The sequence below is a fragment of the Bidens hawaiensis genome, unplaced genomic scaffold, assembly GCF_021521415.1.
Source record: "Bidens hawaiensis isolate Kalapana, Puna unplaced genomic scaffold, B.hawaiensis_p1.1 tig00033838_1, whole genome shotgun sequence".
NCBI classification, from domain to species: domain Eukaryota; kingdom Viridiplantae; phylum Streptophyta; class Magnoliopsida; order Asterales; family Asteraceae; genus Bidens; species Bidens hawaiensis.
In genome coordinates this window covers 115,602-187,690 of record NW_027495817.1, presented here as the reverse complement: position 1 = coordinate 187,690, position 72,089 = coordinate 115,602, and the positions used below count along the sequence as shown (strand labels likewise).

Sequence of the window (72,089 nt, the reverse complement as noted above, 5' to 3'; positions counted from 1 at the left end):
GGCAAGATAGGAATTTAACAATATGAAGTTGGATGAAATAAATAGCAAAACAAAAATGGTTGGTGGGAGAGAGGCCCCCAAAACAAATGCTAACCCTTTGATGGTTGAAAATTATTTGTGATTTTTCAAGAAATGGACACTATTGATCTTAGAAACAGGAGGTCAAATAAGTTTAGACACACACTTGGGCTCAAGGTTACAAAAGGATATCTTAATTAGGCTGGCTTCATACTACATGCTTTAGAGCATTCTTAATATAATCTTTATCTCCATATATAAATTACATTTTTAAAATTTTTGTTTAACCTAGTAGTAGAGATGGGTATTTGGATTGAGAAGAAAAATAATAAGATTATAAGGTATAAGTGATGTTATTGCGTAAGGTATAAGTATGATGCCAACCCCCCCCCCCCCCCCCCCAAAAAAAAAATTATCTTGACTGTTTGGCTGGTCAGATTTCTAATTAATAGGATTATTTTAATGCTTAGTTTTTTATTATGTTACTCTAAAAAGTATTGTCGATAGAGCAATTGAAACGAATGTAAAAGGGTTATACTATAGCTCGGTTGAAAGGTTCTGACTTCTGAGTTCGTCATATATCCACTAGTGTTGTTATTAATGTCAACCATGTATGGTAAACATTTATTGTGCAACTTTTAAGCAACAAACATCTATGGAAGTATGAACTACTAGTGTCTCAACTACTTAAAAAGAGTGCACATTAAGTAACCGTACATGAAGTGATACAAATCTCTCTTTTTCCCCTTTTTTAGAGGTCAAATTTCATGCAGTCAAAAATGACATCAAATGACATAATGTTACTTTAATATAACATACAATAACACATATGTTTATGTAAATTGTAATCACAACGTGGTTAGCGTAATAAAATAAACTATTCAGACATGGACATAAATCTTCGCTATGTAAAGGACATGCATCTACACCATGTAAATTCGTTGACACAATAAATCTTCACCGCATAAAATGGGACGCATGCATTGTTTAAATAGGAAAATTGCAGCGTATATCGTACCATGAATTACACCTTTTATAATAACGTCGTATTTGAAATAAGTATTCCAGTTCTATGGTATATATTTTTTTAATAAAATTAAGTATATAACAGTTAATAGAGATTAAAAGTACTAACCTAAGTATATTAATGAAAAAAGTAAAATAATGACAAATTCCCCCTTTACCCTTCCAATCGTTAGTAACTTCTACTTAGTTTTAAAACAACCAATGCGCTAATATTGACCATTGAATTGGTTTAATCAATATTCTGAATAGATTTTTACACGTATCCATCCAGTGGCTTTGCAATTTTCTCAATTTATTATCGCTATATACTTACATGAGACGATCGGAATTTTCACACTATAACAATATTAAAACTCTTTTTTTCTTATAGACCGATCTCATACCACAAAGAGGTATGTTTGCACCTATCTGGAAAAGCTAGATACGTTGTGTATATATATATATTATATTATTTCGTGAAGTCATACGCGTTGAACTTTTTTTATTTTATAATATCTAAACTTACGATGGTGAAATATTGGTGAGGTTAGGGTTGATTTTTTATTTTTCCATGAAGAAAACTAATTAAAAATCAACTATGAATGTAAACACGACTAACAAAAACCAAGTCAATAAATATTTGAGAATATAAAAACAAAATATATTTTACGGTGCATGTAACAGTAATTATTTTGAGAAAAGGGCTATATTAATATTGTAGATGTAGATTATTCTTTATAAATGGAATGTCACAAAGACGTCATCAGTTGCAAATGCAGTTAGAAATTCAGCCATAATCAATTTTTAAACATTATAGGAAGATTTATAGACCTTTGTAAATTGTAATCACACGTCCATCTAGAAACATTATGAGTCAACTATTATGCTTCATCAACAGCAAGTACCAACTTTCACGCATGGTACGAAAAATCTCTCGTGTGTAACCAAAAAATAAAACAATTATTACAATGTTGTTTGGTCGATATCTATATGGTACTGTCATTCGGTAAAAAATGATAATATCTAGTTTAAGATATCAAAAAAAATTATTTTATTATGAAAAAAAATCTGTTTTCAGTAAAATTTACATTTGGATGTTGGAAAAAAAATATATAAAAATTGCTGTGTATTTAAAAGTTAAAAAAAATTAAAGAGAAAAATGTTAGAAAAACAAAATTAAATGTTAAATAAATGGATTAAGTTTTATATTAACTATTATATAAATTAAAATTAAAAAAAAAATAGATTTAACTTTACACATGTTAAATTTTGATTTATATGTTACTGTTCATCAAAAATTTTTGTAATATACATATGTAGTAAGATAGAAGTCACACCTTGTTGCATGCGTAAAATTTTTCGGTTTTGATGTAAATATGATAGTAAAACAAAGAGATTATCAGATTATCTAAAAACATAATGGTAATATAATTAAAAGGCTATCCAAACATACGTTTTTCTTTCTCTTTTAGAATGCAGCTTCAAAAGCCGCACTACGAAACTCATGCGCTGTGATAGTATACCAAACAAAAGACACAATATGAAAAATATAGCATGTTTGTTAATTGGTTAGATTAATATATGAGTTAACTAGCTTTTGAACCCATGTATTACACGGGTTTTGTCAAATGATAGAGATAAATAAGGTCTGTTATTTCAGTTGTGATTCACAAAATACTTGTGAATTAATTTAATGTAGACTTAATGTAAAAAACAAACAGGGTTAACGAAAAGTACTAAAATAGCATGATTTTAGAAACACCATGTGTTGATTTGCAAGAAATTTCAAAAAAAGTACTAAAGTTGTGTAGTTGGTCAAACCTTAGGTATGAAAATGACACTTGATTCAATAATGAATATAATCCACACTATGTTATAACCCATTTGACAAAATGGCTTTGACCCATGAATAGCTAGAATGAATGAGATGAGAGATTAGAAATTAGGTGAAATGTGGGTGATGTGTGTCTAATAACCCTATAATAATGACCCTCACAACTAAGCTTTAATATTAAAACGAAAATCCTAAAACCACACACAACCGGCAAGTGTACCGATCGTAAGTAGTATAGACATAGGAAGTCCGAGTATCGAACACGTGGACACATAAGACGCTAACGATTACTAACCCTAGACAAGACTTGCCTTAGAATAATATTATATTGATTTTTGATTTCTTTTAACTTAACTGAACTAACTAGACTAACTAACAAAACTTACCAAAAATAGAAAACTTAACGACAAACTAACTGTGTTAACTTAGGATGGAGAAAAACGTCTACCTAGGTCTGAATCAAATTGTAGGCCTAACAAGCTAATGGATTGAATGACTTCAAGACACCGGTCCCTAAAGATGACACGACTAAGGATCGCTCGGGCTCACTGGATCACCTCTCGGTCTCACTCAACAAGCCTAAACTACTCAAAATCGTCTAAAACGACCAAACCGGGAAACAATTGCTAACGTGTTCTAATGAAGAATCACCTCTCGGTCTCACCAACACTCGACCATAATGGAAATGAATACTACACAACCAAGGATAGAGGAACAATTCAACTTAAACTAAAATAGATCAACTAGTCGCTCAAAACACCAAAACCTGACAAGAAACGAACTCGCTCTCGCGCAATCCTTATTCTAGCATGCAAAGGCAATGAGACAACCCTAACTTCTTATCACCTATCGGTCTCAAAGAAGGTGCCTAACCGCTGTACTTTAACCAAATAATCATGCAACAAAACCCTACGGTTGTTCCTACCGCAAACAAACTCTAAACACCAAGTCTAGAATCAAACAATGCACCGATCAATCAATACAAAACTAATCAACTGACACACGGGGTTTATGCAATGAATCACCAAAATTTCCAGCCCTTAAACACAACCTATTTCATGTCTAAATTAAACTTTACAATAACAATTCAAGTCTATCAATCAAACAATCCATAAAACCTATCAAACACTAACAATAATCATCATCCCTAGGTAGAACTAACAAGATTAGCCGATCATATTATTTGGACAGCCATGAACATTTAATAAACACATCATTAAACTCATACCAATCATCTCAAAATTCATTAAACGATCAATAACAATCATAAACATTTCAATCTCTAACACAATTGCAAAACAAATTAACAATTGATCAAGAAAATAAAGTTTGATGAACAAAGTAAAAGATGGAAGGATATTGAATGATTCTGGGCTGCTCCTTGGCTGTAAAATTGATGGTGAATGATCCCGAGACTTGTCCTTGCCTTCTTCTTCCTTCCCTAGCCGCCACAACTTCCAAACCCTAGCCGAAAAAAGATTTTCCTTTGCTTCCTTCCCTGCTGTGATTTCCGATCGGCCTCCTGCCAGCTTAGGGTTTTGTTAATTTTTTTTATGTTATAATATAATATGGTCTTGGGCCTCCATGATGCATACGGGTCGGGCCTTGAGCTTTGTCTTGAACTTGTATGCGTAAAAGGCTCGTAGAATGCTCGAAAAGTCCTGGTTTTCTTCTTTCTTTCACCTAAAACCTACAAGGTTATTAAACTTACGTAAAACCTATCTAAAATGAGTTAAAACATATAAAATATAATGTAAAACGTAGATAAAACGTGCGGAAAATATGTGTGTTTTATAACACATCAAATATCCCCACACTTAAAACCTTTTCGTCCCTGAAAAAGAATACTACACAAGATCATATCCGAGTTTTAACCGACAACTCTTGGTTTTATTTATTTATTATTATTATTAATATATTTTTTTTTCTTCTTTTTAAAGTATTAGAACAAGTGACCCGTTACCCCTTCCAACTTTCACCTAATAAGCTAGATCAGGTCGATTGCCGGTATTGTTGTCCACTTTAAACCCATGCCCCCAATACTTACCGAGGCAAATAAGGCGTGACAATTCTATTAATTTGTATGACTAAGTGGAACTCACACCTAAAAGCCCTGCTGCCACTTCACCAATTCCATTATGGTTTTACCGGGCCAAGCCACCCCAACTTGACTTAAACCTTTTGCCACATGATTAAACATTTCGACTCATATACAAACTATAAACTCTAGCTCTCTTTCAAGTGCACACAATTACAAATGCATTCTTTCTTTTATTTCTTTTTCTGCCTTTTGGCTTTTTGCAATTTTTTTTACTCATATTACATGGCTTTTGCATAAACAGAAACAAATACAAAAGATAAAACAACTAATATATTCAGACGATCATGTGACTCGAGGCTTGAGTATGACCCGGCTTTTCATTCCAGTCCTGTCACGAGCTTAGTTAAACAAACAAAACCCCTAAGATGTTTCCCACTATAGTCAGGCCATTTAAGAGGTTCAATTAGGTCAACAACCAAACCGCCCTTTCATTCTCAAAGGCTAAGCTTATCGACACCCGATTACTAAGTCTAAACCGTTCGGTTACCATACATTACGTGCGGGTCTAATGGGCACTGTTCTTATTTATTATATATATATTTTTGAACCCACCAAGAATTTATAAAATAACTACTACTCGGTAATAATATCATCTCTTGTTTAACGTAGAGAAAACAAATTTCAAGGGACTATTTTTTTAAAAAATTATTTATTTATTTATTTATTTTTTATTTATTTTTTTTTCAAAAATTTTTCTACAACTAAGTAAAATAAACCCCATCCCCACACTTAGAACGAAATCGTCCTCGATGAGTATAAGGAAAAGAAATAAAATAACATAAAACAGAAAATGAAAATAAAGTATACAAGAGTAAAAACAAAGAACGGGTTACTCCCCTGGTTTGTGTGCAGAATCTTCAACAGCTGAGTAGTATCCAAACGACCGTATAGCATTTCATTCGCGGCCGCAACCTCGGGAGAACCTGTTCCAAAACGCCACCATAGCTACTATGCGCATAATATAACCTGCAAAACTCAAAATCGCTCGCATGTAGCGGCGTACAACACAGAAAACAAAAACATAAACAAATAAACATATTTTTGTGTTTTTGGTTTTTATAATTTTTTTTATATATAGGATACTCCTTAAAACAAAGAAAACAGATAGCATCACACAAATATATAAATACAAACTCTACAACTCGGGCAGTCTCCCGAGTGTGCATCCATCGCGTCTAAGTCTCGGAGAGCGCGTCAAGGTAGAATGCCTCGACCGTCTGATCAGTCACCGGCTCTCCTATATAGTGCTTCAGTCTGTGACCATTCACCTTAAACTTCCCGCCTTTATCCTCTATCTCAACGGTGCCGTACGGGAAGACCTCAGTGACCGTGAACGGTCCCGACCATCGGGATCTCAACTTTCCCGGGAATAACCTCAACCGGGAGTTATACAATAAAACCAAATCCCCACACTTGAACTGCTTGTTACCCTTTAACTTCTTATCGTGCAGTTCCTTCGTCCGCTCCTTAAACCTAAATGACTGCGCGTAAGCGTGATCTCTCAGCTCCTTTAACTCGTGCAACTGGTGGAAACGAGTGCTCTCTGCGGCAGACATATCGAAGTTAACCCTCTGTAGGGCCCAAGAAGCACGGTGCTCTAACTCAACAGGCAGGTGGCAGGCCTTCCCATAAATCATCCGAAACGGTGTGGAACCGGTCGGAGTCTTGTAGGCTGTACGGAAGGCCCACAACGCGTCATCCAGCTTGTCGGATCAATCCCGACGATTCGAACCAACCGTTTTCTCAAGAATACGTTTGATCCCCGGTTACTCACTTCTACCTGCCCACTAGTCTGTGGGTGGTAGGCGGTCACAAGCCGATGGGTGACCCCATAGCGTCGCAACGCCTTCTCCATCTGCACATTGCAGAAGTGAGTTCCTCTATCACTGATCAACGCCTTCGGGACACAAAAACGAGCAAAAAGGCTCTTGAGAAAACGGAGTACAACTCGGGCATCATTCGTGGGTAAGGCCTTGGCCTCAACCCACTTCGAAACGTAGTCGACAGCCACGAGTATGTACTTGTTTCCACGCGAAGATGGAAACGGTCCCATGAAATCAATGCCCCAAACATCAAAAACCTCACAAGCCTGAATAGCATTCTGTTGCATTTCATTTCGCGAAGAAATGTTGCCGACCCGCTGGCAACGATCACAACTCCTCACAAACGCGTGCTCATCTTTAAAAATCGAAGGCCAATAGAATCCACAATCAAACACCTTCTTTGCCGTCAAACTCGCACCGTGGTGACCTCCTGTCGGTCCAACATGGCAATGGCTTAGAATCTTCCATCCCTCCTTATCGTCAACACACCTCCTGATCAACTGGTCAGCACCTATACGAAAAAGATACGGGTCGTCCCACAGGTAAAACTTAACATCAGCAAAGAATTTCTTCTTTTGCTGGTAAGACATCTTCGGGTAGTACCCGTCAGCAAGATAGTTCGCAAAGTCGGCGAACCATGGGAAACCCTCATCCTGAGCCGAAACAAACATAAGAATCTCTGTCGGAAAGTGGTCATTAATCATGACCCCCGGCTCTCCTAACTCAGCTACCTCAAGACGCGAAAGATGATCGGCCGCCACATTTTCGGCCCCCTTTTTATCACGGATTTCAATATCAAACTCTTGAAGCAAAAGGATCCAACGGATAAGACGTGGCTTAGCATCCTGTTTGCTAAAGAAATAACGAATGGCAGAATGATCCGTGTACACAATCGTCTTGGACAGAACATGATAGGACCTGAATTTATCGAATGCAAACACCACAGCTAAAAGCTCTTTCTCGGTGGTGGTGTAACTCTCCTGTGCACCATTCAGGGTCCGGCTCCCATAGTAAATCGGATGGAAGTGTTTATCCTTCCGCTGTCCAAGAACCGCTCCGACTGCGAAGTCGCTCGTATCACACATCAACTCAAAAGGAAGCGACCAGTCGGGAGCAATCATGATCGGGGCGTTAACGAGTTTGTCTTTTAAAAGATCAAACGCCTCGACACACTGCTCAGAAAACACAAATGGGGCATCCTTCTCCAAGAGTTTGGTCATAGGTCTCGCAATCTTAGAAAAATCTTTAATGAACCGGCGATAGAACCCAGCATGACCCAGAAAACTCCGGATGGATCTCACAGAAGTGGGCGGGGGAAGATTAGAGATGGTATCGACCTTCGCTCGGTCGACCTCTATCCCCGCACTCGAAATACGATGCCCCAAAATGATGCCCTCACATACCATGAAGTGACACTTCTCCCAGTTAAGAACTAGGTTGGTGTCAACGCATCGGGCCAACATCCTCTCAAGGTTGGAGTGACACCCAATCGAAAGAGCTCCCAAATACAGAAAAATCGTCCATGAACACCTCCATGGAGTCCTCGATCATGTCATGAAATATAGCCACCATGCACCTCTGAAATGTGGCTGGAGCGTTACACAGTCCGAACGGCATACGTCGATAGGCAAACGTACCGTATGGGCAGGTAAACGTGGTTTTCTCCTGGTCATCGGGAGCAACAGGAATCTGAAAGTACCCGGAGAAACCATCTAAGAAGCAGTAGTACTGCTGACCTGCCAAACGCTCCAACATCTGATCAATGAAAGGTAGAGGGAAGTGGTCTTTCCTCGTGGCATCATTCAGTCTGCGGTAGTCGATGCAGACTCTCCAACCGGTCACAGTCCTAGTAGGAATGAGCTCGTTCTTCTCATTGGTGACGACAGTCATGCCACCCTTTTTGGGAACCACTTGGACTGGACTAACCCACGAACTATCAGAAAATGGGGAAAATGATCCCCGCATCAAGGAGTTTGATGATCTCCTTCTTCACGACCTCCTGCATCTTCGGATTAAGCCGCCGCTGCGGCGGTGGTGTCGACGGAGTTGGTGGTGGTGCCGATGGTAGTGGTGGTGGTGGTTGTTAGGTGGGAGTGTTGTTGAGAAAGTAGGGTGAAGGGGGAATGAAATGAAAAAAAAGAAGGGGGGTGGGAAGGAATGGTTTTGATGGAATGGGATTCCATGTGTAATGGATGATTCCATTCCATTGAGCAACCAAACACCACTTTTTTCAGTCCCACGTAATGAATAATTCCATTCCTACTGTCATTCCTGTATACCAAACTCTACCTTAATATCACCATCTACCTATTTGAACTCACTACCTTGCTTTTTTTAAAATGTTTATGGCTTACCAAGCCAACTATGATGAATTGATGTTAGTCTTCTTTTTTCTTAATTGGTATAGATTCACAATCTTTCATTTTATTACTTTTAAAATACAAATACAAATTATTCTTACTAATCTATGTATTTTAGGTGATTATTTATATTTTATGAATTCATAAGATATGTTAATATGTATATTATTAAATTTAACTTTTTTATTTTACTTTTTAACCACCCGTGTATAACACGGGCTCTATCCTAGTTTTACAATAAATTAACTTAGTCAACCTTAAATCGGGTGTTAAAAAACTAACTCTTAATCTCATGAGTAAAAACACCACAACATACACAACTTGGTATCAGTAAACCAGAAGAAAACCAAACAAAATTAAATATTGAAAGTTTTTAGTTTGTTTAACTACATGTAAGGATGTTTTTCGGGTTTTTTAGATTGGGTTCTTTGAGTTTCAAAGTTTTTAATCTAGAATTTAGGCCCTAAACTCAACTCAAATCTCTCATGGTTATTTCGAGTAAGGTTAATCGGGTTTCGAGTATCTAAAAATATATTTAAAAAAAGAGCTACCAAAAAATAAAAAAAAAGCTACACATTTTTTTTCACTCGAAATCATAAAAAGTCATTATACCACGCTCGAACTTAACTGAACGTGTGAACCTATTAACAGATCAAATAAAGTTACCAATACCATAATCAAATTTGTTATTGAATCATATTCGATTAAACAAAATATACCATAATCGAGCTTGATAGTGAATCATAATCAAACCATAATTGACCCTACCAATCAAAAATCATAATCACACATCATTTAAACCATAATAAGAAAAACACTTATATCATAACTCGAATGAACCACTAGGTCGTTACCATGATTAGGGCTGTTCGATAAGGGACGTGATTAGTCATAACTTGAAAACACAAATATACAATAAACAGCTGATCCATAATAGGTAGAACGAGAATAGTAGACCTGAGTCAAATTCTGATAACCTTAGTGGCCAAGGTTAGCTTGTTATACCTAAAAATATATTCTGTTTTAAAACTAAAAGTTTATTTGGGTTTTTTGGGTATACCTGAAACCCAGATATCATACCCAAATAGATCCGCAGATGTGTACAAAAAACATGAACTAGGAGCCAGACCCGAAAAAAAACCCGTAACCGGTTTTTTTATACCCGGATTTTTACTACACGAACTCGTACCAGACCCTACCCGTAGGGTAAGGATAGAGTATGTATTTCAGCACCAAAACTCATACCCGGAACCGGACTTGATTTGTACCCGATAATACTCGAAAACTAGTACCGGTTCCATACCAGGAACTTGTTTTTTCCAAATAACCGAGACTGGGTATTTCAAATACCTGATCTATAATCGAAATTACCTGATAAATAAATGAAAAATACCACAAAAATACCAAAAAAAAAGTGTAGCCCCTTTAAAAAAACCCAATATATACCCAAAATGTACTTGGAAAAAACCCGAACATATGGTTTTTTCAATACCCGAAAATAGGATATTCAAATACCCGATTTTAGAATACATAGTTCTATACCCGACCCGAACCTGATGCATAGGGCATGGTTTTTAAAAACCTAGACTCGAACCCAACCCGAGTATTAAGGAGGTGTTTGGCCTAACTCTTATTTTTTTGGCTTATGCTTATATTTTTAAAGTAGCTTATAGCTTATTTTATATTATTTGATAAGCTTTTTTTAAGTGTTTGGATTAGCTTATATCCTACAAGTTGATAATAAGTAATTAAATCCACAATTCTTTAATTTGTTATACTAATAAGTTGCTTCAATAATTATTAATCCACCATCATTTGAGGACAAATCAAATAAGCTAAACAACCATCTTCAAATAAGCTTCTTCAAATTAGCTTATATAAGCTTATAAGCATAGCTTAAAAAGCTAAAACAAACTTGTAAAAAAAAGCTAGGTCAAACACCCCCTATGAACCAATTTGAGTTACTTCGGTCTGGTCAGATGGGTCGGGTTTGAGGTTTTGTTCATTCCACATGGGTAGTATTGACATGAACAACGACCCGTTCTGTTCGCTGCTTATTGCTGGCACTCTTAACTGATCGGAACATTCAGGTAACGTATATCTTCTAAGCTGGGAAATTTGTAATCTTGTTTCTGTGTGTTATTGTTGTGGTGATTATTGAAACCCTAACTGACCAATTGTAGGTCCCTATTCGGGTGGATCTAACAACGTCTTTGGATCAACCTAACTTAGTGCTAGCGGAAATCACACTAAGCAACCAAGAGGTCTCGGATCTTGAGTTTATTTTCGGTTAGGGAGAGGTGAGAGAGAGAGAAAGCCGAGAGAGATAAGAAGAGAAAGAATTTTCTATTGTATTTCACAACCCCTTACTTCTCATGGCATGCTTCCTATTTATAGGGAAGCATGTATAAGAAGTAAAACAAATTTAATGCCCAATGGGCTTCTTTACAATGGACCGTGGCCCAAAAACGTACAAAATGACCAATCGGCCCAAAAACATAACTGAATCAATACAAAAGACTAAATATACAAAACGGGGCCTAACAATCTCCCTCTAGTCTTTAGTATTGAAACCCTTCGGTGTCGTATACCAAGCATTCGTCCTCGGTTAGTGGAAGTTCAACAAGTCTACGCACGAACTTGTTGAACGCTTCCACTATCCGGTCGGTATTCTGACGTCCCAAATCCTCGACGGTTCCCGGCGGCTTGTTGTAGAGCTTCTTCACATCTTCAATGTGTAGTCCCATAAGCTCATGCTTGTCAAACACTCTGATCTCGTGCATATCACGGCAGTGAATGACGGCCTCGCCGGTTGTGTTATCTAACTCCCAATCTATGAAGTCTCGGAGAGTGTTGGGAAGATAAGGCTCGCCATGATAAATCTCGTGACATTCTTTTGGCGTCTTGTATCTCCACATCATGCGAGGCTCTCCGGTAGCCAGGTTTATCTCTCTTGGGTTCTTGTACCTGCGACCCTTATTCGGCTCGAAGTCCTTGTAGTTGACTCTCGATTGACGCTGTAGATAAGTCGGTACCCAACTTTCCAGCGTACTTCCAGTAGCACCATGACCCAGAGCTTTCTGAAGATAGTTCAGATCAAGCTCAGGTAGAGTCTTCAGCTCGTGATGACTGAGATAGATGAGGTCCCCGCTGTATTGTCTGATGGCCCAAACTTTATTCCGCTGATCATACCTTGCATATACAATCAGCGAGTCATCGTGATATGGATAGTTGAGCACGCGGGCAGATGCACAGCTTGAGACAATGTGCGTCTTTCGCTTTTTCTTTGGCGGTAGGTCAATGACAGGATCTGTTGCAGGAGTCTCTGAAGCTTGAGCGGGAGGAGTATCCGGATTTGGCGAGTAGTTAATGTCATCGTCTTGTTCATTTGTTGCCTTCTCCGTTCCCGTTCCTTCGATGAACTCCTCAAAGCTCATACCTGCATTAATAAAATCAACGATCACACCTGTATTGTCAGTCGGAGAGATGATATCTTTATACAAGCTATCGAGTAGTGAGTCATCCTCTCTGACTTTGCTGGCTGAACCGGGGTTAGCAGGGTCTTGAGTATCATGTTGAGAGTGTGGAGGTGATTGAGTGTTATCTCCACCTCCACCTCCTACCGCCCCGGCCCCTCCATCTCCACCACCACCGTTGCCACCACCACCATCATCATCATCAAAGCTGTCATGAACTTCAACGTCGTTGTCATCTTCATCATCATCATCATCATCAACATCATAGCCACCACCAACATCGCTAGATTGGCCTCCCTGTTGTACTAACCGACCAACAGTCGCCTCTCCTTCAGACACCGCAACCTGTATGCCTCGCATGTTCACAGAAGGACCTGCGGCAGGTTGTGAACCACCAACTTGAGAAGTCTCACCAGACCTTCTCCAAGTTCTAAACACAGCGTCAAGCCTATCCTCCAGACCGTGAAATTCGTCTTCTTGAATGCCCATGAGGTCTGAGGCCGCCTGGTACTTGCTCACCATCTCTTCATTAGTCTTGAGCTGTAGCTCATTCAGACGGACTTGTTCCTTGATTCTTTCTTTAATGGCCTCCATGTCTGCTCTGAGTGTATCGAGAGAGGTGGAGGAAGCAAGTTGATTTTCCAAATCAGCAACTCTTGAGTTTGTAGCTTCCTTTTCAACATCCCACCTTCTCGTAGCATCTTCAATCTTCTTGTTTACGCTTGATCTGAGATTACTAGCACTTGGTAAATCTCTTTCAAGTGTAGTCAGTCTATCTCCAAGTCTAGTGTGATCGGCTCTCAGATTAGCGTTTTCAGAGGCCTCATGATTCATCAACGTTTGTAGATTCTGGATTCGGATGTGGAAGGTGTTGGTCAATAACCGTTGATTTTCAGCAATTTCATCGCTTGTTGCCTTCTGTTCTTCCAACACCCCGATCCTTTCCCTCAGATCAGCCTTTTCCTTTTCATCCTCAAGAGCCTTTTGCTTCATATCTTTGATGAGCTTGAGGAGCGCAATCTCTCGTTCCGCCCGTTTGGCGTTTGATTCCTCCAGTGCGACGATCCTATCGAGGATAGGATCAACGTACACTGAGGTGTCGAAGACATCCCTCGGGAGATGGGTTTGGGTGAGATAATGGTGGATGGTGGGGTGGTGGTTGTTAGGGGTGGTGAGGTTGTTGGCAATGGTAAGGTGATGGCTTGAGTAAGGATTGGTGGAGTTATAGTGGTGGGTGGTGTTGGTCTTATTGCAGATGGTGTGACGGATTGGGTTGGGGAAGTAAGGATGGTTTTGTTCCATATGCTTGTTGTTTGTATTGGGGAGCTAAAGACTGATGAAGTAAATATGGATGAGGTTGGTTGTGTAGGTGGTGTTGAAGCTTGAGTTGGTTCGGGTTGGGTTTGTTGTTGTGGTGGTGAGTGTGGTAAGGAAGGTATTTGGGGTAGGAATGTTGAAATTGGTTGGTCTATGGGTGAGGGTTTAGGTGAGGATTCAGGTGAGTCATGAAGTAGGGTCTTGGTTTTCTTGGCTTTGGTTTTCTTTTTGGTTTTTGGTGGTTTGTGGGCAGGGATTTGTATTTTAGTCACATCTAGGGTTTTGAGGGCTTGGGCCAAGGCTTCTTTGGTTATTTTTGGTTGGTCTGAGGGCTTGTCTTGTGAGGGAGACTTGACATGAGACTTGGTTGACTTCTGGGAGTCTCCAAGTCTCCTCAAACGCTTCAGAGGCGGCTGGTCTTCTTCCTCCTCCTCCTCAAGTTCTATCAATTTTCCTTTTTCAGCCGCCTTTCTCTTCAAATCATGCTTGGCCTTTGTTCGATCTTCGGCCGGCTCATCAGATGAATCTTGACCACCTTCAGCTACGGGTTCTTCATCACCTTCACCTTCACCAGACGCCTCATCCCCAGCAAGCTCTGTCTCTTCAAACAAACCAAACTTGGGCCCAGGTCGTGGTCCCGTATACTGATGACCTCTGCCCTTGGTGCTCAACAACACACCAAAAACTGATACCTTGATCTCGTGTACATGAAATGGCTCAGGGTGTGACTTCTTATCCTTTGCCTTCTTGAATCCCGGCCTTTGAACATCTGGAATCATATCATCTATCAACATCTGCACGAATCTCGGGTACATCAACCATGTAGCCCCGCTCTTGATGTTCGCGAGCATGCATAAAAATATCCGTCTTGAGTAATTGAACTTCTCCTTGTTGGTCAATGCGGACATAACACGAACCCAGTCCGTACTCATGCTGTCAAAACCACCTCGAATGTCTGTGAAACAATGAGTGATGATGTGGAAGAGAACTCTCCAGTATGGCGACAGATGACCCTTCTCTAAGCTCTTCCATTCCGTGTTGTACCCAATCTGAGCAACGAAACCTTCCAGCTTCTTTTTGTTTCCTCTCTCATACTTGTAATCGGGCTGGTCGTCAATCTTTAACACCCTTCTAATGTCATCATCGGTGATAGTTAATTCCTGTCTGGCAATGGTTGTTGTAAATGATAGAGAATCATCTGCAACCCTAGCGAATGCCCAGAAATCTAAGACCCACTTGTAGTAAATGGCAGGATCTGCAGTGATAGCATAGGCAAGGGGTGATTGCCTGAGCCCCTTGACCATAGGAGTGAACACCTTATCAGCCTTTGCCTTAGGCAACTCGAGAACACAGAAGTTGTTATGACCCTTAAATTGAAAATCAAAAGATCTTGAGAATCATCATTAAGACAAAACAAAACAAACAAGATATGTACATAGACATTAAGTATTTACATATTAGATAGATTAGATTTTATATTGTACAATTTAGAATAAATGAGTTAAAAAGTTAATCTATAAGTTAATTAGATCATACTGTACAAAGATCAAGTTCAAAACAGTCCACTGGACCAAACAGTTTATTTGAGTAAAAACAGATCAGTGGCTCTATGTTTGAAACTGATGTGTTGTAAAACACACGTATTTTCCGCACGTTTTATCTACATATTATATTATATTTTATATGTTTTTACGTGTTTTAGATAGGTTTTACATACATTTATTAATCTTGTAGGTTTTGGGTAAAAGAAAGGAAGAAACCGGGACTTTTCGAGCATTTTACGAGCCTTTTACGTATACAAGTTCAAGACAAAGCTCAAGGCCCGGCCTGTATGCACCATGGAGGCCCAAACCTTATATCATATTATAATATAAAAAAATTTAAAAAAACCTAGCAGCAGGAGGAAGCTGCGATCGCAGACCAGGCAGCAAGGAGGCAAGGAAAAAAAGTTTTTTCGGCTTAGGGTTTGAAGGTTTAGTCGGCTAGGGAAGGAAGAAGACACAAGAACCAAGCCTCGGGATCATTCACCACTGTTTTTTACAGCCGAGAGCAGCCCCGGAACATCTAATATCCTTACATCTTTTCTATTGTTCATACACTTTTAGTTTCTTGCTTAATTGTTGAATTGTTTTGCAATTACTTGAGAGATTGAATTGTTTATGATTAGAATTGATTGTTGGACGATTGTTAAGATGATTGGTATGAGTTTTATGGAGTTTTTATTGAGTATATGCTGCTGTCCAAATAATATGATCGGCTAAACTTGTTAGTTCTACCTAGGGATGATGTTAATTGTTAGTGTTTGACGAGTTTTATGGATTGTTTGATTGATGGACTTGAATTGCTATGTAAAGTTTGATTTAGACATGAAATAGGTTGTGTTTAGTGGCTGGAAATTATATCAATTTATTGCATAAACCCCGTGTGTTGATTGATTAGTTTTGTATTGATTGATTGGTGCATTGTTTAATTCTAGACTTGGTGTTTAGGGTTTGTTTGCGGTAGGAACAACCGTAGGGTTTTGTTGCATGATTATTTGGTTAAAGTACAGCGGTTAGGCACCTTCTTTGAGACCGTGAGGTGATAAGAAGTTAGGGTTGTCTCATTGCCTTTGCATGCTAGAATAAGGATTGCGCGAGAGCGAGTTCGTTTCTTGTCAGGTTTAGGTGTTTTGAGCGATTAGTTGATCTATTTTGGTTTAAGTTGAATTGTTCCTCTATCCTTGGTTGTGTAGTATTCATTGCCATTAGGGTCGAGTTTTGGTGAGACCGAGAGGTGATCCTTCATTAGAACACGTTAGCAATTGTTTCCCGGTTTGGTCGTTTTAAGCGATTTTGAGTAGTTTAGGCTTGTTGAGTGAGACCGAGAGGTCATCCAGTGAGCCCGAGCGACCCTTAGTCGTGTCATCTTTAGGGACCGGTGTCTTGAAGTCATCCAATCCATTAGCTTGTTAGGCCTACAATTTGATTCAGACCTAGGTAGACGTTTTTCTCCATCCTAAGTTAACACAGTTAGTTTTCCGTTAAGTTTTCTATTTTTGATAAATTTTGTCAGTCAGTTAGGTTAGTTCAATTAAGTTAAAAGAAATCAAAAATCAATTAAATATTATTCTAAGGCAGGTCTTGTCTAGGGTAAGTAATCGTTAGCGTCTTACGTGTCCACGTGTTCGATACTCGGACTTCCTAGGTCTATACTACTTGCGATCGGTACACTTGCCGGTTGTGTGTGGTTTCAGGATTTTCGTTTTAGTATTAAAGCTTAGTTGTGAGGGTCATTTTTATAGGGTTATTAGACACACATCAAGTTTTTGGTGCCGTTGCCGGGGACACGGTTTTAGGCGTTTTGAGAGCAACCCGAGTTAGGACTTACCTTTTGTGCTACTTGTAATTATTTTTGTTTTATTTTACTTATTTGTTAGAATAGTTTAGATAATCTTATTTCTAATTACAGTTTTTATGCGACAGACTCGATCTCGTGGACCACCCGACACTGAAGCATTTCCCGAGCCAGAGAGAGAGTTTCGTGAGAGTCATCGTCCTATTTCACCCTCGTCCACTTCTTCATCCGTTGACCCCGACGACAGGGATAGGATCATGGGCGACATTCCACCGAGGAGGACAGTTGCGGACCGGGCCCGACCGGCCAATGCTGGCGCAAGATCCAGCATCGTACCACCCGCCATTGTAGTTGCTACGAACTGGCAGATCCCGTCGAACATTCTAAATACCATTGCTCATTCTGCTCAGTTTCACGGGTTGCTTCATGAGAACCCGCACTCTCATCTCACCCGCATCGTGCGTATCTGCGACACTTTCCATCTTACGGGCGTTTCCGAAGACGTCGTTAAGCTCCGCGTCTTTCCGTTTTCACTCGCTGATCAAGCGAGTCTGTGGCTCGAGTCCCTTCCACAGGGATCTATAGCTACTTGGGCTGCCATGCAGACCCAATTTCTTGAAAAATACGATCCTCCGGCTAAGGCCGCTCGTTTGCGTAACCAGATACATTCTTTTCAGATGGAGGACACCGAGAGTTTTTACTAGACCTGGGAGCGATTCAAGAATCTATTAGCGTTGTGCCCGAACCACGGCTTGCAAGATTGGGCGGTCGTCGAGAAATTTTATAATGGAGTGACGTACGTGACGCAGAGTATGCTCGACACGGCGGCGGGAGGAAATCTGTTGACGACTAAGGACCCTGATGAGTGTATCGCTTTATTCAATGGACTAGCTATGAGTGGATACCAGAGACCACCCGCCAGAGGAGGTAAGACCGTCGATTCCATCTCACGAGGCATGCATTCGATGGACACGACCACCGCACTGACGGCACAGGTCGAGGCGTTGGCGAAGATGGTGAAGGATATGCAGACGAAGAGCAAGTTGTGTGAGATCTGCAAAGGGGGGCATGATACCGTTCAGTGCCCAGTCAGTTCGCAGGAGGAGGCCATAGACTTCATAGGAAATCCAAACCGAAATCCAAATTCTTCCAATTCTTATAATTCGGGATGGAGAGGCAATCAGAACTCCAACTGGAGGAGCGGCAACGAGCCCGGGTTTCAGCAACGCCAGAGTTTATTTCAGGATGCCGGTGAGGGAGCGAGCAGTGGGGAGAAGAAGCCCACTTTGGAGGAGATGATGGCGCAGCAAACACAGATGTTGTCGCAGCTTATGACGCGTGAGGATTCCCGACACAAGGAGACGCAGGAGAAGCTTCGAGAGCACGAGTAGTTCATAAGGAATCAGACAGCGTCAATTCAGAATCTCGAGCGGTAGATGGGGGAGATAGCCAGTCGATTAAATGAGAGGCCGCAGGGTACGCTGCCGAGTAATACCGAGCAGAACCCGAGAGGATTCGTGAAGGCTGTGACGACGAGGAGCGGTGCAGGGGCACGAGATGAGCCGGTGATCCAGCAGAGATCTAGAAGAGGAGTTGTCGAGGAGCCTGCAGTCGATGGAGAGGAGCAGGTGGATGAGGAGATTCAGATGGAGTCTCCGCCGGCCCAGGTGCATCAGTGGAGCAGCCCAGGGAGTTCAGCACTGGCCGAGAAATAGCAGTCACCGAGCGAGCCACCGAGAGTTTACAAACCCCGATTGCCATACCCCGGGAGAGTCCGTAGAGATAGAGATGAGGAGCAGAACTCCAAATTCCTTGATCTTTTGAAGCAGCTTTACCTCAATATCCCATTCCTTGAGGCACTCACTCAGATGCCTAAACACGCGAAGTTCCTTAAGGATATTCTCTCGAACAATGAGAAGTTAGCTGAGGCCGCTTCCACCTCTTTGAGTGCTAATTGTTTTGCTATCTTATAGAGGAAGTTACCAGAGAAGAGGGCCGATCCAGGGAGTTTCACAATTCCCTGCACCTTGAGTGATGATACGTTGGTTCATGCGCTGGCTGATCTTGGTGCCAGTATTCATCTCATGCCGTATAACCCCATGCGAAGGTCTTCGCATGAAAGGGTCTTTCGCTTCGCTTGAACCCTTGCGAAGCGAAACACTTTTCTGTTTCACGTCGCTTGACCCCATGCGAAGTGAAACACCTTTCTGTTTCGCTTCGCATGGGGTCAAGCGAAGCGAAACAGAAAGGTGTTTCGCTTCGCAAGGGTTCAAGCAAAGCGAAAGACCCTTTCATGCAAAGACCTGTACTTAGCCCCTTTTGATCCTTGCCTTTCTTTACTCAAGATCGCCTATATGTGAATTAGGTTTCTGAAACGTTTGAACTTAAAACTCCTTTGTTTACTAGGTCAATTTGTCCTTAGAACATATGAACTAAAACTGAGATCTACAAACTTTATACAAACAACCCTAATTCTAATAATTAATGATGATACTCAAGATCAATAAGTCCAAAGACAGATTATTCATAACATATCAATCAATTTCATATGAAGATCAGTCATAAAACTAGCCGACGGTTCATCTGAACCGTCGTCTCGATCCACGAGAACCCAGAAACATGAAGATGAAATGATTTATGGTGTTTTGATGTTATACCGAAGGTGGATATTCTGGATTCAACGACATGATTATGATTATGAGGGCCGGATCTTTTGAAAAATGGAAGAAGATCTGGGTTGAGAGTTTGAAGATGTGAGAGAGAAGAGTGTAAAAACTCAAAAGTGTTTGGTGAATAGTGAAGGATATTTTAGGTTTCCCTTATATATAGGGTCAGCCTATCTCGCGATAAGGTCAAAACATCGTGAGTGACTCTCAGTCCTCGGTCTTTAAAAATGTTTGCATTTTCAAACCCGAAAAACATTTACCCACCGAATCCAAGCACATGATTATTTATAAGGTTTTTCTTTTGTCGGTCCTTAACTGTTAACATTTGCACGTTCGATCTCTTTTGTTAAAACAAAATATAATAAAAGAAGATACTAAAATAAAATTAAAGATAAGATAAGATAAAATAAAATAAATAAAAATTAAAAAAATAAAAATTAAACTATGCAGATACTTAAAAAGTTAAAGCATTTTAAAGTTAAAATTAATAAAAGTAAATTAATTTATATATAATTTTCTTTGGTTAATTTTCAAAGAATGATCACGATATGGAATCATATTGATTTGCAAAGCCCTAGATCGCGTTACCATTTTGAAATTATTGTGACACAAGTTCATCATTGACTATAGATATTGACCTTCTTTTTAACTTGACAAGTGTTTTGATGCCAGAAGTGATACATTTAAAGTACAATTAGGCACGGTGCTTATGTGGTCCCCACTTAATCGGACATGTTACTGATTCCATCATATCTCAGGCCTACTTTGTGTTAACATATCACCTCAACTTGACTTAGACCTTTCTTAGTTGATCACAGTAATCTTTATTAACAAACTTGACTTATTGTGCAGTGTACATATGACACTTTGTGCTTTGCACACTTGACTCGATCTAGAAAGATTAAAATAAGGTAGAAGTTCAGGCCATAACAATCAGGTCGGATAATACCATATTATCGCGCAGAGAAAGTCCAAGGCTTGAACAAAAGAAAGAAAATAGAACAAAACAGAAGACTCAGGGCCTTAACAATCAGATCTTGTATGACAACAAACGTAGAAAGTCCAAGGCTTGAGTCGAAAATAAGTGAAGAAATAAAGCAGAAGTTAAAATTCCTAGGACTGACTCTTTTTCTTACTTCTTTTCTTCTGTGTTTCTGACTCTTTTGTTTTCTTTTTCTTGCTTTTCTTGACTTTTTACTTGACTCAATGAAAACTAAAATTGACACTGACTTTCATAAGACGACTGTGATAAGGTAAAGAGAGGCTTGGGTATGACATGTATAGTTACATTTTTGCCTTCATGAATATGACTTTACGGAATCAAGAAACTGCTTCATAATTGTATATCCACTAGTACCGGCATTAGTTTAAGTTTATATCACCCGACACTTACTTGTTTGTCAAGCCTACCTACACATCAATGACTGACCTTGTAGCCTTTTGTTCTATTCTTTTAACGCGCTAGAGTCATTACAAACCAATGTACTATCACTTTCCATAAAGTCGGATCAAATTCTTGATTGAAAAACTTTAATTATCCGACTCCCTCTAAACAGAAGCTCCCTCTAAACGGGATAATTTGTTTTGAATTTTCTTGAAATATAAAATTAAAATCTTTTTGTTAAGTCAAATAACTTGTTTCTGTTTTACTGAAAGTAAATTTAAAATCTTTTTGATGAGTTAAAGTTAACTCATTTTCTCCCTCTAAAAGTGTGACATATTTGAAAAATATTTACAGTTTTAAATTAAAAGATAGACGATAAAATTTACTGAAAGGAAATCATGCCCAATGACTCAACGAGAAACAAAAATCGGGCACGACTGAAAGCTTTTGTAAAGAGATCTGCAAAGTTAAAATCAGTATGGACCCATTTTATGTCGACAGGCTTGCGATTATAACAATCACGAATAAAATGTATCCGGATGTCAATGTGCTTAGTCTTTGATTGCTGGACCGGGTTTTTGACAATAGCAACAGCCGCCTCATTATCACATTTGATCGTTGATCCATAGAAATTCAAACCATAATCCAGCAGCTGATGCTGGATCCATATCACTTGAGAGCAGCAGCTGGATGCGGCGATGTACTCGGCTTCGGCTGTGGATGTAGACACAATAACTTGTTTCTTGCACTGCCATGAGATCAACCGATCTCCCAGGAATTGACACCCACCAGATGTGGATTTTCTGTCCAAGTTGCAACCCCCATAATCACTGTCGGTGTACGCATGAAGTTCGAAGGGAGAATCTTTTGGATACCAAAGAACCAAACGTGGTCTCCCTTTCAAGTATCTGAAGATACGCTTGACAGCAGTCATGTGGGATTCTCTTGGGTCAGACTGATATCTGGCACACTGACAAACAGGGAACATGATGTCCGGTCTGCTTGCAGTGAGATACATCAAGGAACCAATCATTGACCTATAAAGGTGTTGATCGACTGGTTTTCCTGATGGATCAGGAGCGAGAACAGGACGCGTAGCGATTGGTGTCATGAAAGCTGTTGAGTCCTTGAATCCAAATTTCTGAACAATGTCATGAACGTACTTTTCTTGATGAATTAAAGTCTCGTCCTTCTTTTGCTCAACTTGTAAGCCCAGGAAGAAAGTCATCTCCCCTAAGGAACTCATTTCAAATAGCTTCTGCATGATCTCAGAAAACTCCTTGCATAGAGTCTCATTCGTGGACCCGAAGATAATGTTGTCAACATATATTTGAACGATAATCAAATCATCCTTCACTTTCTTGACAAAAAGAGTTTGATCAATAATGCCTCTCTTGTATCCATTCTTTACTAAATGATCAGCCAGTGTGGCTTACCAAGCACGAGGAGCTTGGTGAAGACCATAAAGTGCTTTGTCAAGACGGTAAACGTGGTTAGGATAATTTGGGTCTTCAAAACCTGGTGGTTGGCTCACATAAATTTCTTCTTTTACTTTCCCGTACAAGAAAGCAGTCTTCACATCCATCTGATATACTTTGAAATTCATGTACGAGGCATAAGCCAAAAAGATACGAATTGCTTCCAATCTGGCCACCAGTGCATAAAGTTCATCGTAATCAAGTCCTTTTCGTTGCCAAAAACCTTGCACAACTAACCGGGCTTTATTTCTAATAATCACTCCCTTGTCGTCTTTCTTATTACGGAACACCCATTTTGTTCTGATCGGCTTCTTGTGATCTGGTTTCTTCACTAGCCTCCAAACGTTCAACTTCTTGAACTGCATCATCTCTTCTTGCATTGCTTCAACCCAAGAATTCTCCTTCAACGCAACTTTGTAGTCCTTGGGCTCTACCTGTGAAATAAAACAAGCAAAAAGACATCTGTTAACGTTATCAGAGGTGCTGCGTGTTTGGATGCCAGCGATCGGATCTCCAATGATGTTCTCAGTCGGATGTCCGCGATGGATTGGTAACTGTGGAATTTGTTCGACACTCTCGACTGGTGTTGCCTCAAGCTTAATGGTCAAGCTCTCTATGGGATGAAAGACTGCGGTCACATCGACAGCAGTATTTGGTTGGGGATCGCTTGCATCTTTTTCTTGATCAACCAAATGTTCCTGAGCGATGGCGCCTTCCCATAGGTTGTCGTAGAAAGGTACGACGATTGCAAGAACCGACGATGAGTCAGTGCTGCGAGAAGTTCCAATAGGAACGGTGTCATTCTGCACATTCTCTTGAATAGCTTCTTCAGCAGATCCATGAATGTCTTCCTCAGAAGAAGGTGTAGGAACTGATTCAACTATACTCGGATTATCAGCTTGGGAAGTTTCCATTTGGTGGGTTTGTTGATCCACCGCTTGATTGGTCTGGTTATTTTCCACATTGTCAGCTGACATAAATGAGTCGGTGTCTGAATAATCTGTGTCTTCGACAGCGGGTATTTCAGTAGAGTCTGCAGATGTTTGCACATTGACTGCTGGAACTGGTTGATTTGCCACGTGTAGAACATTAAGTGCGGGTGCAGGTGCAGTAATCTGAATATCTGTCAGACCTTTCATAACGGCGTGCATCAAGATTTATTGATCAACATTTGTCGGAGTTAGTGCAGAAACAACAGGAGACATCACTAGTGCAGAAGGTGGTACATACATTCCTTGAAACTGCCTGAACAAGCCTTCATAATCAAACATCCAATCAGGATCATTGTGTGCATCGGTAGGGTTCAGTTCTTGCCAATCAATGTTGAAGGATTCCAAAATCACTCAGGATTTCTTGTTGAAGACACGATAAGCACTTTTGTCAGCGAAATAACCAACAAAGTAGCACTCATCTGCCTTTTCAGCAAACTTTGAAATTGTAGCAACATTTGACTGAAGCACTGTGCAAGGACATCCGAATGTCTTGAAGAAATTTACCCTTGGCTTGTTCCCATAAAAGACTTCATAAGGTGTCTTATTCAGTCTTTTGTTCAGCAACACACGATTCTGAGTGTAACAAGCAGTGTTAATGGCTTCCCCCCAGAAGAATAAAGGGAGTTTGGAGTATGACAGCATGGTTCGTGCGGCTTCAACCAGTGTACGATTTCGTTGTTCAGCCACCCCATTTTATTCAGGAGTGTAGGGTGCACTGAATTGACGAAGAATCCCCTTGTTGTAACAGACTTCGTTGATAACTTTGTTGCAGATTTCTGTTCCATTGTCACTTCTAATGCACTTGACGCTTTTGTCCGTCTGATTCTCAACTAACACGATAAATCTGATAAGAAACTGAGATGTCTCATCCTTGTGTCCTAGCAGAAAAGTCCAACTGAAACGCGAGTAATCATCAGTAATAACCAGACAATAGGCTTTTCAAGCTATTGCCATTGGTTGAACGGGACCAAAAAGGTCCATATGTAACAGTTGAAGAGTGGAGTTTATGGAATTGACAGTCTTGGGGCGGTGAGGGAGTTTGTGCTGTTTGCATTTAGAGTAAGATAAACATCTTTCAGCACAATGAAAAGATTTTACAGGCAAGCCCCTCACATGGTCACCTTTAACCAACTTATTTAAGTTCTTAAAGTTGACATGCCCTAGACGACGATGCCATAAGGATGAGTCGTTCTCCGAGGCATTGGACATCAAACAAGAAGCAGTCCGCATGGAATAATTGCTTCTCATGTCCAGAATATAAGCGTCATTGTGCCTTAGAGTACGCAACATAATCCACTCTTCAGGGACTTTAAAGCCTGGTTTAAGAATAAGACATTCATTTTCAGTGAAAAGAGTTGAAAATTTCTTATCGCATATTTGAGAGACACTGAGTAAGTTGTGGTTGAGTTGTTCCACAAGATTGACTTCGTCGAAGGTCAATGTGCCATTTGAGACCTTGCCTTGTTTCGTGATTTCTCCTCCTACGTCACCAGCAAAGGAAACATGTCCGCCATCGAATGGTTTAATGTCAAACAACAGGGACTCATCTCCTGTCATATGTCGGGTACAGCCACTGTCCAAGTACCAAATACTGTTGACAGGTCTTCCAGGCTGACCCTACATACATGAGCAGCTAGTTAGTAGAAGGGTCCCGAGACGAACTTGTCTCGGGAAAAGCAAACAGAAAATCACCCAACTTTATTTTATGATTCTTAAAAATGTAATCTTTTGGAGAATCTGAATCTGAAGTGCAATCACTCGAGGAACTTGTGTTAAGATTTCCTCGGCTCTGAAAAGATTTTCTTGATTGCCTTCGTTTTGGTTTGAATTTAACCATCAAATCTTCTGTGTTTGCTTTGGAAAACGGTTTAGAGGAGTTTTAGGGTTTTCAGCTTCTGACCCTTTGGCTAACCGCTTCCTTTCTCTTTGTGTTAGCCAAAAGGGTTTCTTGGGTTTGTCGGTTCTTTTAATTCTTGAATCCATCTTACTGGCTGAGGTACAAGTTTGATAAGTCAATTTCTTAGGTTGAACATTTAACTTAGTAAATGTCTTACCAAACTTAATTTTTGCGTCTCTTTGTTGCTTATGCTAGTTCTTGCAGTGTCTCGCAAGATGAGACGGATTTCCACACACAAAACAACATTTTCTTTTGTTACAGTCATAGACATGTTGATCATTGAAATATGTGGGGTGATGTGATGTGGTAGGGTTAACATTTTGATAACCTTTATCTGAGAACACATTTGAATGATTATATGCAAAGTAACTTGATTGCCTTGGTTTCTGACCAGAGTACTAGTAGGTACTATCAAATTGATCATAAAAATTGTGAACTTTTACTATAATTAGTATTTTGTGAAAATGAAGTTTTCTTTGAAGGCACATATTTACACGACGTGCTTGGTTTTTCATTTTCAAAGACAGTTTCTTGTTTTCTTAAGTTCTCAATATCATGATCAGTTGACGAGCAACTAGAACTTGTCTGTACATCAACTTTTGCCTCTTTTGTTTCATCAAAAACTGTTTCATACTCAGAATCAGACGAAGAACATTCACTTTCATTACATACATCATTACAACTGTCTTCACTAGTGGTTTCACAAAATACAGTTTTTGATCCCGACATCAAACATCCTAACATGGATTCACAAACTTTATTACAGACAGGGTTGTTAATAGTTTTTGTTAGACCCACACAAGACTCAAAGCGTGGTTCTAATCCTCCATTTTGCTTAAAACCCTGATTAACCTTCCCACAATCACCATTGTTTACATCACCTGCTCCATAAGACACATTGACGTTAGATTTATCAAAAGATTGGATTGGAGCAACAGTTTAAGATGCCGCGGCAACAAATGTCATAGGTTTTGGTATCTTACCAACCCCGTATGCCATTTCTTCATCAGGAGAAGTATTATAGCTAAAGTGGGGCAAACTGGTGTAGTTATCATTGAATGGTGGTGGTACAGCAGTGTAATCGTACCCCAACCCCGCTTTAACTTTAGTACTTCTCTGGGCTCCAATAAGATCATCTAATTTCTCAGATGATGCCTCAAATCTTTCGACTTGTTTTTCCTTTTCTTTCTTATCAGAAACTTCGAGTTTTAATTTTGTAATTTCTTCTTTTAAATCATTAATTATGTCTTTATAATAAATGACATTATGTTTTTCTCGAAAAATTTCAAGTCTAAGATTAGCTACATCATCGTGATGAGTTTTGATCTTTTCAATGTAGATCTTATCAGCTTTTACATATTCAGTGTTCAACTGACGAAATCTTGCATTTTCTTTCAAAACTTCGTCTTGTAAGTATCTATAGTATGTAACCTTGTTAAGACAAGCTTCCATGCAAAGATTTCTTTTTACCTCATCAAGGTGTGATGTACTTGAACCAGCGGTAGATGAAGAGGCTTCATTGTTTGAAGTGAAAACCATGCTAGCCATATTCAGTAGATTCTGCAGCTCTTGAAACTGTTCGTCCCAATCCATACCAGTGTGGACCTTTGTTTGAGAGACAAGGGCTCTTGAGTTTGAACTTGAGCTGCCCTTGTGTGGACGATTCCCGATTCTTGGAGCTGAGTTGTTTGGTTTTTGTTCCTCAAGCCTCTTTCCAGCAGCTTTCTCATTATCTTCATCAGTTACTTCTGTCACATGAATATCGTTTGCTGGTTTGGGAGGATTTGTGCACTCCCTGGCAAAGTGACCCATTTCTGCACAATTGTAGCATCGAAGCTTGCTCTTGTCGAAACCAATTCGCTTTCGATCAGAATCATTAAAGCTGTCCTTCCCATAGGTTTTGATGAAGTTGGTGGCCCTTTGCACAGCCATGGCCATCTGGTACTTGATGTCCATTTTCTCAAGATCCTTTTGATTGATGTCTTTCAAATCACCTATCTCAAACTGAGCCGGTAACAGATTCCCTTGTAATAGCTCTTCATGACAAGACAGAAAAGCTTTAACAAGTGTTACATTTGAATCATTTAGCATGGGAATGGTTTCACAATAGCTGGAGGGCTTGTTTGCTTGAGGTTTTGTTGCAAAAATTCCATGTGCCTTCAGAGCTTGAGCAACTGCACTGTCAACTGCCTTTTGAAACGAACTTGCACTGAATGGAGTTGATGGGTTGCTGGTGGAGATGAATGTTGTTGATTGTGAAGGAACACCTGGTGAGTACTTTGGATTGGTTACAGGATACATATTCGGTTGGGTTTTGCTGACAAAAGCAGTTGGCACACTTGAAGATGTAGTACTCACTCTGGCTTGATTCAGAGAATTCATGTGATTGTTCATTCTCATCTGTTCATCCATTTCAAATGATTTGATAGTGGATATCAATTCACTGTTTGTCATCCCATTCAGATTGGTGGTTCTCTTGATCGTTATTGTGTTTACACTCCAACTATAAGGCAAAGAGTTTATCAACTTGTGATTGACCTTAGTGTTGGGAATGTTAACACCTGCAGCTCTTACTTTGACCATGAGCTTCTCAAACCTCTTCACTAAGTCTAGCACAACTTCACCTTGACGATGGTTGAACATGTTGAATTCTTCCTTCAATAGTGCTTTCTTGTTTTCTCTAATTTCAGCATTTCCTTCAACCATCTCAACAAGAGCTTCCCATAATCCCTTGGCACTTATGTGTTCACGTAGAGTCTCAGTGATCTCATTTGAAAGACAAACTGTCAACAGCAGAAACGCTTTCTTGTCTTGTGCTAACTTATCCATATCATCTTGATCATAATTTTCAGGTGCCTTAGGTTGTTCCCCAGCATCAGTGCGAGTTACTGGAATATGAGGACCCACTTCAAAACATCTCATCAAATCAGTTTCAGTTAATGAGATAAAGTTCATGAACCTCCATTTAAAATCAATGAAGTTATCATCTAAGGTCATAAACTTAGGAGGTTTTTGAGGTGTTCCCACTTGATTTTCCAACAGCAAATAACCCTTCAATAGTTCTGAATCAGTGCTAGCCATGGTCTAAGTAGTTATAAGCCTTCAACAAAGCTTAATCTTCAAAACAGTCAACTTTTTCGCACAAACAACTTCAAGTGAAGCGAAACAGCTTCAAGCGAAGCGAAAGAATTCAAGCGAAGCGAAAGGATTCTAAGGCGAAGCGAAAGAATCTAAGTGAAGTGAAAGGATTCTAAGCAAAGCGAAAGAATCCAAGCGAAGCGAAAGAATTTTATCTTTCTGAAAGCAAATCTTCCTTGGGATCTGCTCCACCCACTTTTGTCAGTGCAAGTACAAGGTTTGGTACAATGCTTGAGCGAAGCGAAATTTTAACTTATCAATCCAACAAACTTGGAACCCGTAAACACCACCTTTAACACTTAAGACTTCCACCAAGAACACTTTCTAAGACATTTTATGAAGTTTTTGCCAATTCTTTTTGTATTTTTGATATTTTCTTATCAAGAACACTTGAACACTTATTTTCTTCTTCTCAAGATTAAAACCCAAGGTTGTGATCCAAAAACCCTCAACTAGTGAGCCGAAGCTCTGATACCAATTGTAGGTCCCTATTCGGGTGGATCTAACAACTTCTTTGGATCAACCTAACTTAGTGCTAGCGGAAATCACACTAAGCAACCAAGAGGTCTCGGATCTTGAGTTTATTTTCGGTTAGGGAGAGGTGAGAGAGAGAGAAAGCCGAGAGAGAGAAGAAGAGAAAGAATTTTCTATTGTATTTCACAACCCCTTACTTCTCATGGCATGCTTCCTATTTATAGGGAAGCATGTATGAGAAGTAAAACAAATTTAATGCCCAATGGGCTTCTTTACAATGGACCGTGGCCCAACAACGTACAAAATGACCAATCGGCCCAAAAACATAACTGAATTAATACAAAAGACGAAATATACAAAACGGGGACTAACACCAATATTTGGGGTAATTTCAATCTTTTGCCTTTTCTTTTAAAAAATTAAGTGAGGCAAATGAAACATGCATGAATCTTGATTAATGATTACTATTTAATTATTCTTTTCCAATTTGATTCAAATTCAACATTTTTTAGTGATTTTTTTTCTTCACTATTAACTTCTACTTCATGTTAATTTTATTTATAAAAGAATTTCAACAAATTGGACACCTAATGAAGTCGAGTGACTTTAGAACATACACGATTCTTTTGATAGAAGAAGTATATTAATGTTTTTTTCTTATCTTTACGCTGGGTTCTCTAGTCCTTTTTAAAGGAACCGGAAAGATTTGCGTTTTGAGTTTTTTAATGGAAGGAAGTGGAAAGAAGAGAAAGGAATGTTTCTAATAATCTTCCCTTTTAACTTTCCTTCCAAGATGAACGGATTTGGAGAAAAAGTAATCAAATACAATATAATAATATAATATTTTACCATTTACTAATTTTATCCTTCCACTTGGTCTTGGTATAAAAATTTGGACGAAGGGTTATAGTTGTAAATTTGTAACTTTTGGTTATCTTCCTTTCAACTTGGGATCACATTTGTTTCTTTTCTTTCCCTCGAACTCTGGAACAAGAAATTACATTATATTTTTCCTTTCCCCTCTCTTTCTTTTCTTTTCTTTTCTTTTCTCTCCTTTAATCCCGTTTCCCTTCTTTTTCTTTTATTTGTTAAACTCGGAACACAACGCAAATGCACGCTATCCTTATTTGTTATAATGCTTCTCTTTTTAGATCTTTTAGAGTTTTAGTTTACAAGTACACTTTATTACTTTTAACATGAATGTTAAATACCGTGTCACTGTGATATACTAATAACTTTATTTTAGTGGTAAACGAATGACTAGCTAGTAGCACGTGAACCCAGTTATATGACATGGTAGATGATGGCTTCATTATTATTCTACCTTTAAAAATATATGTTTCCATAATTCTGTTTTTGGTCCATGACCTGATCAGCTGATAAGTAACAGTTGCAGGATACTATTATGCCATTTTGAAATAAAAGTGTGATTTGTTTTAATGACTTTATTTGGTCAATGAAAATCATGTGCGTTGCATTACGTACACATTTGATTGACGCCATGTTTGTGCCGCTTTTTTGAACTTCCATGGCTCCATGCTAACTACTACATTTAAGTCTCAATAAATAGTCCCGGTTAAATTGTAGTTAAAGGGCATACATAATATAGATATTTGTAACAATGTGCTTATCTAACAGTTTAACACCATATTGAGATTCTTTGAATCCATCTTAACAAACTATTTGCTTATCTAACAGTTTAACACCATATTGAGATTCTTGGTAATCCATCTTGTTTAACACCATATTGAGATTCTTTGTAATCCATCTTAACACGTGCACTTATAACATGAGTATAAAGTAATATATCAACACATATATCATGTCACATTGTAAACTAGTGTCTGATAATAGATTGTCATTTCAGTTGCATAAATAAGTTACTAACTGCGCTTAACGGCATTCTATTTATACACACGCATATTTATAAGTGTATATATATTTGTGATACTGTTCCGTACATTGCGTCAGTAACTGACAAATGCGCAATTCTATTTTGCCGTATAAAAATGAATGCGTATCAATTTTATATTATATGCTCTTATTGTAAATGCTTGCGTCGCTTGTGGTGACGACTACCATGCTAACTACTTTATGTAAGTCTTCATAAAATTGTTTCTTGCACTCTCGATAAAATCATGGTTGACAATTCTAACAAACTCAACTCATTTTCCCTCACGTCACTTTTAGTTTTAAATCGAAAAGCCCATTTTTGTTATCCCTTTAGGTTAGAGTTAATTACATAAATGGTCTGCAGCAGTTTTTGTTGCTTGATAATTTTTGCATATTTTAAAATAGAAATTCTATTAGAAGTTTGGTATCTCTGTCTTTAGTCTGTTTCTTTTCAAAAAGAATAATTTAGTTAACTTTGACAATGCCTGGTAAACAAGGATCTAGCTCTTGACTTCCACTAATTTTGCTCTTGACTTTGATTCCCTAAATTTAGCCCTTGATGTCAGTCCCTATCCTTTAGCGCGAGCTGACCCTATCTGTTGGATACTTATCATAAAAAACGGTATCCGACAGTTTTTGGTTTTTTTCCTAATAAAAATCCTATTAGCAATTTGTTCTCTTTGTCTTTAGTCTATTTTCTTTCAAAAAATGCTAAATGTGTCAGTCTTTATTGGTTAGAGCTGACAGGACAAAATGAATCTTCTATTAATCAAACAATAGATTAAGCGGATTTTACGGAAAACTTGTAGGTTTGCGGAGAAAGTGACTGGGGTATTCGTAGTTAATGAAGCTATGCTGAGCACTTATGTTAGTTGGGAATTTCCTTCTGTTGTTCAGATCAACTGTAAAAGAGAGCATTCTGCAAGTCTGCAACTTAAATTGTCACACATCACACACGACTATCAAACTATTATAAATTCAGAGGAAGATAAGAAAATATATCTTTATGATATAACTACATAAGTTGGGTTTTATGATTGTTTTTGGCTCTAAGCGAATGCCTTTTTTTGTTAAGCAAGACTTTCCTAACTGAGTTAGTACTCTACTCAAAGTGGTAGAACTGAAGGGGCAAAATTTGTTAGCCTATTAGTTTTTAGTTTAATTAAAGTCATTCTTCTACGTTGGTGTTTTTTGATTCCAACTTACTGTTCTGAGTCATGTAAACCGAGCAAAAACTAGGTAATGTAAATTTATCTTTTTACAGTTGTTAAATATGTTGATGCTTTGTTTACATTTTTTTTTTGCAGAACTTTCATCTTCTTTTCACTTAATAAGCAAACCATGGAAGCATGTTAGTGGCGTATTGGCGTTGGAGTGTTGGACACTAACACGAAAAAGATTGAACACTATCTGTCCTCAATGGAAGCCGAGTTAGGGTTAGACCCGCAGCCAAGGTGATTTTACAGTTTCGTTTGACTATAAAGAGTGTTTGAAAGGTTATGGTATGTTTATAACTCTTGAGTTAATCTTATTACTCAACTGAACAGTTAGTTAGTTAGTTGTTATTACAATAGTTTCATAACTAGTCCCTCAACTTCTAAACTTTACAAATTGAGCTAAACAAACTAGTTATTACATTTGGGTTCTAACATTTTCTTAATTTTAGTTGTTCTTTATTTTTAACTTTGTAACTTGAAATTTGATTTTTTATGTGATTGTAGACTTGATTTTAGTTGAAATTAGATGTGTATATATGATTATATACTTAATTATGATTGAATTTAAATGTGTTTATAAGATAGGTAGTTAGACGTAACGGCTTATCAGAGCCAAAGGCTATGAGATATGCCGGGGCGCTAGGCATATATGCTACTAGGTTTTGTTGGTTTCTTTATTATTTCAAATGACTTTGTATTTTTATTGTTCTTTTCAATAACAATGCACTTTTATTACTTTATTGTTTTTTATTATATAACCCGACTCGATTTTGGTGCCGGTTTTTCAATAAATCCAAACACCGAAATAAACTACGCTATAAGAAGAATTTCCTAACCCATGAGGAAAACCAAAGCATATACTTGAGATAGTAGTGATCTCTTGTTGTGTAGTGGTGAAAGTTAAATTATTAAATCAATGGAGTAATTTTAACTAATCCCCACAATATTGACATAACATAGAAGAAATTAATACACATTATTGCAGTTTCAGTTCAATGCATGAAAAGAGATCTTCAAATAAAACATTACATTCGCAACTAGCTATACCCAAGAACACCGTTTAGAATGTTGGGTTTTGATTATAAAGCATACGTTTCTTCGGCTTAAAGATATACCTGGAACCATATATTGAGTGATACACATCCACCAGAAGAGCATACTGCAATTTAGCATACAAAATGACAGGTACAGAAGCCAGTAGACCAATAACAACCGGTACCCAGATCAACTTGTTATGATAAAGCACAAAGAAGCTGAAGCTAAAAGCGATCATCATGGTCATTATAGAGAGGAAAAGTGTTGCTAAACCTATCATAAGTTTTTGTGGTAACGGTTCAAAGAAATCTTGTTCGTCATAACGAGAAGTTACGATAGATAAGAACATGAGAATTGAAGCGGAAGAAAAGATCAAAGAGATAGCATCTGCTATGACAAATGCAATGTAGATTTCTTTGCGCTTAAACATAGGAAAACCACTCTTTTGATCATACCCACCCGGAATTGAAAAGGCTACTCCAAATACTATGGTGGCTATGAGAGCAGCAACCACCATGCATTGATTAGCAGTTCCTCTCATCCACTGTTCACCTCTGGATACTAGCTCTTTATGATTCTCGGTGAATAACTCGCGTGGTGTTTTTCCAGCTGCATTCTTCCTTTCTCTATACGAAGGAGGGATCATAGCCTCTACTTCCTACATTAGAATACCAACAAATATTTAAAAATACGTATGTAGCCCTCGTGATGTTTGTCGTCGTATTTAATAAACAACAATTTATCGGAAGCTAGAAGTGAGATTTACCTTGAACCATAGCAGTTCCCAATGCATTTGAAAAGCGACTCCTGATACATCATAAAGTCGATTTTTCTCTGCATTCTTCCCAACTAAGTGCAACATGTTATTTCCTTCTAGGTCGCTTAGAGGAGTTATCATGTCCTTCATAGACCCTATCTCATGTAACAGATTGTAGATACTCTCATGACGATGAGAGACGGCAATGTGAAATATGCTTTGGTTAATATCATTTACCTTCCATATGAGATCAGGATGGTGACGAATGAGCTCCACCACAAATTTGGTGTTGCCCATTTCTGCAGCAACAAATAGCACTCGGGAAGAGTATGTTCGCTTCCCGCCCTTCATAATCACTTTTCCGTTTGCATCTCTCATTATTGGGTCAATGGGGCCTCTGAGTAATGAATTTATGTCATCCTTAGGCTTTTCCATTACTTTTTTCCAAATTCTTTTAAGTATCTGCATGGCTTCAGTTTCCTTTTCTTTCACATGTACTCCGAAGCCTATAAACATTAGATAAGAGAAAACAAAGTAGATTACGAGCTAAAGCCTGCATAATTACTTGATGTTGAAGTATATTTGTGAAAAAAAAATAATGTAAGAAATTTATACATACGAATTTGGCCATAAATTTAGAACAAAGGAAGCATAAGGAGCGGATATACATATACTTACATGACTTTATGGCTCTCCAGGAAAAATGTGGATCTTTATCATTAAATGCATAGGGCTTTCGGGCTAAAACTACAAGTACTTTGTCAGTTTGTGCAAGTTCTGGGCAATCTTCCAATATTTTTAGTGCGATATCTACAAAGAATATGATTATCACTCCTAATTAAACAATATCATAACTATTTTCAAACCACTGAAACTGAACATAAACATTTACACGGAAGTCATTGCATAATAATGTGTGGATGTCAACCAGTAAATGGTTTAAAATCTTAATACGACGATTATAGCGCGCTGTAGATGCAAATGTTCAATTCTTCATGAATGACAGTTTTAGTGGGAGGCCAAGGAGTGATCATGCAAGTTGTGCACGTTAATTAACACCCACCGAAACCTCTATAAAAGTCACGGTTTATAAAAGATGCAAATATTTTATTAGAAGCATCGTTTAACAAACACATTTTTTGTAATGCTTTTTGAACACAACTTTTATACATAGTCAAACTTTTATATAAAAGTCAAGGTTTATAAAAGATGCAAATAATAAAAATTGCTTTTACTATTAAATAAACTAGTTTTAGAGCCCGTGTGTATACGGAATAATTCAAATTATAAAATTATAAGTAAAACAAATAATTACATAGTGTATATAAAAAAAAATGTATTACATCTATGCTTGTATCTATACAATGTGTGTATAAATTAATTTTATTTATATCACAAGATAATTTTTTTAAATGAACTTAATAAAAAAATGTCCGTACAAAATCGTACCCGAGAATGCTCCTTTCTATTGAAAAATTCTTTCTCGGTGTCATATTTGTATAATTGAAAGAATTTTGGTTATGAACTAATTTCGAAAATAAAACTTCTCATACGATAATAGTTCTAACCACTCATCCAATACAAAAGAGGTGTTACCTTTGTTAATATATTTATTAATTTACTACCCATCAAAGGAAAGTAGGATATTAAATTGTAACAATGGATGTTCTTCAAGAACTATGTTTTTCTGAGCTACACCATATAGAAGATTTTGATAAGTTTCAGAGGGTTTCTCGACTTTGTCATAATGACAACATAAAAAATAACATATTAACCCATTCAATTTTGTGAATATTTTGTTTCATTTGAGCATAGTTTTGCATGACATGCTTCCCATACAACGTTCTAATCACCATTGAAGGAAAAATTAATGTTGATATAAACATTTGAAATTTGATAAAAGTTAGAAGCATTGATAGGCATGGGGTGGCATGTCGAAAGTGTTCGCAATCTTTTCTTAAGTTTTAATAGTTGAGAAAAAAATAGTCAATTTTTGTCAAATCCCGAACCTTTTGATTATTTTAAAAATGACCTTAAAAATAAACTTGAAACCCGAATCATGTTTGAAATTATAACTTTCATACTTTTGACATTTTAAAGTCAACACTTTGAACCCATAACAAATTTGACGATAAATTTATTTTGCATTCTCAAACTTTTAAAAATACTCAAAATTTTCGTTTTTGACCCGTAACAAATTTTGACCTAAATGTAGTTAACTTGTATCAACCAATCTATTTACCAACTTTTGACCCATAAAATCAAATTTAACTTCCACAAAAAATCCGAAATAATTTTCATTTGAGAAACATGATTTGTTGTTGATTTTTGGAATTCACCAAGTATTTTTAAATATATAGTAAAATAATATGTTAATATTTATATTTATAAAAATATATAGATATTATATAAATATAGTGTGAAAGGAAAGTGAATAATTATTGATTTATTACATATATTAGGGTATATTAGTTTTGGAGAGAAAAAATTATGAGAATTAACCAAAACATGACAAGTGTCCTCATTTATTTTACTTTATTAGAATAGGTAGATAATAAATGTGAAGCTAGATATGAACACTAAAACAAGTTATGAAAATAGAACTTTTATAAAACAAGTGATACAATTAGATCTTTTATAAAACTTACTAGAGCTTAAAAATTAACTTTAATAGAAGTAGACTAGCGGGAGATAACACAGATCGAAATGAGAAAAAATGTTTGATAAGTCCTCTTGTAACATTCATATTATAATACCTATGTTTTATTTATGAGTGGTACGGTTATCTCTACCATGTTTAAAGAGAAATTGTGTACGTACATAATGTCAACCTTACTTAATTAGTGAGAAAAGTGATGATAGTAGTGATTAGTATCAAAATTAGGGATATTAAAAGAAGTAACATAGTTAATGAGAAGTTGTAAAAGTGATTTCCACAATTAATAATTCCGATCTAGTAAAAATAAATGATTAACAAAAGAACACTAGCTAGTTGTTGCTTATTATCTTGCGCACAACAAGATCCCAACAAATAATACTTGTCTACCTATAAATAAAATGTTTGTGTTAACAATTAGAGAGGGTTAAATATGTTATTTTAGTTTTATAATATATAGTTTTTGGATATTTTTATTTATGCAGACAATATTACTTGTTGGGATCTTATTGTGTGCATAGGGATGGTAATGTAACCCGAATCTGATGGAAAAATTTAAAACATGACATAAATGGGACGGGTAATACCTGACTCATTAGAGTTTGGGACGAGTTAAATATTAGTTTTCAATTTTTTCATGGGTTTGAGACTTGTAATATACCCGATTACCCGACAGCATTGATCAAATTACCTAATTATATACCCAATGTCGACCTAACTTATATATATATATATATATATATATATATATATATATATATATACTAGAAGCGTGCCCGCGCGATGCAGCGGGAAACACGAACTTTGGTAATCATGTAACAAATTTATGAGTGTTCATTATTACGTTTGAAACTGTGAGACCGTTAATTAGTTAGTTTCATGGTTGAAACCGGAGCTGACCGTACATATAGAAATGTTAATTATTTACTTATTTAGTATTATATATGTTTTATAATATATATTAGATATAGTTAAAATATAGTTAAACAAAGTTTTATTTAATATGAGTCAAGTCGTCTATTACAACTTTAATTTAATCCAATGTTCAGTATGATTTTTTTGTAATATTTGTTTTTGTTATGATTTTTCACCTTCTATTTATTCTAATAAGGTTTATCATTTATGTGACCAAAGCTATCTTTGTTCATATTATGCTTAGTTTGAAGTAAAGGTATAGAAAGATTAATAATTCTTGTTTTAAACTTAATTGATTATCGAAGTACAAACTATATCGAAACCTAATCATTGGTAGTGGTTCAACTTAGTTGGGTTTTAATTTTAAACAGTTCAGTTTTGATTTTCGGCGACAAAAAAATGCATAAAGTTGGCACATGGTTTAATTTAAAACCATCAAAATCGAACCACAAACAGCTCTGCATAAAATGTTTTTTTTACTTCGTAAACTATAGCAATATCATACTCAAATTAAAGATAATGAAATGCTCCTTTTATGATGCCATTTATTTTAAAAAATATTAACGTATGAAAAAGTTATGAGTGTTTAAAAATCATAGGGGCAGTTGGGTTAAAAGTGAAAATTAAAGAATATATAAGTAAAATATCAAGAACCAATTTTAGAACCTTAAGAGAAGAAAATTGTAATTATTTTGAAGAAATTTAAAATGTACGTGAGTTTTAATGTTACAATTACATTGTTGCCCCTGGTGAATGTGTGCCTCAAGCATTGAAGGTTGTAAATTACTTAAAACAAACGTCTTAATTTGCCCATTACTGGTATATTATATATACTATAGATATGTAAGGGAGAGATATTTTGAGAACCTTGTTGAGTTTTAAGAACTTAAGAATTCATTTCTTGGCCACATATTTAATTAAATGGATTGGAATATATGGTTAAAATTAAATCTGACTAAAAAGTCAAAGTAGGAGAGAGAATAAAGATGTAAATGATTACACTAACTTTTACGTCCATTACACATGTGTAAAAAATCGACTCGGTGCGTAAAAAATTCTGTAATTTTTTTTACGTATATGTAACCTACATATATTACGCATGTGTAAAAAAAAATCGAAAAAAAATCGTTACGTTAAGTTCTTTCGAGTTCTTAAAACTCAAAGGGGTTCTCATTTAAAATCTCCCATATATATATATATATAAGGTTAAAATGAAAACCCATTTGAGTTGCGAAAACCCGCGAAAATCCTATGTAACATCGTTTTTTTTTTGTTACATGTAATATAAGTTGTAACATTTAATACAAAACATCAAAACATAAAAAAAATGTTTTGTTATTTTTTAACATTTTTTTACTAATTTTTATATATGTTTTCAGGAGAGAGAAAAGGTTATATTTATATTTACATTTTTTATTCACTTTAATTGTGGACCACAAGATTTAAACATTAATTAAAAACATTAATTATATATATATATATAGAATCAGGATCATGTGACAACTTTTTGAGAATTGAGAGAACCATTTTGGACCACAAAAAACCCAAAAATAAAAAAAATGATGAAAAAGTAAAAACACCAAAAATCTTATTTATCATTTCGGTTTCTAAAAATAACAAAAAAAAATCTCGGTTTTGCTAAATTATACACATATGTATAATTTAAGATAAATGATAATATACATATGTGTATATTACATAAACTAGAGATTAAATGAAAGTATACATATGTGTGTTGGTATGATACAAATTATTTTTTTTGGGGTTTTTTTAATCAAACCGGAATAAAATATAAGAATTTTGGTTTTTTTTACTTTTTTTAAAATTTTCGCTTTTTTTGTTTTATAAATTTTTAAATAATTTTTAGAGGTTTTTTTTAGTGGTCCAAAATGTTTATCAAAGTTCTCAATTTGCAAAGGGTTCTCTTAAGATCCTTACCTTATATATATATATAATCAGGATTATGTGAGAACTTTTTAGGAATTTAGAACCATGAGAACCATTTTGGATCACAAAAAACCCAAAAATAAAAAAAAATCAATAAAAAAACACTAAAATAAAAAATGTAAAAATACCAAAATTCTTATTTATCATCTTGGTTTCATAAAAAAATAAAATAAAAAAATCTCAGTTTAGTTAAATTATACATATATGTATAATATGTACATATATGTACACACATGTTTTTTATACATATATGTATAATTTAAGGTAAATGATAATGTACATACGTATACATTACGTAACTAGAGATTATATGATATTATACACATGTGTATAGGTATAACACGATTTTTTTTCTTTTTTAATAAAACCGGAATGAAATATAAGAATTTTGGTTTCTTTATATTTTTTAAATTTTCGTTTTTTTATTTTATAATTTTTTAAATAGTTTTAGAGGTTTTTTTAGTGCTTCAGAATGGTTTTCAAAGTTCTGAATTTGCAAAAGGTTTTCTTAGGATCTTTATATATATATATATATATAGGATCAAGATAATGTGAGAACTTTTTGAGAATTGAGAACTTTGAGAATCATTTTGGACCATAAAAAACCCAAAAATAAAAAAAATCATAAAAAAAATACAAAAATAAATAAAATTAAAAAAACCAAAGTTCTTATTTATCATCCCGGTTTCTAAAAAAACGAAAAAAAAATTTCTCGGTTTAGCTAAATTATACATATATGTACACATGTTTTTTTATACACATATGTATAATTTAAGGTAATGATAATGCACATATGTGCACATTACATAAACTAGAGATTAAATGAAAGTATACATATGTATATAGGTATAGTATGAATTAAAAAAACGAAAAAAAAAAATTCTCGGTTTAGCTAAAATATACATATATGTATAATATGTACATATATGTACACATATGTTTTTTATACACATATGTAAAAGTTAAGGTAAATGATAATATGCATATATGTACATTACGTAAACTAGAGATTAAATGAAAATATACATATATGTATAGGTATAATATGAATAAAAAAATCATTTTTTTAATGAAACCGGAATGAAATATAAGAATTTTTGTTTTTTACTTTTTTAAAATTTTCATTTTTTTTGTTTTATAATTTTTTAAATATTTTTTTAGAGTTTTTTTAGTGGTTTAAAATGGTTGTCAAAGTTCTCAATTTGCAAATGGTTCTTTTAGGATTCTTACCCTATATATAGGGATGAGCTCGGTCGTACCGGTACCGGTACCGAAAATCGCAAATTTTTGGTACCGGTACCGAAATGTTCGGTTCGGTACCGGTACGGTACTGGTATTTAAGGTAAAATTCGGGAAATACCGGTACCGTACCATACCGGTCCCGAAAACTCAAAACCTTATCGGTACCAAATCGGTACCATACCGATTTTTACTCATCCCTACCTACCTATATATATATATATATATAGAGAGAGAGAGAGAGAGAGAGAGAGAGAGAATCGAGATCTTATAAGAACCATTTTGAAATTGAGAACTTTGAAAACCATTTTGAACCACAAAAAAAACTCTTTTTAAGAAAAATAAAAAACTTTATATATAAAAAACCGCTAAAATAATAAAAGTTAAAAAACCAAAAATTTTATCTTTATCCCGGTTTCATATAAAAAATTAAAAGACAGAACTGTAGATTATGTCCTTTATGTTTGAGGTAAATTCCACATTATGTCCTTTAAGTTTGATAAGTGCAGTGGCTGTCCCTCAACTTCAAAAACGGTTGCGGTTTATGTCCTTTAGGTGACGGACGTTAACTTAAGCTGTTAAATCTAAAACACATGCCACTCACATGAGGGTAAGATCGTATTTTTAGCCCCTGAATTTCAATATATTATTATAAATCCCTATTATTATAAATCCCTATTTCATTCACGTCCTTTCACATTTCTCCTAATTCTCCTAACTAGGGTTCAATGGTGTTTCTTCATCTGAAAGGCATGGCTCAAATCAACATTCGTGATGTACTCGATCAAGACGAAGTGAATGAAATATATAGTAAGCCAACAACTTCTTTTATTGTAGAAGAATTTATGATTTCATAACTTGTTTATGTTTAATCGAACTATATATCGAATACAGGAGGTAATGTTCATCTTTTTTCCATACACTTGCATCATGGGGGTTATTTTACCTGATCGCCGGGGTGAAGATACGTTGATGGTAAAGAATCGTTCATTGATTTGCTAGACATTCAAAGGTTCCCGGTGCATGATCTAGAGCGTGTGATGGTAAAGCTAGGGTATGTTGATAGTCAGGGTATTTACTACCACTTTCTAATACCCGGAGATGATTTAGATTTTGGTCTTAGAGCTTTACGTAATGATTCATAATTTTTACCTTCAATACCGGTACCAAACCGAATATTTCAGAACGGTATTTTTGGTACCGGTACGGTACTGAGCTCATCCCTAATTCTTAGGTACCGAGAACCAACCACATTGTGAATAACCGGGTCAGGTCCTACGGTTATCGCGGGCCTCACTTGATTTATGCTTACCCCTATCCAAGACCTCCCCCTCTCAAACCGGGTGTTAATTTTATTTCCCTATTTAAAAGAAATTTTCTTGCTCTAATAATTGTTTAGGTAATAATGATGTATTGCTAAACAATATGTATTGAAAATATTTATTATTATGCATTTCAATTTATGTGTTGGATGGTCACAGGTAGGGCCGTTTCTGATGTGTTGCTCAATAATATGTGTGAACAATTGAATTCCAAGTTACTAGATGGAAGAGATAAGCCAATCATCACAACATTAGAGTTTATTAGGGAGTATTTGATGAGAAGAATAGTTAATGTTTTAAAGGTAATAGATAGATCTGATGGTCTACTGACACCCTATGCCACAAATGTATTAGAAACAATAAAGAAAGAAGCTGCTAAATACTTTGTGATCTAGAATGGAGGGGAACATTTTCAGGTGAGTGGCCCATTTGGTGATCAACGTGTAGTAGATTTAGGTCAAAGGTTGTGTACATGCAGGAGATGGGAGATAACAGGTATACCTTGCAGGCATACGGTGGCTGCAATGTGGAGTATGCAGGCTAATGGAAAACAATGTATGATCCCTGAAAAATTGGTAAACCCTATTTATATGCTGGAGACTTGGAAAAAAGTTTATAGCTTCAAAGTATTTCCAATCAATGGTTGGTCCATGTGGCCAAGGTCTCAAGTTCCTACCATTCTTGTCCCACCAAATCATCACAAACCAATTGGAAGACCAAAGAAAGTGAGGAAGAAATCAATAACTGAACTGGAAGACATCACAAAAGGTAATAAGTTATCAAAAAAGAATTCAACCATGACTTGTAGCAAATGTAAGCAAAAAGGCCATAACATCAGGAGTTGCACAAGCCAACAAGGTTAGTGTTTTGGATCAGCGGCGGGTAGTCTTTTGGATCACAACCTTTTATTTTGGGAAAAATATATAGTATTTTGGTAGTATGTTTTGGATTAATGGCTTGTATTTTGGATTAATGGTTTGTATTTTGGATAATGTTTGGTATTATGAAAGTATCCTTTTAATATATTTGGGTTTTAATGTGTGTAATGTCTACTTTGTTAAATATTGATTGGGTTAAAAAGACAATCTTACCCTCATGTGAGTGGCAAGTGTTTTAGAGTTAACAGCTTTAAGTTAACGGCCGTCACCTAAAGGACATAAACCGCAACAGTTTTTAAAGTTAAGGGACAGCCACTTCATTTATTAAACTTAAAGGACATGATGTGGAATTCACCTCAAACATAAAGGACATAATCTGCAGTTCTGTCAAATTAAAAAATATCGGTTTAGCAAAATTATACATATATGTATAATATGTATTTTTTTAATTTTATACATGTTATTCTTTGCACACTTATGTATAATTAATATGTGTACATTTATGTAAATCGAGATTAAATAAAAAATATAAATATGTGTATAATTTAGTTTTTTTTTTTATTTTTATGAAAAGGAGATGAAAAATAAATTTTTTTGATTTTTTTTTACTTTTTTAAAATTTTCGTTTTATAACTTTTTTATAATTTTTTCTGGCTTGAAATGGTTCTCAAAGTTCTCAATTTGTTGGTGCACGGTTTTACATCTCAGTATTTGTTTAATGTATTATTATATTAGAATAATGTATTAAGGGTATTTTGGTAATTGTATTACATTCGTTAAGTCACATTCGTTAATTTTAAGATACATTCGTTAGAGTAGCTAATAACGAATGTGTCCATTTCGTTAATGTATCCTCATTCGTTATAAGTTATTAACGAATGAGAGGATGAATGTGCTTATTCATTATGTTTAGCAAATAGGATTAAAGTATGTTAACGAATGAGAGCTCATGCTTTAGGCCAGTCTTACGAATGAGGCTCATCGTCTACATATACCCTGTAAGTTTATTTCTAAACAACAGTTATTGATTATTATCTTGTGTCTTGTTACTTTGTGCAATTACACACTCGTACACACACAGTTAACGCAGTCAAAGATCTAGTCGTGAATCATATCAATAGAACTAACCCATAAACGTATTAACGTAATGAATCAGAATTTTTATGGTTTCTCAAGTGGTATCAGAGCCACTGTTCTGATTCATCACTATTAGGCTTAAGTGTATTCAATTGCCAGTCTATTTGAGTGTTAATAGTCACTAATTGTATTGAACCTGAGTATTAAGAGGTTTTAGACTGAAAATCGATCAATTACACATTATAATGATGTTAATTGGATTTGATTTGATGCTAGGGTTGTTCGCGATGGCTTATTGATCATCAAGGGACTATTGATTGTATTAGTTCAAAGTAATTCTTGAGTTTCGGTTTGAACGAGAACTGTTTGAAGTTTTGACTGCCTGGAGTCAAAATTAGACTGTAATTGTGGTATGATTGAGGCATGGAATGGTTTGGTTGTGTTTGGACTAAGTGGACCGAGTGTAATGGTTATGGTTTGAGGGGTTTTGGTTAAGTATTGTGTGAGTTTGGATTGAATTGGTGAGGTTTGGAGTGTGTTCTAATTGGTTTTGAATCTGGAAAAGTTTGAAAGTTTGAATGCCCATTCGGTCATTTCTTGGCTACAATCGTTATACTATTACAATTCATTCGTTTGACAGTTACAACTAACTTTGTCAGCTGTTAACCCAATCTAACAACTCATTTGTTCATAGTATCAGATTCGTTACATTTTTTCATTCGTTCTTGTCCTTATTCGTTACACTCATTCGTTCCTGAGTTCATTTGTTTACACAATAACACCTCCTCATTTGTAGGTGTTCATTCATGTAGTTATTTGTATGAACAGTACCTCATTCGTATATTTCACATTTGTTTGATCAAATACATTCGTGTTGACTCATTCGTTACTAAAGTATTCTCATTCGTTACCCTTAACTTTCATTGTTTGAAAATTTCATCCCTGAACTTTCAAGATTAACATTTTTCATCCTTCAACTTTCAAAATGGCAATTTTTTTGCTCTTGCTTCCCAAAATGCCTTGATGCAACAAATGCTGAATATGGATACTGAGATCGGGTCTCATACCAAGTGCCCGAAGCTCTTGAGATTGAGTGACTTTTCTAAATGGGAACCCAGGTTTCGAGCTCATATGGAATCTGCTCATCCTGACTGTGTTCGTAGCTTGGATGTTGTGTATAAAGCTCTGATTGTCGGTGATGCTACTACCAATTTTGTTGAAAAAGAATTTGATCTTTATTCAGTTGAATAGAAGAAAGATTTTGAAATCGAGACAAAAGCGTATTCTACTCTAACCATGACATTACCAGAAAACATCTTCCATCAAGTCGGCGGTATCAAGATCTATGCTGCATTGTTCCAACATCTGAGGTTGAGAAGTATGGGAAATACTCAAGAAAGCAAGAAAATGATGCTTAAGTTTCAGTTCAAAAACTATTGTCTGTTGGAGGAAACTGTGGAAGAAATGTTGACTCGTTTTTATCATTTGATTGCTGAGATGACCAATCTAAAGATGGAGCCAAGTGAGGGTGATAAGATAGATACATTGAAGAATGCACTATCTTCTTCATATTCTACCTTTCTGCTAGTACTCAAGGAGAATGGTTTCTTCAAGAACGATAATCTCTCTGCTATGGATTTCATTCAAAAGTTAGAAGAAAGAGAATATGATCTGAAGTGTCAAGGTTCTTCAAAAGATAACCAAGACCCAACTTTGTATGGATGATCACTTCCTATGAGCAACAATTCTGTCCTAATCAATGCATTTTATACCCAAGCTAATCAGGAAATTCCTCAAAGTGGTAGTTCTGGTTCTAATGTATGTTTCATGGCTTCTGAATCGGGTTCTTCATCTGCTAGTGCTGGTTCTCAAAGTTCACCACCACCAAACGTTAAAATGAAGGAGGAAGAACAACAATTTGCCTTCATGTGTGTATTCATGACATCTTACGAACAGCTGGTGGGTAGCAAGATTGCTACAAGTGAACTGACTGATGAAGACCATGACCAGATCGATCCAGATGATCAAGAGTTGATGGACTTGAAGTGGAACATGGCCATGATTGTGAGGAAGGTCAAGAGGTATATGAAAAGGACGGGGAAGGACTTGCCAACATTAAACAAGAGGATTGGCTTCGGTAAGTTAAAAGTTAAGTGACAAGCCCAAGAAAGACTATTCTGGTCCCTGAACTCCAAAAAGAAGTTCAAGCAAGAAATTCAATACTTCTGAAAAGAAAGAAAAGTCAACTGAGGGGGATTCAGGTAATTGGTGGGTCATAGGCCTTAATTGCTAATGATGGGATTGACTTATCTGAAAGACTGTTGGGTAACTCACCTAATGGTAATCAATCTAATTTGGAAATGTTTGATACGGCTGAGCAATTTTAGGATGCTCGGGTGACAAGCTAAGTGATGAGGGTGAGGAATCAGAGACTGAGACTGATTCTGACGAGTCAAGTATTGATCAACCATGGAACTTTGCGTGTATGGAAAAAATCGTAGAGGTTAGTTCTAACCCTTCCAAAGCTGTTCATGTTGATCAAAATAAAGCAAATGAATCTTATGTTAATGAACTAATGTGTGTTCATTGTTCACTATAAAAATGATTGCCTTCTAGGACTGAAAAATCAGTCTCTACTACTCTTTAGTCAGTTGCTAATGTTTATCGGGGACTGATTTGTCAGTCCCTAGCCATTAACGGATACCTAGTTCTAGATAGTGGTTTCGGTAAATGAAAATCAGTCCCCATTGTATGACACCAACAGGGACTAACAGTTTAGTCTCCGATACATAAAAATTCAATCCTTAATTTGTGCCTTGATACCACGTCATTTCAGTCCTTAAAACATTTCTTTAGCAACTGCAAATCAGTTTCGGATACTAATGCATTTCAGTTCTTGTTGAATAACTTTGGGGACTGAAAAACTATATTGTCTCTAATACGTTTTGTTAGATTCGTGATTCCATGTCGAATCAGTCTCTAATAAAACACTTTAAAAACCGAGAATTAGTCCCCAATACCACTCAATTTCATTTTTTAATATACCTCTTTTGGGACTGAAATTGATCTCAAATGACATGTTATTTTACCCTCTAGTTTTTAATTTTACTACTCTCTAATACTCTATTTCACGTCCAAGGCTTTTCATTTACAAGCTGAAAATTAGTTATCGATAACATGTATATAACAGCCAAAATTTTATATAAATTCATAAAATGTTTAAAAATTTACAAACTGCTATCTCACCTACAAGATCGAAGTATGAGAGGCAAGCCGTAGATAGGGTAAATGGGGACTTTCAGAAAAAGAAAACGGAATTGGTAATTTTGGGGGGAAATGAAAATTTAAGTGAAATAAGAGGGAATGGGAAATTTTGACTCCTACAAAATATAGATTTATTTTTTAGAACGACGACAATTTACGGTCTACCGGGTTATCGCAGATCGGCCATAGTTTGAAATCTCAGAGAGTTTCTTCTTAAAGGCATAACCCCCTGGTTCTTAGGTCCTCTCCGTGTCCTCGGAGGAACATTCTTCTTTTATGGCACTTGACACCAGTTACGCTGCCACAAAAGTCGAAACCCTCTGGTATAATACAAGCATGATAAAACCTAATTTTGACTAGTATTCGAACTGGCACCCCCCCCCCCCCCTCTCGCACTCAGCCCAAGCGAAGGAAGCTTAGCTAGTTCTTATTTTCATTGTCATAACAAACTGTGCTTGTCCGAAAGGTTATTTACAAAATATAAAAATATAGATAGATAAGCATTACTTTTAATTACTATTATGATTAAATATAGGTTAACATATGTTTTTGAAATTAAATAGTATGGTCGATTATCATTTGACCAATTTTAGTTGTGGTTGATTGTTTTTATGAAAATTAGTGGATGTTGTTTCGCGCTTTGTGGCGACTCTGTTATAACTTATAAGTATCAAAACATAAATAAAAATAATTAAACTATGTCCTGAGGGTATACTCGGATATCATGAAGAATCTACATCGTTGAATATTAAAAAGCTCAAGCAAACTTCAAAAATAGTTTAATGAAAGCATAAAGTCGTGTAAAATCGCCGTGTATCCAAATTATCAAATGTATCATTTAAAAACTTAGTATGCAAAGCAAGTTGAAACGAGAAATCGAGAATTTTACAAAATATCGTATTTCAAAGGATAAAAGGAAGAAAATACTATAAAAGGCGAACTATTTTAGCACCTTTGACCGCTCATATGTTCGGGCTTTGACGATATGTACTAGGGCTGTAAACGAACCGAACGAACACGAACAAGGCCTTGTTCATGTTCGTTCGTTAATAAAATAATGTGTTCACGAACACTTACCGAATGAGATTTTATGTTCGTGTTCGTTCGTTAGGAATTAACGTGTTCATTAACACAAACGGACACAAATAAAATCGGCAAAGCCTAGAGACTGAGTCGGATTTATTCATCAATGTGAATAATGAAAGCCTGTAAACGAATCGAATGAACATGAAAAAATGGCATGTTCGTGTTCTTTCATTTAACTTTAAAAGAACACAGACACTTAATCGAACAAATATTTATGTTCATGTCCGTTTATTTAAAAAGGGACATTTGTGTTCATTTGTTTAAAATCTAAACGAACATAACTGAACAAAGATAAACGAACATACATGAACAAAAGTAAATGAACACAAACAAACATAAATGAACTTAGATGAAAACACCTAAATGAACACAAATTAACAAATATAAAAACCTTTATGCAGATGACCTATCTAGATAATATTTAATTATTTTCTATTAATATATAAACGAACATAAATGAACATACATAAATGAACATAAACGAACATTCATGAACATAAATGAACGAACGGAACATGTGTTCATGTTCGTTCGTTTAATTAAACGAACACAAGTTTTTTTGTTCATGTTCGTTCATTTATTAAATAAACGAACTTCCCGCCGAACGGTTCATGAATAGTTCACCGAATGTTCGGTTCATTTACAGGCCTAATGTTATGTACCTTATCATGAAAACTTTGTGTTAAATGAAATTTATATATGAACACATATAAAATAAAACACGTATCTATAGTATATTCATAATTAACTGAAACATCATGTTAAAAAAATTGATATATACTCACGTGTGTGTGTGCGCGCGCACACACACACACACACACTTATAGGGGTGAGTTAAAATAAAAAGAGATAGTTTTTTTGGAAAGAGTAAGAATAGATCTAGACCCTTGGATCTAGGATCTAGTGGTTGAGATTAGTAGTTTTTAAAATACCATATAGTTTTTAGGATCTAGGATTTAGTCAACATAATATTCTAGATAGGCTCAAATAGTTTCTTAACTTTAAATTTTATGTCCTTATCATTCCTAGAAAATTATTTATTTTTATTTGAACTCTCCTCCTCTCTCTCTCTCTCTCTCTCTCTCTCTCTCTATATATATATATATATATAGGGGATGGATCTTGCGAGAAGTAATATTATAGCGAGAAGTGCGAGAAATAAATCTGAGTCATTGATATGTTTGATCTACGGTTCATTGGTTCATATTCATAATGGCATTCGTGTAATAAATATGGAATTCATTTGTAAGATATTTATTAGAAAATGGGTACCTTGGTCTTATTCTACAATAACAAATGTTTAGAATTAATTAATTCCCTAAAAGTTGCTAATAAATCATTTAATAACTAATCCTAACATAATATTCCTATCCCAATTTAATACCAAGGTTTGGCTTCATTTGTTTTTCTTTTGTTTCAAATAGACAAATATTGAAATACATCACGATACTACTTCAATTTGTTGTTTTTCCTTTTTTGTTTTAATTTGTTTCAAATTATAAATAATGTGATTCATGAAAGTATTTTACAAATTATTTTACACAAATAATATTGTGTAAGTTCATATATATACTGCGTAGGTAATATCACGAATGTGTATGTGAAAATTTTACAAGTGTAGGTTATCAGCATGATCTATTATATATTATATATAGTTTTATGTAAAAAAAATTACAGCGTGTAGGTTCATATATGTACTGTGTAGGTGGTATTTCGAATTGTTTATGTGTATATTTTATCATGTGTAGGCCCATAAATGTACAATGTACCTGATATTTCGAATTGTGTATATGTAAATTTTATCGTATGTAGTTATGTAAGTTCATGTATGTACTATGTAGGTGGCATTTCTAATTCTGTATGTGTAAATTTTATCATGTGTAGGTTCATGTATACACTATGGAGGTGGCATTTCGAATTGTATGTGTAAATTGTATCTTGTGTATGATAATTTATGTACTGTGTATGTGATTTTATGATTTTAGTACAAAGTTGAAAATCTTCCTAAATTTGGTTAAGTTTGAAAAATTAAAATGAACGAATTAATCATAAATTAAAAATACAAAAAGTAAACAATATTAAAGAAAAAATAGTTTGTAACTTAGTTATATTTGTTGATAAATTGGAATTATGAAGATCGATTATTTTATGGTAAATGAAACTAGTTATATTATAAAAATATTAAAATTAAAAACAAAAAATATGTAACTTATCCCACACATAAGTTACTTGCCATATATGAAAAATAACTTTTTAGTAAGATGCTCCTCCTATTAAAATAAATCATAAATAAAAGAAAAATTATGATTGGTTGTAATTACTTCTCGCACTACTCACACTAAGAAACACTTCTGAAACAAACCTAATCACACACACACACACACATATATATATATATTAGTTGTGAAAGACTCAAAATTAAAAACAATAGATTATTTAGATTTTTTTAACGGCCAACGAATCCTCCAAATATTTGGCTACCGGCTAAATTCACCTCATCGGGATACACTCGTCTTTCGATCCGGGAAAAGCTCTCACCTAAGGCCAACACCCGTGAACACTCTCCCGAAAGCACGACTGTGCGGGGTGAGATAAAACTCGTTTAGTTCAAGGATCCAACTAATGAAAACCACTTACTAGCCTAGTCTCCCATCATCACCATGTGCCTCTGCTGAAACTAAATGCTGAGAGTAGAAATCGAACTTGAGTCACATGAAACACCAAGTTTATCTCTTACTTTAAACTATTGGCAATAGATTAATAAATAAAGATTGTTACTTTAAATAATTTTGGAGTTCTTTATATGAAAAAAAAAATTATAATTTATACTTCATTTGGGAGTTAGGACCTTGAGTTCGTTAGCAAAACCGCCGAGCACTTTTTTGTTCGTAAAAAACTAAAAGAACAAAGAGTTACAAAAGGTCGTCAATTAAATTGCATTTTATTATTTGTGTTTTAATTCATATTATACAAAATTAATAAAACATTGGCTTTTGTTTGAACATGTATGTATCTGACAATTTTTTTTCTTTCTTTTTTTTTTTGATAATCAAGTTTTAATTTGCTATGTTTGATGATTGTTCATCACCGTTGGTGTATATACTATGTTTTAACCATCAAATAGTAGAATTTAATTAATTAATACAATTTGATACTGAAAATTAGTTACTAATCATTTTCTTTATCAATAGGCATTCAAGACTGAATATCAATTTCTAATTTGGTTCGTTTGATAATACTAAGGTCTAATATTCAATCCCTAATGCACTTCCTCTATATTAGTGACTAAATATCAGTCTCCAGCACATTTCCGTTGCTTCTCATTATAGAGAGAATATACTTGAGACTGAAATTCAGTAGCCAGTATATTTGCCTCCAAAAAGCTATCTGGCGCACACGTATTTTGCGACTGAAATTTAGCCTTAAAAAGGTGCCTAATCATTGGCGACAGATTATTAGTCACAAAAATTATTGCATAAAAATCAGTCCCCAATGTTCCTAGCAACTGAAAATCAGTCCCAAAAACTATGTATTTGAGACTGAAATATCAGTCCCTGATACGTTAGTCCCTAATAGTTACTTATTTTTGTAGTGGTTGTGAACTAAAGTATAAACCGGAGTCATCACAACACCACAATCATTAGTTGGTTCGTGAGTTAACCATAGTTCGTGATAACTATAGACAAGCTGTTAAAACTTAAGAAAAATCAACTAAGAAAATCAAAGCTTTGTCTGATAGTAATCACGATCTTAAAGCAGAAGTGGCTATTAAGTTAATCATAATTGAGAATCAATTCTAAGAAATTCTTAAACTAAGAACCAATATCACAAAATTGGAAAATGAGATTTTGGAATGAAGAATAAAATTGGTAAATTCAGAGATTCTTCATTTCTTTTAAATGAATCATTGAGGTTAACAATAATCAACAAAAGAATGGAAAAGTAGGTTTGGGATTTGTTGAAATCCCTCCTCCGTTTCACAATGATTATACTAGTGTTCTAGAAACAGTAGCTCATAAAAGGTTGAAACTGATACTTCATCGGTTGTTAATCCTATTGTTACTGTGAATGAAGTAAATCTTGAGGAAAAAGTTGAAACTGTGAAACCTGTCAATGAAGAATTGATTCCGATACCTCATATTAAAAGTAAATATGTTTTTACTGAAAGTGATTGTGATGGTTTAATTGAAGAAGTTGATGAACCACACATGATTCACAAGAATAAGAATATCTCTTGAGACAATCATATTCTTTGTGAACCACATGAGTTTGAAGAGGCAATTTATGGTTCAAAAGGTTCAAAAGATTCTCATGTTAAAGAAAAACCATCAAAAAAATCTGTTATTTCTGATGAGGATTTGATAACGTTTATCAATCCTACAAAGAACGAATGTGTCTCGTTACATTGTCCAATTAGAAATAATGTATTAAGGGTATTTTGGTAATTGTATTACATTCGCCAAGTCACATTTGTTAAATGTTAGATACATTCATTAGAGTAGCTAATAACGAATGTGTCCCTTTCATTAATGTATCCTCATTCGTTATAAGTTATTAACGAATGAGAGGACAAGTGTGCTTATTCGCTATGTTTAGCGAACAGGATTAAAGTATGTTAATGAATGAGAGCTCATTCACTAGGCCTGTCTAATGAATGAGGCTCATCGTCTATACATACCCTGTAAGTTTATTTCTAAACAACAGTTATTGATTATGGGTCTTGTGTCTCGTTACATTGTCCAATTACACACTCGTATACACATAGTTAACGTAATCAGAGATCTAATTGTGAATCATACCAATAGAACTAGATCCGTAAATGTATTAACGTAATGAATCAGAATCATGTGGTTTCTCACAATTTCAAAAGGTTCTCTTAGGATACTCACCCTATATATATATATATATATATATAGTATGTTCTACATATATTATTTGTCAAAAATTGTTTATGACAATTATTTGAGACATTTCATTTTTATGGTAATCATTGTTTGCAATCGATTAGTTATATTTTTTCAAAATTCAATAGAAACCCGACGAATTTTGGGCTGCATATACACAACGGGTATTTTGTCAAAACCCGATAGGAAACCTGAAACTCTATGGGAAAACCCGAAACCCGATGGATAATTACCCGATTAAAATCCGACGGGTTTAAAGCTGGCTTTAATAATTAGGTATGGGTTTGAGAACACCTAAACCTGACCCATTACCATCCCTAAATATACAAAATAATAATCAACAACTAGCTAATGTTCTTCTGTCAATAAAAATATCAAACACCGCCCCACCCATTAGGGAAAGGAAGGAAAGTGCAAAATGCGGCTTTCTCTCACCGCTTTAGGGAATAGGAAGGTTAAAGCATTCTTAACCCATTCTTAAATTTTTGTGTGAGGATTTTGTAAATTATAAGATAGGATTATGCGTGGTTGTGAATGAAGGAGAAAGAAAAGCTAGTGATTTTTTGAAAATTTAGAGAAAATTTGTATGCCTCAATTTATTTTTTAATATTTGTTGAAATTGGTTATGAGTAGAGGAGAGGGAAATTGTAATGATAAAAGTATAAAAAATATTATTTAATTGAAAATCAGAAATTTAGTGTTTTTTAATGTAATTATAGAGATAGAGATGAGAACGAATTGAGAATGCTCTTAGAGAAGAGCGAAATGACCATTGATACTTACCAAAAAGATCAGCCTCGATGCATTTCAATAGGACCCAACCTCGATTCTGACTTGTCCAATTTTCACCGGTCATTTTATTAGACTTCTCGTACAGATATTTCACAGTGTCATAGTTACGAAATAAAACAGCCGTGTATAGTGGCATCATTCCTTCACTACCTGGGATGGTTAGTAATCTATCATTCTTATCCACCATAAGCTGACTCAATTTCTGGTTCCCAGCTATAGCTGCCAAACTGAGGGCTGTGTTACCATTTTTATTTTGAAGCTCCAGGTCCTCCTCCTCCATTATTTTCACAAGTTCTTCCACAAACTCAGTGTTTTGAGTTGATGCTGCAATATGAAGTGCAGTTTCATGAGTCTCGGTGATGCTAAACCGTACCAGCTCTTTTCGTGCACTTAAGATCCTATTTGCAGATTTCCAATCTCCACTGATTGAAGCATTATATAGAGGAACACATATATTGTTGTAGTCGTTTCTTCCTGAAAAATAATAATTCCATAGGATAAGTGAAATATGTTGTTCTAAAGTATGGAGAATAACAAATTATTAATGCCGATACTTCAATATTTTTATCGTGGAGCCAAATCTATATATTATTCTACAAATGTACCAACTGAATAGGTGGGCATGCCAACTGACAATTGCAGTTCTTGTATTGGATATACATGTATAGGTAATGTGCAAACTAAATAGTTGTGCTAACCGTGCTAATCAAATAGTGTAATTATATACACGAGTAGTGCAATTATGCACGAATTGAATAAACGCAAGAATTCCGGTGGTGACAATTTGGTAATTAAACTCAACTTCTATTATGCAAACCTGGTTCGTAGATTAAACCAAATGACACTAGATTGATATATATATATATATATATATATATATATATATATATATATATATGTTCAATTAGTTAAGCAAATTAAAAAAGCGAAATCCTCAAACGATCACCATCTCAACCATAAATTAAACAAACAATCAACAATTCATACATTGTGACTTTTCGATTAAACCTTCTACTATCCATGAATTGAACAAAGATTGACGATATTGCAAAATGGAACTTCAATCTACATAAAACAATTTAGGATTGATTTAGTCGATGCTTGTTTTTTCAAGAGTAAAATATCTGTAGTCCGCGGACCACATATGCAGACATCTGTAGAAGAAGAAGTGGACCAAACCTCTGCAGTCTACAAGAAGAAGACTGTGTTGTTTTTTAACATCTATAACAAATTGGTGGTAGTGTACGGAATGTGGCAGTGGGTGGTGGTGGTGGACGGTGGAGCTGAACGGTGATAGGGGTAATGACGGAGGTGGTGGTGGTGGATGATGGTGAACAGTGATAGTGGTGGACAGTGGTGGTAGGTGGTCGACGGTGGACGGTCGCGGATGGTGGACGGTGGTGGTGGCAAATGGTGGTAGACGGTGGTGGTGGCGAATGGTGGTAGACGGAGGTGATGGCGGACAGTGGGTGGTGGTGGTGCCGAATGGTGGTGGTAGACGACGGTGATGGTGGCGGACCTGGGGGTGGCGAATGGTGGTGGTGGTGGCGGACGGTGGGTGGTGGGTTGTGGTGGTGGACAGTGGTGGTGCTTAGCCCCCTACAGATATTAGAAGATTTTAGAAGTGAATGAGCCAAGTCTGCACCAAGAAGAGTTCGCGCAAACGTTTTTAATAAAACGTCTTCAAAAAAACAAACACTCTACAGATGACAATGTCTGCGCATGGTCAGCACGGCGCAGACAAAAGAGCATGCGTAGACATTTTTTTAGAAAAACAAGCAACACCTTAGATTGCTTTATCGGTAAGTGATTTTATTTGAGATAGTGTATTGGAATTATTTTGCAGGGTAATTATAGTATTCGTACACTTTGTTATGTTTGCAAAGCTTCTTAGAACCAATGTAATTACACTACATTATACTTATAGTGTATTGTAATTATAGTATCCGCACATTATGTTATGTTTGCAAAGCTTCTTGAACCAATGTAATTACACTACTAATACAAGTAATACACTATACTTATAATGTGTATAGTGTAGTGTAATTATAGTATCTGGACACTATGCTGAACCAACTTAATTACAATACTTATAATGTGTATAGCGTAGTGTAATTATAGTATCTGGACACTATGCTGAACCAACGTAATTACAATACTTATACGATTAATTACACTACACTATAAGACTTCTTCTTTAAATAGTCATTTGCAAAAATCAGAGTTGGTTCAAGAAGCTTTACACACACAATTGATTGGCAAACAAAATTGATTGGTTTAATTCACACTTCAATTGATTATGTATTTATAGTTTCATAATAATTTCTTTTCTTCAATTGATCGATTAATTAATTAGGTGTTACAAAATGATCGATTGCTTTGAAAGAGACGAACCATTTAATTAAAAAAATGTCACTGCCAAAAAATTGCATGCCCTTCAATTCGTACACTTTGCATGATTTTTTAGTTTGTATTTGATCCAACCCCTACATACATATATAATATATTAGAAATCTCTCTCTTAGGGCGAATGGACCATTGATCATGTATAATCAATTGCATACAATAAAAATGCCAATCTTGGAATAACTAACACTAATTATAATATGTTTTTAAGAGAAAATGGTATTTATGTCTTTCGTGTGTATGCCTAATCGAATCAAATAATCAGTTTCCTCTTTTTATGACCAAATCATCATTATAAAAAATTTCAGTTACCATTTCACACACATGTCCCTTGACACCTGATTGATCATCATTAGTCACAAATAAGCAACAAATACTAATTAAGACTAAGATCAAAGATTAGAGAAATTATCAAGTCCAAATCTAAAATGTGTTAAATCAAGTTCTCTACATCTTCGATAAAGAAATCACAAGACTAATCCATTGCAGATCAGTCAACAACTTAGTCAAGTTAGGTTGCTAGTTTTTATAAACTTAGAATAAGTTTATAAAATATTTTTAAACAGAATTGTTTAAATATATAATATTTGAATTTCAAAAATTATTTGAAAGACTTATTCCTCTTTGCTAGGGCTGTAAACGAACCGAACGAACACGAACAAGGCCTTGTTCATGTTCGTTCGTTAAGAAAATAATGTGTTCACGAACGGTTAACGAACACTTACCGAACGAGATTTTATGTTCATGTTCGTTCATTAAGGAAATTAATGTGTTCACGAACGGTTCACGAACACAAACGAACACAAATAAAATCAGCAGAGTCTAGAGATTGAGACCGATGTATTCATCAATGTGAATAATGAAAGCTGGTAAACGAATCAAATGAAAATGAACAAGGGCATATTCGTGTTCGTTCATTTAACTTTAAAAGAATATGGACACTTAATCGAACAAATATTTATGTTCATGTTCGTTTATGTAAAAATGGACATTTGTGTTTGTTTGTTAAGAATCTAAACGAACATAACTGAACAAAGATAAACGAACATGTATGACCAAATGTAAATGAACACAAATATAAACGAACTTAAATGAAAACACTTAAATAAACACAAATTAACAAATATAAAACTTTTACTCAGATGACCAATCCAGATAATATTTAATTATTTTCTACTAATACATAAAAGAACGTTCATGAACATAAATGAATGAACGGAACATGTGTTCATGTTCGTTTGTTTAATTAAACGAACACAAATTTTTTGTTCATCTTCGTTCGTTTATTAAATAAACGAACTTCCCGTCGAACGGTTCACGAATAGTTCACCGAACGTTCGATTCGTTTACAAGCCTACTCTTTGGGTTTATCTTTCATTCAAACCATGCATTGAACAACAACCTTCACCAAATGGGCAAGTCAAACTCTTAGAAGGGAATGATTGAAGTTTTGGATGAAGATGATAAAGTATATTTAACCAAATTGTTGACATATTTGGGTTGTGTTGTATAAAGAAATGAGAAGAGATTAAGATGACTTCTCACATGTGTTAGTCAACCAAAATAAGTTAAAAGTGAAGACAATGGCCACACATAAAGTTCACATTTCCAAACCCAATGTGAAGTATACTGGGCATCCACGGTAGCTAGAAGTGACCGTGGGATTGACTGTCGGGCGTCCAACCAAGTATCCTTCCATCTCACATCTTAGATATAAATAGAAGATTTATTTAACTTCAGCCCTTTGCTCTACAACATTTACCCACACCCTTCAAGGTTAATCTCTTCTAATATTCAATTCTAATAAAGCTTTAATTAACAAGAAAAGAGACCAAAGTGTAAAACAAAAAGAAGAGCTTTTCTAAGCTATCAATCCAACCATATTACTTGTATTTTTAGGGGTCAACACTAGAAGCTTTTCTAGTGTTTTGACAAGTGAGGATTCATCATTTTCGTTGATGATGTGAGAGGGAAACACACTATTTTGATATACTATTGTTTTGTATTAGGTTGGGAACCCTATCTTGATATAAAGTTATTTAGTTATTAGGAGAAGACTCATTATCTTGACATAGTAAGATTAAGAAGAATTATAAATCTAAGTACTTGGTATGCTTAGTGAAGAAGGTGATCACTTCCTTTGAAGATTGAGACGATTGTATTGGTGATCCCTACCATTTTAGGGAGACGACTAGTGAAGAAAACTCTTGATTGGTGGATCGGGGAGAAGACTTAGAGTGAATTAGTTAACATTCACTTGAACCTTTACTTATTTGTGTTTGTTATTATAAGTTGTGAAAAGAGTTTAACAAAGTCATTAGCTCACTAAAATTGGTTTAATATCAAAGGAAAACTATTCACCCCCTAGTTTTCTAGATAACCATTGTGAGTGAATGAAAAAAGAGGGTTTTAGTGTAGAATATAATCACCGATCACACTAGAAAATTCCATCCCTCTAAGCACATTAAAACCATTCATACACCCCAGTTTTTATTCTCTTTCACCCTACTTTCCTTGACACAACCACATGACCAGAACCACCACCACCTCTGCCGCAACCACCACCACTGTCGTCGCCACCTCCACCATCGCTTGACCAGTGCTGCCATACTGTTTTTTATTTGATAAATTTCTTTATTTTGAGGCATGTATATTTTTATCATTTATATTTTATTTCCATATACTTTCATGCAGACCAAACATGATAAACTAATGATTTGTTTCATTTTCATAGGTTAACTAAAGAAGACAATGGAATAGTAATAAATTAATAAACTATTCTATTATATGTCATTGTCCATTTCATTTTTTTATCCATTCTAGTTCCAAGTTCATTTATGACCCTATATCAAGCAAAATCTTTAGGGTTCTATCGGATCTTGTTTATAGGTAGAGTAATTATCTCTATCTACGTTATTAATTTTATCTTATTGGTTACTTGTTTTATACTATCTACGCAAACATAAATAAACATTTATGAGTGGAAAAATTAAAATCAAAATACATATTTTTTTCAAGCGCATGTGCTCGGTGAAGACGCTGTTAGAGAAGAACAAGGATTTCAACAACGGTTATATATTGAAATGGAGCAAATGGGTACCGATGAAATGCCAAATTCATATTTGGGGAGTGGAAATGAACAGAATTCCAACAAAGGACGCTCTTGTTAAAAGAAACATTGCGGTGGATGATTGTCAGTGTGCTTTATGTGATTCAGTTTACGAGACGGTGGACCATATCACCACCGGGTGTTTGATCTTGGCGGTGAACATATCAGTTGTTGGTGCAAAGTTCCTCCCATCTTTGGTTTTACGGCAAGAGACGTGTTAGATCTTTATAAGTATGTTGATCTTGGAATAGTTGAAAAGAAGGCGCTCACGGGAAAGCGATTATTGCGTGTTGGAGTATTTGGAAGGCGAGAAACGAGAAGATAGGTGAAGATGGAAGATTTGATTGGAGAAATAAATCGCTCGGATTTATTTGGTTCAAGTATAGATAAAAAAATAGGAATATAGATCAGTCAAAGTGGTGTGATTTTTCTTTCATGTAGCTCTTTTCTTTATTTTGTTGGTGGGTTCTCTCCGTTTGTGAAAGCTGCTTTTGATTGTTCGGTGTTGTTTATAAAGTCATAGTTCGAAAAAAAAAGGTGTATTTCCTACTAGAGAGCAAGACAAATATTTATTTATTTTTTCATTTTAGAGAAGGGTCGTCACCAATCACTATAATTATAAGGATCAATTGTATATTTCCCCTCTAAATCATGTTTAATTGCATATTTACCCAACTAATACATTCAATTGCATATTTACCCATCCTTTAATGAAATTTTATATTGACAAAATTGTCATTTCTTAACTTCTCTAATTTTGAACCACTCCAAAAACCCCTAAAAAAATTAAAAAAGATAAACAAAAAATCATAAAACAAAAATAAAATCAAATTTTAAAAAAGTAAAAAACACAAAATATTTACCTATCATCCCCCGTTAAAAAAAAATTGGTGTAGCCTTCGGGTTTAGTTTACCTTTTATGGTTAGATTTTTGGGGTTATTTCAAAATATATTAAAAAATTATAGGGGATTCAAATATACAGAAAAATCACTACTTTCTCTAAAATATAAAAACTCACAACACCCTGAATCACTCTCTAAATTATAAAAACACCCGTCACATAAAATAAGGGGTTGGATGAGAATGCTCTTAGTTATTTTTATCCCTTGGGTGGGGGTAGGTTTTTTTTAGCCGGGGGGGGGGGGGGTTAGGTTTAGGTTTATTTAGTTGGGGTTTGGGGTTTAAGGTTAGGGTTTGGGGTTTAGGGTTTAGGTATTTTTAGCCGGGAGTGGGGGTTATTTTCGTGGGTTTTTGGTTAAAAGCATACTAAAGTAAGGGTAAATTAGTTATTACATCAACTATTTTTAATTAAAAAAAATTAAAATGGGTAAATTTTGTAATTTTAAAATTAAGAAGGGGGAAATATGCAATTGAATATTTGGGTTAGGTATATATACATTTAAAAAGTTTTAGAAGGAGGGGAATATGCAATTACCCCTAATTATAAATCATAAAAAATGGTATTGAGCTATTTAAAAGGGCAGTAATAAACTACAGAATAATAATCACCAAAAATAAAAGTGTTACAAATTGCGAGACAAAGATTCCATGTTATAGTGAAACACTAAAACATACCAGCAAGTAGATCGGCACAAGGAAGATTGAGTTGTGGTGTAACTGGTGTTGATCGTGGAAAGCTTGATGTAGAAGTGAGTGGTGGTGGTGGCAGTGGGGGTAATGACGGTGACAGATTGTTTACGCCTTCGGTGTTTGGTGCCGGTGGTTGATGGTTATTAGAAATGGACGGTGGTGACTGCTGCGGGTTTGCATCATTTGGCTCACCTGATGAAACCAAACCAGTACTTGTAGTCATCAAGATCACACGTTGTTATCCTGTACGTACAATGATGACATTAATAACTAAAATGGTATTTGATTATACGATTTGAAAATACCTTAAATTGGTGGTTTTCCCGTGTGTTATGAACAAGATCTAGATAAGAACACCTATATACGGAATTTGATTGGCAAAGATGTTGTCATAAATGATATTTTAGTACTATGTTGTTTTCATTAGCACATTCCAGCTCACCCACATATACTAACACCCTGTTAGAAAAAGACATTGACTTTATGCTAAATATAGTCAACAAGGCTTATCTGTCATGTAAAGTTTCACCCCTTTGAATATATTACTGTTCACCGCCTATTTCATAGCAACGTTCAAGCCTTCCATAGCAATGATAAAGAGGAAAGGAGTTAAAAGGATCACCTTGTTTGACCCCTCGTTTTAAATCCAACTCGAAGGTTGGCGAACCCAGTGGCGAAGCCACTCCGCCATTTACAAGTCTTCGGATTCGGTTGAACCCGGTCCATATATTCTGTTTTATATATAACTTAAAGGTATGATTTAACGAGCGAACCCATTCTTTTTCAACGAACGAACCAAGTATCATGAAATCTCCGCAAACATTTCACCGTTCGCCGGTGAAATAACAAAAACTTGAATTTTACAGAGAGACAACAATGTCGTTTTTGTGCTATTTTGAGTACGTGCCATTTAATTTTAGAGCACTCATGGAGAAGTAGATGGTATGATGAGTTTTGTCAATTTCTCTAAATTCATAAAATATAGGGAAATTTTTCAAAATAGTCAAAATAGCCCAAAATTGTTGATTATTTCCAAAAAATTGTATTTGGGAGATACATTGAGAGAATATATTAATTATGATGAAGCATGCTAAACTCTTAAAAATATGTAGGGAGTCGACCAAATATGATAAATGTTGATAGAAAAAGCCAAGTTTTTTAAAAATATTAAGGGAGCAGATCATATTATTTCTTAACTTTTCTTCATAAAAGACAGTCTCCCAAGACTGTTTTTTTATGTTTCCTACTTGGGCTGTACATATTTTCAAATTCTAGGAAAATGCTTTTTAAATTTCGTCTTAGGAGACGCATTTCAGAAACATTTGTTCTTAAGAGACGAGATTTTTGTATTTCTTCTTATAAGTTGGATTTATTCAAATTCCGTCTACTACGGTAATATTTATTTAAATTCCGTCCAACATGATTTAACTATTATCCGTCTACACCGGCAAGATTTTCTTTTCTTCAAAATCATCATCGTCATCTTCTTCTTCATGTTATATATATGAGCTATTTTAAGAATTTTCCCTAAAATATATCTCTAGACAACTATTGTTTTTATTATAATAATATATATAGAGGAGTATTTTGTTTAATGGTCTTCATCATTCATCATGGTTATTTTTATTTTTTTAAAGGCTAAAATATTATTAAAAAAATCCAATACCCAGCAAGAAGCTTCAAACAGAGGAACATGCAACACCAAACTTCAAATTTTTTTAAAATGTAAAATTACAAAAACTTGACCAATCAAGTTCCTCTCTCGTCGCCCATACTTTTTTACCCATAAGGATGTACTCCTTTGGATTTCCTCTATCATCATTTTTATAAAATATTCTAACTAATCAGATGGGTAGCGGTTATGTGAATGATGTTTGCATCTGTTATATTGAAAATGAGTCTTTCTGAAAGTCGCAATCGAAGATATTATGATTCGTTTTCAATACATGAAAACGTGTAGAGAACAATTATAATATGTAAACTTTTTTTATTTAATATGACTTGTTTTTTATTTTAACGGTGATGATGTACTTTTGTTATGGTGATGATATTGCATTTTACATATTTGGCCGAATGACCGACCCGACCCATCCGACCCGAAAACTTTGATGTTAGAAAAAAATCGAACACCGAAAAATCCAGAATCTATAGAAAAATTTTCTATAGAACGGAAGCTCTTCCTGATGAAAAACAAGAAGAAACCCAAGACCTCCACTTGACCCCGAACCCCATTTGCATCATATATAATGGGATCAAGATACCCCCAGTTGACAGAATCAAAGGCCTTATCAAATCGACTTTGAACAACATACACGTCTTCTTACGATTCTTGATCCATGAAGTTACCTCCTTCACAATCAAGTGCCCATCCAAAATGGTTCCACCCTTGTTGTAGGCAGACTCCTCGGTACCCACAATCGAAGAGATCACGTTGAAGTTTAGAAAATAAAATTTGAATATCTTGGAAATAAAGTTGGAAATAGTCGTGCTAGAAGTTCGCCATTGTAGATCTGGCGTTTTTTGGACCGTTCCGCAATGCGCTGAAATCCTAGCGAGCCTAGGGCTCTTCTCCGGCGACGATTCTAGAGATTGGAGATGTACATCAAACTCCGACATGAGTGTCAATTATCTATGTTTGTTACGGGAGGTCGGATAGTGAGTCACCGGTGGGTTAGTGACAGTGGCAGCTTGGTTAAGGTGGTGTTTGAGGAGTGACTGCTCGGGGCTCGTTTTTCTGGCAGTGGAGACCGGCGGCTGTTGGCGTTTTCGACAGGTTGGTCTCTTGGTATGTGATGATGATGACGGTGTTTGATTGCTACCCATTGGAGCATGTTTTCGATGTTGAAGAATGGACGCTCCAGGGGGCTGAGTACGGGTTTCCGACAAGGGTGACCGGTTACCATATGTTTACGATGAAGAAGGGCGGAGAATGGTGGCCGGATCTCTGGAGATCGATTTTCCGGCAGAATCACTGACAATCGGTTTTCCAACAGAGGCCATAATGAGTGGCGGCGTGAAGGAGCGGCTATCACTGATCTGGTGGAAGTGGTGTTGCCGGAATGAAGAAGGTGGTACTTAGTGGTTGTGAGTGGTTTTGAAGGATGAAAGTGGCTGACAGCGGTGATGTCTCCGACGGGTTCTCCGGTGACCGATTTTCCGGCGATGGTCTAAGTGGTGATGGCGGCTGAAACTAAAACATAGTTCCGTCTTTTTTTCTCGCCCTAATATGAGTTTTAAAATGAACTAGGCTAAGGCTGGGCCTAAATATTGTGTCTAGTAGCTGGGCTTAGAAATACAAAATATGGAGTATAGGCCTACAAATGTCAGTAAGCCTACTGGATCTATCTATTATGTCTAAGCCTTCATCTAATCATGTGGAGCTGGTTCATGCGGTATAAGTCGTTTATTCTTCGGGTTGACCAAAAAAAGTCAGTATGGATCAGATTTTTCATAAAATAATAATAATAATAATAATAATAATAATAATAATCTATACTTAGTATATCCCACAAATAGCAAAGCTATGGTAGGGTCTGAGGAGGGTAAGACGTAGACAGCCTTACGTCTACCCAGTAGGAATAGATAGGCTGCTTCCGGTGAGACCCCCGGCTCGATAGTAGTTTTGCATCAAGCCTTGGACACAAGGCACATAACACTCAACCATCGGGACACCGGCTGATTGGTGCATGTACCCTTGTCTTTCGGCTATCAACGCCACCACATGATGCCTGATTAACCTTCCGCCACTTTTAACGTTATTTTCACGAGATTAGTAAAATAACGTCAAAATTAGTGCAGTTTCACTTTTGCCCATTGAGGGTTCACACATATATACATTATATGCGCGCACCGCAAGTAGGGCCGCATAATAATAATAATAATAATAACAATAACAATAATAATAATAATTAATATCACAAGTCAAAGGGGTGATTGTAAGGCCAAAAATATAATTTATGATATCAAAAGGACGAAACCCGTTAAATATATTATGATCAAACAAATAAAGTGAGCGTGAAATCCGGTTACGAGACGAGAACTTCGATGCACAAGTTTAGCTTCAATGGGGAGGAGATCTTCTAGCCTATTTGTGTTGTTGCTATAAATAGGTTATGTCACATTTTAGTGTGTGTTGTATGGTGTAAATCACCCACCAACGGGAGCTCACCTTGGGTAGGGTCAGTTCGTTTATCATATATTTAATGTCTTTCAATCGATAACGAGATCGCTTCTTATTATATTATCCGTTTATTATTTACTCAATCATTTGATTTAGCGCACCCGTCTCGAACGTTTATCAAGAACAAATCCTTCGTTTATCGGGTTCAGTCTCGGGACCTACAACAAGACCTTCCCCCAACCTCTCCACTTGGCCGGATTCGCCCTACACGTTTGGGAATATTAGTATAAAATTGAGCCTACTTTTGACAAAAACGAGCGGGGCTCAAAATTTTCGGACGACTGCGTATAAAAACTTTAGAATGAAACTGCGTAAATATACACTACTGAGCAAAGTAACCGGGGGGGGGGGGGGGTGGCTTCTACGCCCCTAACCGCTAGCTAGTGCTAATATCATGTCTTAACTTTGAGTCTTTGAGCATCAATCAATGTTGCATCTTTGTTTTTTCTGATTAATGCCTATTTGATACAAGGAAGATCGTATTGGACCCTTTGGATCTATAAAATATGAACATGAGTTCACTAACAACAAGCATATCTTGTGGCATCTTAACCTGCCGCCAAAAAAAAACCACATACAGAGATCGAACTTTATTGTGCTACTTACAAAAGTCTCTCCCCGTTATAATGTAAAGTACATAATTCACTATTTCACTTGGTGGACAAATTAAGAGGCACGTGGAAGTAAAATAATAGCTGGATTCTAAGAGTCGATGGGATTGTGCCATCTCATTTGATGACTAATATTTTCACTGTTTGTTCCGTTATAGTTGTTGGGTTATATTGAAATGGTGGTGGCCGGCAAATTAAAGCTCCCACTAAAGCACTTAAAACCTTCTATCGTAGTCATGCATCTTCATTCGTACATTTGTAAAAGACCATGATTACTTGTCACTATATCTAGGTTTACTTAAAAAGGAGTACTCCTGTTTAGAAACATGTCACCAGTTCTAGTGTGCATGACTCGGTGTTAAAAGAAACTCAACTAAATTTGCACTATCAAGTATCAATGCAGAATGTAAGGTTGTCACTTTTACCCGAAACTCAACTCTAGAAAACCCAAACCCTAACTCAAACTAACCCGACTCGAAAAACCTGAACCCGAAAAAAATGCCAACCCGAACCCGGACCAAAGTAATTCGGGTTGGTTCTTGGGTCTGATTTCTAGGTTTCGGCTAAACCCGAATAAACTATTTGTTTAAAAACTTGATATTATTATATATGCACACCGTATACGGAACACTCTAAACATTCCACTTATTCCTATTCCACCTATTATGATTGATTATATATTCTTTATATATATTTTCTTTCTAATAACATCTATAATAGAAGAAAATGTTGCTTTACCTGATTTGTTTATTTATAATTTGATTATTTAAGTAACGAGTAAAGAAGAATATGTTATTTTAATTTTCGCGTTGTAGCTTTTCTTTACTATTTTATTTTCTTTTTGTTTCTTAGATACCCAAAACCCTATTAACCCAACCCAAAAAAACCCAGAACCCAAATAACCCAGACCTGAAAAAACCGTAAGAGATTTGGGTTGGGTTTTCAGGTCTAAAATTAAAATTTCGAAACCTGAAGAACCCGACCTGAGAAACCGAAAGCCGAAAAACAAACCCGAAGAACACCCCTTGTGGGTCCCTAAACCGGATCTTACAACACGTTCTTGGATCAATCTAAGTTGTAGGGTAGCGGAAATCACATACAATCGTGCTAGATCTCTGATCTTGTAGTTTGTTTGTGTTATTTGCTAGAAAAGGAAAGTATGGAATGGTTGAGAGGATAAGGTTAGAGAGAGAGAGAGAGAGAGAGAGAGAGAGAGAGAGATTTTGTAAAAGATTGATATTGCATGTGCATGCTTCACCGTTTATAGGTGAAGTCATGCCATGCCTTCTTCATTATTTACGACTCAATGGGCTCTTGTTACAAGGCCTCGGGCCCAAATATACAAGCAAGACAAACGAAAGCACGCTTAATACAACATTAAGTTAACTAACAAATACAAAAGACTTAATATACAAAATGAGCTCTACACCCCTATATCGATGTATATTAATTGGGTTTTCTTCTTTGTCTCCTCTCTAATATGTTGAGACTGTCTTTGTATACATCTATTATCGGTAGCATGAATTGATATGAGTTTTGACTATGCATATACACATGGTCTTTTAGTTCATAAATTCTGCTTTACTATGTGTTTTTATCTTGTTTTTATTTTAGACAGAATTACATAATGTCCTCTATCTTTGCACCCAATTTTAACGGTTATCCTTTATCTTTTAAACTGACCTAGTTTGTACTTTATGTTTTCAAATGCTGCACCGTTTCCTTTGGTCGTAACCCAATTAGTTTTTCTCGTTAACTTTGATCATGTGTCTTACACATAAGGACAAATTGGTGACCTAATTGTTTAAAAAAAAGTTTTCAAAAAAAAAAATTTAAATTAACAAAATATTATAATAATTAAAATTAACAATAATTATATATATATATAATATCTCTCTCTCTCACACACACACGTCTCTCTCCATTTCTTTCACCCATTACCACCAACCCACCAACAACCAGCCTCCTCCAACCACCATCATCTCCGGCAAGAACGTGTAGATTCAGTTTGTCTATGGGACAAGGGCTTGCGTGCATTGGCAACCATAGACTTCCCTCTGCTTCTCGATCAGATTAGGGTTTGGTTTGCTGTTGTATGACGATTCATAACAAATAAATAATGAGATGAAATTATGGGGGGGCGAGGATTTAAGTAAAAGTGAGCCATGACACCATCCGTGGTGATTTTGCAATTGGGGGATTCAAAAATCTGATTTGGTTGAAAAGCAGACTTTGCAATCATGACTCATCGGTGCTAAAAACCTTGCTGAGTCGGCTCCATTAACCATCCGTGGTGAAGGTTATGGCGTATGTCCAGTGGCGTGTCGATGACGATAGGTAGTGTAGGAGAATTGAATGTGATCGATTTGTGTTGCAAAGGTAGGGTTTGTGGAGACTCAAATTATTGTAATTGATTGAAATTGGGAGAGTTTGCGTATGAATTTATAGGGCCTTAAAAGAAGATAGCAATGGTGGTCACTAGAATGTTGCAAATATGGCGATGATAGGCGGAGGCAGTGGTGGTGGAGGTTGGTTGGTGGCAGGTGGTGGTAATGGGTGAGAGAGATTAATCTTTATATATATATATATATTTATATATATATATATATATAGAAAATGGTTCAAATAAGAATAAAGAGTTTCCTATGAATGGTAAGAACCAATAGATTTTTGACATTTGTAATTAAAACTTATGGTAAAAGAATAATTCTAGGAAACTATGTCAGTTTTTGGTAATTTTAAATCTCAACCATTGATTAACATGATCCAATGACTATGATTTATTCCTAGTCTTCCTAAAAAACTACTTCTTTTTAGTATAACCCTCCCCTATATATATGTATATATATATACATATATATATACACATATTCTAATAAATACAATTAGAATTGGGAGGATAAAAATAAGGAATATTGGCCTCATATAATCCAAACTATGACCCATTGGCAAATATAAGGACCAACTATCGAAATGGCAAAATGTAATCCCAACTACGCATGTGGGTGGAAAATTAACGGGAAGTTAACCTTCCGTTAGTTTTTGATGACGTGGTCGCTGACTTTTCATTGCGCCGCTGACTGGGATGCTGACGGAGCTGCTGAGTTGTCTATCAAAGAAATTAGAGCTTGATGTATTTTAACAGCTCAACACTACTTCTCCATTACCCAACACGGCTTCACCAAACCCCAAACCAATTTCAAAATTTTGATTTCAAGATGATTCAAGATCTCATAAATCCGGCCAACCATTAAATCCGGAGTCTACCATTAAATCCGGCCAACACCACCACCACCACTTACCACTATCACTTCAACACCACCGCTCATCTGCCACCACCACCACCACAACCACACAACATCCATCGTACCTTCACTACACCCTTTTCTCCCCATCGCCTGCAACAAGCCGTCGCACCAGATATTTGGCATCCGTATGAGCCGACCACCATTACCAGATCTAGGGTTCAATTCCGCCAGAAAACTTATTATTCTCCAACGATAACTCCGATAGACCCAGCATCCAACCCATGAACTTGGGTAAAAAACCTATGGATATCATTGTTACTTAAATCAACAAGTATTAACTAGCTATTTCGCCCCCAGCTTGCCGAAATTTGAACCCACCAAAACTGGTTGTTCACTAGGGTTAGCTGCTGCAACGACGAGTGTGTAAAAAGCTCCGGCGAGAGGGTTCCGGTGTGATGGTGAAGGTGTACGAAGATGGTTGAGGAAGAGGTGGTGATGATGTATGAAGACGGTGGTGATGGGTGGACGGGGCTTACGACGGTGGTCAAAGCAGATGATGATGGTGGTCGGAGATGGTGAGATGGTGACCGGAGAGAGAGTGACGAGAGAGTGATGGGTGGATTTATTATTATTATTATTAATATTATTATTATTATTATTATTGTAATTAATGACAACTCATGGTCCCAGTCAGCTCCCTGTCAGTGTGGTTAAAAGACACGTCAGCCGCCACGTCACAAAAGCTAACGAAAGGTTAACTTCCCGTTAATTTTCCACCCACATGCGTAGTTAGGATTTTATTTTGCCATTTCGATAGTTGGTCCTTATATATGCCAATTGGCCGTAGTTGGGATTATATGAGGCCAATATTCCAAAAATAACCTACTTTTGTATTTTTTTATATTTAACCAGATATTTCCATCATCATTTATCATTAAATGGAGCCACGGTTATTCTGTTCTTTTCTATACAAACAGTCGCGACGCTCTACATGATCAGTAACCGCCATCCAACCGTCGCTTCCTCTCTGACCGTAATTATATATAAACATTCAGTAACCGCCATCAAACCGTCGCCTCCTCTCTGACCGTAACTATATATAAACATTCACACATCAAATGAAATACGGATAACGTACGACGCAGGAATCTTATTCTCAGGAATTAACCAATTCGAAAAGATATTATGGAGAATTTCGAGAGTATGGTTGGGGTGTTGGATCGGTGTTTGCATTGCATTGCTTTTGGTGATCGGATGTATGCTGTTTTTGCAAAATCTTCTTCTTCTTCTACGACAATTCGTACAACATAAACTTAAATTGATCCATAGTGTAAATCTGCTTTAATCGGAATCCCTGTTGACAAATCCGAAGTTGATTAGGCGACGAACTATCCATCGACCGTACCGGCACCGATCGTTAATGTGCCGGTCGTTGCTCCTTCCGTTCCAGGCGTGTATATGTCTCAATGCAATCATGCAATCAATCATCCGTTACTTGCCAATTCATATCATCAATTTTTAGTTTCTTACCCTAATTTTGCCCTTTGTTTAGAAATTATTTTCTCTGTGTTCATGCCATTTGAAATTTATTTTATAGACGTATGTTTCAATGAGGAATTCACACATTTTATAGACATATAATGGTTTTACGGTTGTGAATAAAATGAAATAACCTATCAGTAACCAAAATAAGTAAATAACCAACATAATTCAATTTCAATGAAACTAACTCATCCATACTCTTTAATGCATAGAGAAACCGTGCATGTTCATGATATGTACATTCAAGAAGTGCTTGTTGTATAAACTCTAACCTCCAACTTTACAATGCATAGATGCACAATATTAAATTTTCTTTTCAATCCTATTCCGATTGAAATTAGTATTGAATTGCGTTGGAAACAGTTTCTTATTGGGCCACTAAAAATTTTAAAAAGAATGTTTCGTGGAACTGGCCGGTTCACATAAAGTCAAAGATCCGTTTCGCCCGGTTAGAAAGTTTTTTGAACGATTCGGGTCAGGTAGTTGGAATCGTCCGGTTTAGTTTGGTATCTTATGGTTATTTTAGTTTCGTTCACATCCAAAAAATCATTATGATCTCCATTGAAAAATATTCACCAATCACAGATGTGCAAATTCATTACAAGCTAGGGGCAAAAGAAAGATAATTACCGGTTATTGTCAAACCAACCGAACTGATTTTTTTTTATCTCTACCGCAACTTATGTATATAAATGTCACCTCTAAGGCATCTATAAGGAAAAAGATAATAAAAATATTTACTTCAGATTTATAAATATTTTATGGTAACAAGTATCACTGATATAAATATCTATACGCTATATCAATCTTTCATACTAAAAGACTAAAATATTTTATGGTAACATGGTATCTAGAGATGGCCAAAAAAAACCGGTTGGGGAACCGGTTTACCGGTTTAAACCGGAAACCGGTTTTTACGAAAACCGGTTTTTTAAAAACCGGTTTGACCGGTTTAGAAACCGCCGGTTCATCTTTCGGTTACAAGTTCTAGATCCAAAACCGGTTAACGAACCGGTTAATGGAAAAACCGGTTTTTTTATTAACCGGTTATGGAAAAACCGGTTAACCGGTTTATAAAAAAACCGGTTTATAACGACTATATGCCCGTTTTTTTTGTTTTT

The 72,089-nt window shown here is 35.9% G+C and overlaps 1 protein-coding gene across 1 annotated transcript; it reads right to left on the bottom strand.

Moving 5' to 3' along the window:
* Positions 1 to 33,469: 33,469 nt before the first annotated feature.
* Positions 33,470 to 61,610, bottom strand: LOC143585417 (uncharacterized). The gene is made up of 5 exons (XM_077067211.1): positions 61,373 to 61,610; positions 54,273 to 54,755; positions 34,880 to 35,011; positions 34,211 to 34,698; positions 33,470 to 34,102 (listed from the first exon to the last, which is right to left on the bottom strand). Exons 1-5 carry the CDS (start codon positions 61,608 to 61,610, stop codon positions 33,470 to 33,472), a joined length of 1,974 nt encoding a protein of 657 aa, XP_076923326.1.
* Positions 61,611 to 72,089: the final 10,479 nt, after the last annotated feature.

Coding starts and splice junctions, on each gene's coding strand:
- LOC143585417 (XM_077067211.1), bottom strand. CDS start 61,610: ATGACTACAAGTACTGGTTTGGTTTCATCAGGTGAGCCAAATGATGCA. Junction 35,012..54,272: donor CATCGAGGCTGATCTTTTTG/GTAAGTATCAAT, acceptor TATTCTTTGTAG/ATATCGCACTAAAAATATTG. Junction 34,103..34,210: donor GGGAACTGCTATGGTTCAAG/GTAAATCTCACT, acceptor ATTCTAATGTAG/GAAGTAGAGGCTATGATCCC.